The 72089-nt window shown below is 48.3% G+C and overlaps 5 protein-coding genes across 8 annotated transcripts in view; 1 reads left to right on the top strand and 4 right to left on the bottom strand.

Annotated features, from left to right (window-relative positions):
- Positions 1 to 13536: 13536 nt before the first annotated feature.
- Positions 13537 to 32597, bottom strand: LOC146021393 (arylamine N-acetyltransferase, pineal gland isozyme NAT-3-like). Its single transcript, XM_083155176.1, has 2 exons — positions 32456 to 32597; positions 13537 to 14388 (listed from the first exon to the last, which is right to left on the bottom strand). Exons 1-2 carry the CDS (start codon positions 32501 to 32503, stop codon positions 13543 to 13545), a joined length of 894 nt encoding a protein of 297 aa, XP_083011302.1. The 5' UTR covers positions 32504 to 32597; the 3' UTR covers positions 13537 to 13542.
- Positions 32598 to 39061: 6464 nt separating this feature from the next.
- LOC146021392 (arylamine N-acetyltransferase, pineal gland isozyme NAT-3-like) lies at positions 39062 to 43894 on the bottom strand. The gene is made up of 2 exons (XM_083155175.1): positions 43840 to 43894; positions 39062 to 39923 (listed from the first exon to the last, which is right to left on the bottom strand). Exon 2 carries the CDS (start codon positions 39908 to 39910, stop codon positions 39077 to 39079), a length of 834 nt encoding a protein of 277 aa, XP_083011301.1. The 5' UTR covers positions 39911 to 39923; positions 43840 to 43894; the 3' UTR covers positions 39062 to 39076.
- Positions 43895 to 45793: 1899 nt separating this feature from the next.
- Positions 45794 to 61630, bottom strand: LOC146019877 (arylamine N-acetyltransferase, pineal gland isozyme NAT-3-like). 3 transcript variants are annotated; one of them, XM_083152509.1, is made up of 2 exons: positions 61470 to 61524; positions 45794 to 46998 (listed from the first exon to the last, which is right to left on the bottom strand). In XM_083152509.1, the coding sequence occupies exon 2, from the start codon at positions 46981 to 46983 to the stop codon at positions 46153 to 46155; it is 831 nt and encodes a 276-aa protein (XP_083008635.1). In that variant the 5' UTR covers positions 46984 to 46998; positions 61470 to 61524; the 3' UTR covers positions 45794 to 46152. The 3 variants fall into 3 exon arrangements, with proteins under 3 accessions (XP_083008635.1, XP_083008633.1, XP_083008634.1); XM_083152507.1 differs by lacking the exon at positions 61470 to 61524 and adding an exon at positions 54564 to 54686; XM_083152508.1 differs by lacking the exon at positions 45794 to 46998 and adding an exon at positions 56434 to 57428 and having other exon boundaries at positions 61470 to 61630.
- A 700-nt stretch (positions 61631 to 62330) lies between these two features.
- On the bottom strand, positions 62331 to 69514 carry LOC146021390 (uncharacterized). Its single transcript, XM_083155174.1, has 4 exons — positions 69039 to 69514; positions 65045 to 65186; positions 63153 to 63198; positions 62331 to 62604 (listed from the first exon to the last, which is right to left on the bottom strand). The coding sequence occupies exons 1-4, from the start codon at positions 69114 to 69116 to the stop codon at positions 62544 to 62546; spliced, it is 327 nt and encodes a 108-aa protein (XP_083011300.1). The 5' UTR covers positions 69117 to 69514; the 3' UTR covers positions 62331 to 62543.
- Positions 69515 to 71176: 1662 nt separating this feature from the next.
- Positions 71177 to 72089, top strand: part of SPNS1 (SPNS lysolipid transporter 1, lysophospholipid) — a 12733-nt gene continuing 11820 nt past the window's right edge. For both annotated transcript variants that reach the window (XM_083152506.1, XM_083152504.1), the window contains exon 1: positions 71177 to 71371. The gene's annotated coding sequence lies outside the window, so the exon portion shown is untranslated. The remainder of the gene's footprint in view (positions 71372 to 72089) is intronic.

The raw sequence follows: 72089 nt of genomic DNA, 5'->3' as shown, positions 1-72089 counted from the left end.
TCTTAATAGTAGTGGTGCGCCGTGCAGGCGTGCGGTCGCCCCCCCTTCCCTGTGTTTGGGTTGCTCCCCCCCCTCCCCCGTAGCCATGTGCGCAGCCCGCCCGTGGCGCTGCTCCTCTGTCACCTAGCGATGAAGACAGAGCCAGGAGTCGGGCGGCAGACAGTACACTCCACACAGCCGGTGTGCGAGTGTGACTGTCTGTCACTGAGCAAGCAGGCGGCAGGGAGATGCGGCAGCGTTTTAGTGTAAGTCAATCTCTCTCGCTCTCTTTCTATGAAGGGGGGGGGGGGGGGGCGGCACTTTTATCTTGCCTCCGGGCGAATTGAACAAACTTACGCCACTGCTGCATGCTATACTATAACCATACATGTACTCTAATTGCCCCCTTGCAGAGCAGCATGGATTGTTCCGGAGCAGATTTGCTCCATCTCTGAATCTGCCCAGACCAGCTTGTTCCCTGCAGAGCATCGCTACCGCTGAATCGCATGTCATTTTGAGGTAGATTTATTAAGCTCGATAAAGTGTCTGGTTTTTATCACCGGCCAATCAGCTCCTACCTTTTATTTTTCAAACCAAGCCTGTAACTTCACAGTTAGGAGCTGATTGGCCGGTGATAAAAACCAGACAGTTTATCACTTCACCGAGCTTAATAAATCTGCCCCTTTATTTTGAACCAAAGGAACAGCTTAATCTCCATTTAAACAGCCAGAGGGAACAATATCTTGAACATATAAAGACTCGTGGACTTTTGTATGCAGCACTGGAGGTATCGTTAGTGATTCGCGAGTAACTGACTGTCTCCTAAGACTAACATCCCCCTGTATAAGCGGTGCGGGGACTGCACTCCAGAAGAGCTAGGCTCAGCCAATATGTGACCTGGGAGGGAATGGGTTAAGCACAGGGACGTTAACATGAAGAATGCAGCTGTGGAATCTTCAGTCTTCCTGTTCCCAACGCCCAATGACTGCAGCCCAGTGCACACGCCCACCCTGGTCAGGAACATGTAGTAATCAGCAGTATCTGCAATCATACAGACTTTTACTACGCTTCTGACGGCTATGGGGTCATTGGGTCAACCTACTTTATGTTGACATGTATTGTGTCGACCACTGAAGGTCGACGTGGCTTAGGCCAACACCTGAAATGTCTAATGTCGACATACCTATGGTCAACATGGATGGGATGTCGACACATGCATTAGATCGACAGCCAAAAGGTCGAAATGGGTTGTTCATTTCTTTGTCCCAAATGTCGACAGAGTCGACATGGACCCCATCAAATTGTGCTGCGTCCCTTCACATGCCACGCTGCTCTCAGTAACACTATTCTGTTCTTCCTCCACGCCATAGTGGATGGTAGAATATGAAATACCACCTGTCGGCACATGTCGGCACAAAAAAAAAAGTGAAAAACCCATGTCAACTTTTTGACTGTGGACCTAGCCATTGTCAACTTAATTCTTGTGTTTACCTTCCATCCATGTCAACCTATTTCAGGTGTCCATCTAAGCAATGTCGACCTTCAGTGGTCTATTCAAAGCATGGTCGACCGACCGACAGAATACCTGTCAGACAAATTGAAGTCATTTTACAGAGGTTTTAGTGGTATAATAACAAATATAAACAAACAAATACCCGGAATGGCCGGGCAGGTGTCCACCGGATGCCCATCTTGGCAACCAACTAACGAGCACTAGTGGGCAAAGGGTATCCAATGCCAGCGTTTATGGCAGGTGTCGCAGTTGCGTCACCGTGCCGCCTTGCACAGAGCATCTTAATGCTGGCCGAGCCCCCCGTGAGATGACCAGGCGGCCCTCCCATATAGATACCCCAGTACAGAGACACCTGGCCCAACCTATATTAGTAATTATGAGGCTTCCGTTGTCTGTTGGGGGTTATTCAGACCTGATCACCTGGCTGCTTATTTGTAATGCCCTGCGATAGAGTAATCGCCGCTCCGCCATAGTGAAACCCCGCCCCGTGCAAGCCTGCGAATAGCTTGCTGGATTGGCAAATAGCTGCAAATCCTTACGCAAGCCGTGCACCATTCTCCTAGTGTGTGCAGTCTGTGCGTAGCCCAGGATTTTCTCCGCGGCTGTGATAGAATCAGGCTGATCGGGGGCGGAGCTGACGTCACATGACTTCCCCTCACACACCTGGCCACACCTGCGTATTACCTGACACTCCCAGATAATAGGCGCTCACCATGTAATGATTCCTCAGTGTGTGCGTAGCCCAGGACTTACTCTGAGGCTGCCATAGAATCATGCTGATCGGGGGCGGAGCTGATGTCACATGACTTCCCCTCACACACCTGGCCACGCCTGCGTATTCCTGACACTCCCAGATAACAGCCGCTCACCATGTAATGATTCCCCAGTGTGTGCAGTCTGTGCGTAGCCCAGGACTTACTCAGCGGCTGCAATAGAAACAGGCTGATCGGGGGCGGAGCTGACATCACATGACTTCCCCTCACACACCTGGCCACGCCTGCGTATTCCTGACACTCCCAGATAACAGCCGCTCACCATGTAATGATTCCCCAGTGTGTGCAGTCTGTGTGTAGCCCAGGACTTACTCAGCGGCTGTGATAGAATCAGGCTGATCGGGGGCGGAGCTGACATCACATGACTTCCCCTCACACACCTGGCCACGCCTGCGTATTCCTGACACTCCCAGATAACAGCCGCTTACCATGTAATGATTCCCCAGTGTGTGCAGTCTGTGCGTAGCCCAGGACTTACTCAGCGGCTGTGATAGCTCCGCCCCCGATCAGCCTAATTCTATCACAACCGCTGAGTAAGTCCTGGGCTACGCACACAATGCGCACACTGGGGAATCATTACATGGTAAGCGGCTGTTATCTGGGAGTGTCAGGTAATACGCAGGCATGGCCAGGTGTGTGAGGGGAAGTCATGTGACATCAGCTCCGCCCCCGATCAGCCTGATTCTATGGCAGCCGCTGAGTAAGTCCTGGGCTATGCACACACTGGGGAATCATTACTTGGTGAGCGGCTGTTATCTGGGAGTGTCAGGGATAATGCAGGCGTGGTCAGGTGTGTGAGGGGAAGTCATGTGACGTCAGTTCCACCACCGATCAGCCTGATTCTGAACAGATTGGTTGATCTAATTAATCCGGTCACATGACCCATGTAACAGGAAATAAATAGCCAGCCATTTTTTAAACCTGTTATCCTCTGACAAAGCTGCCTGGAGCAGCGAAACCGGTCAGGACTCAGGTTTTTATCTACATCCAGAATTCCAAACTGGTACCTTGGAAGAACCCGGAAGTGCTAAATTGTGTACCCATCTACCATCCTATGTCCATTTGGACCACCAAGTTCCAGCAGCAGGGTTGAGGTCGAGGACTACATCCCGCTCCACTACATCCAGCGGAGGGAGACGGTTATTTGTGCCATTCTGGGCCGCTCCTGACTACCACCATCAAGTCCTCCCCACCATCTGCTCTACCAGGGACATAAAGCAAGTTCCATCAGGACCTGTGGGTCCCTTCGGGCCGCCTACAGTTCACAGCCTGGTGCTACATCCCCCAACTGGCATAACCTGGATTACAAATTCTTACAGAAAGGTAGAGGTTGAGGGCCACATCCCGCTCTAGTACACCTAGCGGAGGGAGTCGGCGAATCCTGTCAGCTCAAGCCACTCCTATTCCACACCTGCGGCCCTCCCTCCCTACTGTCCTAATTGGGTACACCACTTTGGCTCCACACAGGACGTTTACTACCACAGCCCTGCACAGGACTTATGGGACTTTCCGGGCCATACACACCCTCCAGTTTGGTCTGGTGAGATATAAAATTTTACATGTATTGCATTTTAGATTAGTAATGTATTTTGGCTATATGCTATTTTAGATAATAAAATCCTTTTGTACTAGATCAACCAATCTATCATTTTTCATTCCATCCTAATTTACAGGATTTTTTACTTTTCTTTTACCTTATCAAGCGCAGCTCACAATCCCCCACCTTTTTTCCTGATTCTGACATCACATGACTTCCCCTCACACACCTGGCCACGCCTGCGTATTCCCTGACACTCCCAGATAACAGCCGCTCACCATGTAATGATTCCCCAGTGTGCGCAGTCTGTGCGTAGCCCAGGACTTACTCAGCGGCTGTGATAGAATCAGGCTGATCGGGGGCGGAGCTGATATCACATGACTTCCCCTCACACACCTGGCCACACCTGAGTATTACCTGACACTCCCAGATAACAGCCGCTCCCCATGTAATGATTCCCCAGTGTGTGCAGTCTGTGTGTAGCCCAGGACTTACTTGGCAGCTGTGATATAATCAGGCTGATCAGGGGCGGAGCTGACATCACATGACTTCCCCTCACACACCTGGCCACACCTGCGTATTCCCTGACACTCCCAGATAACAGCCGCTCCCCATGTAATGATTCCCCAGTGTGTGCAGTCTGTGTGTAGCCCAGGACTTCCTTGGCGGCTGTGATAGAAACAGGCTGATCGGGCCCGGGACTGTCATCACACGCCTTCCGCAAAAAACACCTGCACATTCCCTGACACGCCCAGAAAATGGATGGTTACCACCCACAAACGTGGCTTCCTGTCACCCTGTGTACAGCCAGTGATAAAAAAAAATTGCAGGATTATATCGTAGGATGGATTTACGTACGCATGGTACAATCCGTGAGCATGTGCAGTCTATCAATAATCGCCTGGTACAGGGCTTAAAGTGGTCATGCAGAGGTGCGGGAACTCATTTCTCTATAGTACCTAATTACCCCTCCCCCCATTAGGCAGAGACAAGGCCAGTGGTAGGGTTTTTGGCATCCCCCTGGACACTAGAATGCTTTTCTGTGAGCATTACTGTGCAGGGCCAATGTGGAGGTTAGAATGTTCCCCCTCACCATTAGAGGTTCCCCCTCACTTGGTATACTAATTGGCAGATGTGTGATCAGGTTGGGATAACTCCCAATGTCTCCAGGCTTCAATAATTCCCATGCAAACATCGGTACTTGTGTACTTTCACGGCGCCAGCACAGCGCCGTGCATCTGTGTCCCCTTGTGGGGCTCGCTGTGCTCGCCCACGCTGCGTGCTCGGTGGCTCGCTATGCTTGCCACGCTATCTAAAATCAACTCCATGCCAACATGGATAGTGGGGGTACGAACTATACACATTGGCATGGAGTTTTCAGCCCCGCAGCTGGACACAAACTACACAAGTGCCCAAACATCAAATAAAACAGCGTATATTTATAAATACACCCAGGTAAGTATCGCAGTGGTGCTGAGAGGTGGGTATACAGGTACTGTACGTAGGTGATGATACAGGTACTCAGGTGATGATACAGGTACTCAGGTGATGATACAGGTGTGTAGGTGATGATACAGGTACGTAGGTGACGGTAGTGGTTATGTTCTCCCTGGTGGTCTGGATATTCCATTCTGGGTGCAGGTTCTTTTCATTCATATCAGAGAGATAAGGAGGATGAGACCACACACAGAGATGTTCCAGGAATTGTCACAATGCAGAATTGGTCGTTAATGAAGATGTGAGCATCAGGTAATTAGTGAGATGTTAGTAACCTCCAGCTGGTCACCATCACATACAATTGTCAACACAAAAACTTACATAGTGAAAATACTAAAAGGTTTTATTATCCTGGAACTCTGAGCAGGGGCGTAGCTAGGGTGGAGCCGGTGGAGCACTAGCTCCAGGCAACGAAATATCACCTGGCGCCGGAGCCGTGCTCTCTGCCGCCGGCTCCCCTGCTCCCCGCTTTGCCCGGCGTCTAAGGCCCTTAGAAAAAACTGAGGCGAAATGCGCTTTGGCATACAGCTCACTCCACGATCGAAGGAGTGATGCTGTTCTTTCTCTTTCTTTAATTTTAAAAAACTTTTCAAATTGCACTGTGTTACAATGGGAGTACCCCAATAATATGTAGATTGTGTTGTGTCATTCTGCCTTGGTATTTAATAGGCACAAAATGATTATCATCTGATGGGAGTAACTTATACTGAGTTTCCACTACACGTGCAGCCAATAACTTGTATGGTGTGTACGCTGGATAAAATTAAAAGGTGCCACCAACAGCATAATCGCCTGTTACTTACTATAGTAATGACTATGTGTGTGGAGCTACGAGCATTACAGAGCGGTATGCAGCGCATAATAGCGCAACATACATATATGAACTGCAATAAAGAAAATTTGATGCACGGTTCAATAAAGTTCAAAATAAATACTGACATAATAGTAGTAAGATACAAGTGCACCAATGTATCACATTGTGTCCATCAGGGTATACCTGCTTGCCGGTCGGAGCTAGCAATTTACAATGAGACTGGCTCCACAGCAATTGTAAGCAATATCAAATTGCATAGTGTGTACACAACAGCAGCATAAAAGGTGTTACCAACAGTTAACCTTCCAATTATTATAGCAATGTTAACATGTGTCCTTAGAGGCACTTATGTGAATATAAGTCTGTCTGCAGAAGTCTAGTGCATCACCCTATACATGCAATTATTGCAAGGACAAATATTTGATGCACGATAGCTAATACAGTGCACTTCTGTCTGCAATACACACTTATAATTAACACACATTTTCAGCTAAGCGGTGTTGTATAAATCACTTTATTATCCTGATTGCTGAGATTATACATTGTTAAGCAATATAAATAAGGATAATACTATTCCAAATTGGTAGCGCTGTGTAATGCACATCTTAGGATTTCTGCGTTAATGGGATAAAATCCAAGCAGGACATACTTTTTAGTCCAGAGCACACTGTAAAGAACATTTAAAAAAAAATCTGGTTATATTTAAAAACACACTAGTGTTCACCAATAATTAACATAACAGATCTGTCAGTCCTGGCTACATCTGACAAAACCAGCGCAACATATATTGGTACTTGTGTATTGTCACGGAGCCCAAGGTATGCTATGGAATGCGATGGGACCCGATTTTCTGGTCGTAAGACCCGCACTGTACAATAAAATATTGCACCACATGCCATTACAGTGGCATGCGATGCGATCCGACGCGATTTTTTATTGTACAGGCACCCTGATGGGTGATTACTATGTTAAATGCACCCCCATTGTTAACGCCACCACCACTATCAACACCAACCCGAAGCGTGGCGAGCCCGCAAGGGGCGGCGGTACGCGTCCTCTGACCTTTTCATACCCCCACTATCAACGTCGGTGTGGAGTTGATTTTAGATAGTGTGGCGAGCGCAGCGAGATACCGAGCCCAAAGCGTGGCGAGCGCAGCGAGAGGACGCGGAATGCGCTCGCCACACTATCTAAAATCAGCTCCACCCCGACGTGGATATTGGGGGTATATAAAGGTCGGAGGACGCGTACCGCTGCCCCTCGCGAGCTCACTGCGCTCGCCACGCTTCGGGTTGACGTTGATAGTGGGGGTGGCGTTAACAATGGAGGTGCATTTAACATAGTAATCACCCATCAGGGTGGGTGTACAATAAAAAATCGGGTCAGATCGCATCGCATGCGACCAATACGATGCCCTATGATGGAAATCGTACCCATATATTCAATTCTAATTTTTTTGCTAAAATACGCCATAACTTATTTAAGTAGAATTAAGCATAATTAAAATATCTGCAAAGTTTGCAGCCTACCAGCAAATCAGATTGGTTGGTCTGCAGTTACTCATACATAAGACCACACACACAGTGGACAGGGAGGTGATTACACCTAGCTACTATACTGTGGCTACAATGTATTGCAATGGTCTTATTTCAAACACCTAGTAACATTGGGGGTTATTCTAGTCCATTCTTTCTGACAAAATCCTTCTTAGATGGGCAACACCATGTGCACTGCGGGTGGGGCAGATGTAACTTGTGCAGAGAGAATTAGATTTGGGTGGGGTTTTTCTTCAAAGTGAGATCTATATTGAAGTGTAAAATCATGCAGTCAGTATTTCCCCTGCACAGAAATAAAATAACTCACCCAAATCTAATTCTCTCTGCACATGTTACATCTGCCCCCCTGCAGTGCACATGGTTTTGTCCATCTAAGAAGGATTTTGTCAGAAAGAATGAACTAGAATAAACCCCATTGTTTCAACTTCATAGTAATTCTATCTGCAACATAGAATACTACAATACTAGGAACATTTTCAGTGGTTATTTACACTGATATGCACGGAAGGCAGAATAGAATATAACACAAACAGTGTAATATTTTAATCACTTTATTTTTATGATTTTGCACTTATACATGTTTGTCTATATTTCGCTGGCTTGCAGCAATTTTTAATTAATACAAATAAAAGGTATATTTTAACATTGAACTTGTCGGTGGACACTCAACGGGATTGAATACACTTGATGCCAGTTGAATGAGTGCCTCGAATTGGGAATCCTTCTCTCTTCTTTAATATGTACTAATTCAGTGATGACGCAGGTGCGGGGGCGGGCAGCTAATGTCACTGGGTGTCAGGTGCCCGCCCTCTTCTCATACAAGTTAGCCACAAATCTGACACCAGAGTGTCTTAGATTTGCGTGCTCCTTATAAATCATTATATGGTTGGCGACCATGAAATTATTTCCTTGGCGTGCAGGGGGGGGGGGGGGGGGCAGTGTTTGTGCGGGCAACGTTTAAACCACAGGCAAAGCTCCGAACTGCATGTGAACTAGAATAACCTCCATAGTCTGATACATAAGCGTTTATGCAGTGAGCTCTGAAAATACAATATGCAAACCACATCCCCCAGGTCACTTCTGTTAATACATAGCACATAGCACATAGCAGCAAGCTCTAACTGCAGGTGTGTCCGGAACTCTGTGCACAGGTCAATAACACTTACCTGTGTGTGTGTGCGTGTGTGTGTGTGTATATATTAGGGATGTGCACCGGCCACTTTTCGTGTTTTGGGTTTTGGCTTCTGATTACCTTGAGGTTTTGGGTTCTAATGGGTTTTGGCAAAACACCTCCTAAATGTTTTGTGTTTGGATTTTTTGGGTTTTGGGTTCTGATTTTTTTTTTTTAAAGCATAAAAACTGCTCCTACACTATTATTAACCTCAATAACATTCATTTACACTCATTTCCAGTCTATTCTGAACACCTCACACCTCACAATATTGTTTTTAGGGCAAAAGTTTGCGCCGAGGTAGCTGGATAACTATGCTAAGCCACACAAGTGTGCGGCACAAACACGTGGCTCATGTAAGAGTGGCACTGCAGGGGCAGACATGATGGCAGTTTAAAAAACTAGGCCCCAAAAAGACCCCTATCTGTCTTGATCATGCACTGTTTACCATGTGCAGCCAAGGAGCGGTGGGCATTTCGTGCAGCACAGAGTTTGTCTGCAAGTGTGTAACTATTTTGATCACTTTAACATCCAACAAGACCCCTATCTGGCATGATTGTGTGATTATGATTAATTAATTTCATCTGATTTTTAATTTTGTGATTATTATTCATTTATTACCAGTCGTCTCTTAAATCATTGCCTAATGGGTGGAGGGGAGGGTACTAATCAGTTTTAAGGTGGCAGATGGAAGAGTTCCTCCACCTCTCTAGGGCCCTTATTCTGGTTCGGACGGTACGGCCCGCGTGCGGCCGTACCGCCGATGTTTTTATTCTGCACATGCGCAGAGGTCAATCTGCGCATGTGCAGCCCCCTTCGCCGCAGACGTATTTCGTCCGCCGCAAAGGGGGCGTATAGGGGCGTGAGGGGCTTCAGACCCTCATTTCCCTATGTGTACGCCCCGCGTTTCATGGGCGTTCCCATGCAAACGCGGGGCGTATGCATGGTAATGAGGGTATGACGCAACTCATGGGGGCGGAAAGCTGACGTCGCCGGATGTCAGCTCTCAGCCCCCATACAAGCTAGCACACGGACGATTGTCCGTCTGGTCTCAGCTTGCGGGAGCTGCTGGGGCGTGCGGACCTGCCTTCGATGGTCGACGACCATCGAATGCAGGGGGCAGCTCCCACCATGGTGGAGGCGTACGCCTCCACCATTTTTATGCGGATCGCCAGCCGTCCGTGTACGGACGGCCGTGGCGATCCGTCTCGTGGGCGGGGATTGGTTTGTGCGGCCAGAGCACCGTGTGCGGCTCTGGCCGCACCAACCAGAATAAGGGCCTAGGACCCCTGGGTTGGAGATGTATCTCTTTTCAGCAACCGGTGTCTTACTACCTAACAGTACAGTACTAGGCACCAGACAGGTAGATACGTCAGCAATACTAGTATATGTGCACCAGCAGAATTTATAATAATTCATTTTATTATTAGGTACTGCTTGGCAGGGGCACACATCAGAGCTACAGCAGCACGGAATTATTTTTTACAATCCCACGCAGCAGTGAGCATAGGTATTATTGTTAATTAAATTATATATAGCAGCCTAGTATGTACTAGGTAGGTACACTAGGTAGGCAGTAGCACTGCCAGTAGCAACAGTGGACTGAGTAACTAAATAATACTGGCAGATTCAGTACAGGCAGCACAAGTGGACTATACATAATATAATTAATTATTAATATAATATATATATAATATTACAGCACAGCACCAGAGGTGGGCCCCAGCACAGAGGAGGCAGTAGTACTACAAGTACACAGTTAGACTGTCCTCCTTGCTAGGGTGATCCCACCCTAAGCAGAGAGGACAACAGAGTACACAGCAGCACTGAGGTAGACAGCCCCAGCGAATAAAATATTGCGTTCAAGCTCAAGTTTAAGCCCCAGCAGCAGTACCAACACACCCTCTCCCAACCCGCTACTAGACTGGAGTGAAGTTGGTGGGCGCAGCAGCCGCTATTTAAAGCCTCGCCCCCCCGCGCTTCCCTCCTGCGATTCGTGGCCGCCGCGCCCCCTCCCGCGATTCGCGCCCCCCCCACGACCCCCCCTCCCGCGATTCATGCCTCCCCCGCGACCCCCCCCCCTCCCGAGTTTTGCGATCCCCCCGGACTCCCGCAATTCTCTGCACCCCTGGCGACCCCCTCCCGCGATTCGCGGCACCCCGCCCCCTCCCGCGATTCGTGGAACCCCCTCCCTTGATTCATGGCACCTACTGCGCCCCCCATCCCACGATTCATGCCCCCCCTGAGCCCCCCTCCCGTGATTTGCGGAAACACACCCCCCGCCGCCCCTCCTGCAACCCCCCCTCCTGCGATTCACTGCACCCCCCTCCTGCATTTTGCGGCCCCCCACGACCCCCCCCCCTCCCACGATTCACTCTACCCTGAGCCCCCCTCCCATGATTTGTGGACCCCCACCCCCTCCCGTGAATCGTGGACCCCCACGCCCCCCTCCCGTGATTCTAGCCCCCGCGCCACCCCTCCCTTGATTCACGGCACACCCCCCCATGCCCCTCCTACGATTCACGGACCCCGTAACCACCCCTCCCGCAATTCACTGACCTTCACAACCCCCCTTCCGCAATTTGCGGACCCCCCTTCCCGCGATTCACGCCCCCCTCCCGCGATATGCGGACCCCCGCCACAAGTAGGTGCCACCCCTAGGTGGGAAATCCACCCCTGGCTGCCGTGCTGCAGGTTCCCCCACTGCCAGAAGTGACCCCACGGTCCTCTGCAACAGCGCCACAACTTTTATCAATGTCTTGCCCACATACCACTATTATACAGCCTCCTGCTCTCATGCACGCTCACTCCCTCCCAGTGGGAGGAGACACTCACCCACTGCCGGGAGCTGCATACTGTCCCCCAACCTCCTCCAATTCTAGGGATGCCCATCGACCATCAATGATTTCAAATCATCAATGGTTTATGGCCGATGTTGAATACTTTTGCCATCGATGTGGGAGGACCAGATGGTTTCCCTACATCGATGGCAAAGGAGAACCGATCAAGTTTCAATTTCTTTTATGGTGCCGGGACATGGAGCATAGATCCCCCCCCCCCCACACCCGAAAGTCCCGCCACCGAGTTCTGATTGTCCCACGGCCTACTCAGTCAGATATAATGGATGACCATCGATAGCTACAACAATCGATGGTTATCCAAGTAATCTTTTACTACTATCGATGGCAGGATGCAAAACACACCTCTATCACTGCCCTGCCTCCTGTTCTCCTGCCCCGTAACTTCCGCGAGTGGGGACCCGCTCACCCTGTGTTGCCCACATCCCCCTATCATGCTTTACCACCCAGCCTCCTGCTCTCATGCACCCTAACTCCCACCCAGTAGGAGGAGACACTGACTCAGGGCCACCGTCCTGTACTCCTGTGCTGCCACGCTGGACCCTCACCCACTGGCAGAAGCTGCACAGTGTCCATCACCCTCCTCTTTAGTCCACCTTATGCCCACACACCCCTATCACTACCCAGCTTCCTGTTTTCCTGTGTGGTAACCTCCGCCAGTGGGGAGCCGCTGGCTCAAAAACACCCTACTATACTGTTGCACACACACACACCTAAACAACACGCACACACAGCCCCCCCCCCCCACAGGTCACTGTACCCTCCACACTATCAATGTACATCTTACTCTGTAACCGCTTTTTAATTAAACAAAACAATACACACCCCCTTCCACATCATATGCTCTCTATTTAACACATTTCACCTATAACTCAAGTTGCAATACAGGCATCTTTCATACAATTCTAACCATATTTCTCACAATACAAACGTTCACAAATTAAGGGGGCGCAGCCGCTTACGCCGGTGTGAAGAGTGCCCGTAGGGCACAATGAATCACCTAGTAATATATATATATATATATATAGTGACAAAGAATCACATAGATTAGATTGAAACAAAGTCTGTTTTTTTATTTGTAGCAGGTAGACACCATACCAGGGTAACATCCTGGCGATTCTTAGGTTACAGCAATGGCAGGTTTCAGCAGGCACCTACAGGCTTCACAATAAGGGTACTCCAGAGAAGACCTAACAAAATCCCCACATTCCCCCCAGCCTATGGCCCAACTGCTAAAAGGCATTGGGAACATTGATCCTCTGCTCTATACAAACATAAAACAGAAAGTAACAGGTGTTGTCAATTAGCAATACAACATAGGAACTGGATCTCACTAGCCCTGCTGCTGTTCTAAATCCTGGTCTGAATCTTCAACATTCAGCTCATGTGGAAGTATACTGACCCTCCCTATATAAATAAATAAAGGTGACACTCAATGTAAAAGATGAAGATCACAAGGCTGACTACTGGAATATGGTATATTTACACCCACATGCAACAATGGGTAATCCATACCAACTTTGCCTGTATCCAGAGTCAGCCGCACCCCTAATACTCTGCCTTAGAGAACTGTGATCTGCATCTACACCAACCTTATCCAGGTAAATCTCTGTACCCTCTCATTACTGAACTGCCCATAATTACATATGCAGGCCCATCAGCTTCTTCTAAAGTCCCATTGCCACCCAGTGATTCAGCCACAGGTGAGATGCGTCAACTCTAATTGCTCATAGATCGTTTATTGTGACAAAATGCAGCTTCCACCATGGTCCCAGCACTTTTTTTATATAGTAACTGGTATTATAGACATACAGTATGTATGTGGAATGTCACCTCCAGAGGTCTCACTGTCCATCAGGAGATGGGATCCACACTTCATCCTTTGGTACAAATGTTGTACCCAGCACAATCCCAAACTTCTCACTGAGTACATCAGGAATCTCCTTCTCACTGAGATCTTCTGAGGTCTTCACCCTTTCTCCACCATTGGTATACTGTGTTCTGATCATTCTACACCCCATGTAGGTCAGTCTGCCATCTGTTCGTTGTAGGGAACAGAAAGATTTGCAGACAAAGCGAGCTCTTGGTGAGGTCTGGTGATAGTTACACATCTCCCTGAAGTCCTCAAATCTCCTCTCTTCCAGGGTGAACTTGTACAGACTAATCCATTGGTCATTGTCCTTCTTCTCCAAGAACCACTCCTCTTCTTCCACCCGTAACCGAAACACACCACTGTCCTGCTCCTCTTCCCATCCTGCTTCCAGTGGAAATGGATCCATAATTCCTTCTCCAAAGCCAACGTCACAAAGCCACCGCCTGCCCTCCAACTCTGCACTCAGTACCATGTGGTCAAATGGAGGACCATACAGCTCAATGACCGGCTTCCTCACTCTGGCCGACAGCAAATGTGGCTTGTACCCCAACTCTTGTAACATCCAGAAGAAAAGGCCGTTGTTCTCATAACAGAAGCCCCCACGTTTTCTAAGGACTATTTTCTGATAAATCCACATTGTGTCCAGGATAATTTTCTCCCCAATGTGTACACTGAGGCTCTCGAATGGTATTGAGAATAAGTGGTGGCGATGAAACTTTCGTAGAGCTGAAAGGGACGGTGTGGAGGAATCTGGTGTCATTTCTGTGATCCCAATCCGCTGGAGATAGAGGTTCAAATCCATCTTGCAAGAAATGATCTGAAATAAAATATATAAATACAGGTTGAGTGTCCCTTATCCAAAATGCTGGGGACCAGAAGAATTTTGGATAACGGATTATTCCGTATTTCAGAATATTTTTATATTTCAATTATGTCATTTGAAGTATCTTGCATTTATGTTGTAGAAACACATCAACCACATTAAATCAACATAAAAAATATTTTATTTGTGCATAAAACAAGGTTTCAAATATGAAAACAAAGTTTTTGTACGATCTCAGGTACTGAATGTGAATGCCAAGCAATCATTGCCTTGCACATATATAGTGCCAGTTATATATCATGTCCTTAGTAGTGCCAGTTACAAATGTACCCAGTAAGTTTTTAGAAAAACAAATATTCTTTTTTTCACTTTCTGGAATGTATGGTTTTTGGAATAATTTGGATAAGGGATACTCAACCTGTATCATATAGGTAATTGTGAATACTGCAATTGTATACATGCACAATGAAAATAATGTTGTATGTGTAATTTACACAATATGTGCTATATTGTTGAGTTCTTCATTGGTAGTTGCCTGGGGGAGACCTTGTTAATGCTGTATACTGTAACTACCTTGTGTCTTGTTGCTGTGCTTAAGGTGCCCATACACGCTCCGATGCGGCGGGTTCGTTTTGTACTTTGAGATGTGCGCTCCCGCGGCATCTCATCGTACAGTACAAAAAGAATGTGCTGCACATACTATTTGTACATGCTTTTCATCGCATCGCATTGCATGCACAATGCATGCACAAGGCATGCGATGCGTGCCATTTAACACAAAACGGATGCCCGCATAGGAGCGTGTATGGGCACCTTTAGTCTAAAGGTGCCCACACACGCACCGTTGCCGGCGGTGCGATGCTGTACGATGGGGTGCGCGCTCCCGCGGCACCACATCGTACAGTACAAAAAGTATGTGCTGCTGTTAGGATCTCCTGTGCCACGCTGTCTGGCGAGACACCACGTGACACTGGCTGGAAGGAGATAGTGACAGGACCAGGGCAGCCTCGCCAACCTGACTCCGTTGTACTCAGATGGAGTTGACGTGTGTGTGCGGGGTGCTAGGCTTCACTAATAATAGCCGCGTTCGTGGGAGCCCGTTAGTCAGGCTCCCACCTCGATGCCACCTGGTCTTATGTTTAGGACAACACACACGCCAAGGCCAGTGATGAACAAGGGGAAAGGTAGAATTATACTCACCGATAATTCCTTTTCTTCCTAGAGATCCCATGGCAGCCAAGACCTTGGGATTTCATCCCTCTCCCTTCAGCTAGACAGGTTGTTTTTTTCTAGGACCTCCCCCTTCCTGTATAAATGGACTCTCCACCCCTTCCTCCTTGTCTTTTTGAGTGTCTCCTTCCTTAGGTCCTGAAAAAAACACAAGGGGCGGGCAACTAATGGCTGCCATGGGATCTCTAGGAAGAAAAGGAATTATCGGTGAGTATAATTCTACCTTTCTTCTACGATCCCCATGGCAGCCAAGACCTTGGGACAATATACCAAAGCAGAAAGAGGGAGGGACACAATACATGCCAGAAAAAATATATATTTAATCAATCAGAGCACTGTTAAGAACTCGCTCTCCAAAACATGATTTTGACACATCCAGCGCATAATGCCTGGAGAAAGTGTGCATCGACTTCCAAGTAGCTGCATTACAGATATCTTTAATCGAGGTTTGAGCCTTTTTCGCCCACGACGTCGCCATGGCCCTAGTGGAGTGTGCCTTTATAACAGCTGGAACCTCCTGACCTTCCTGTTGGTAAACATAAGTAATAAGATCACGAATCCATCTCGCCATTGTCTGCTTGGAAGGTGACATCCCTTTCCTTGGACCATCGGAGATCACAAATAAATTTTTCGACTTTCTTATATCCGCCAGTCTCTGTAAGTAAATAGTGATACCTCTCACTAAGTCCAGAGTATGCAACTCTTCTTCTATTTCCCCTTTAGGATCTGGATAGAACGAAGGAAGAGTAATCTCCTGATTAAGGTGAAAAGTACTGACGACTTTCGGTAGGAAATCAGGATGAGTCCTTAGAACCACCTTATCTGAAAATATCTTCAGGTATGGTTCTTCAATGTACAACGCCTGCAGCTCGCTGATCCTTCTTGCGGAAGTGACCGCCACTAAAAACAGAATTTTCCAATTCATATATTTCAGAGAGATTTCATTCAAAGGCTCAAATTTCGTCAGTGCTTTTAGCAACAGGTTCAGATCCCACGGAGCTACCAGCGACCTGAGTGTTGGTCTCATTCTTTTTACTGCGTTGCAGAATCTCTTTATAAGATCGTCTTCTGACAACTTCCTACTTAACAGTACACTCAATGCTGATATTTGGACTCTCAGCGTAGAGTTGGCTAAGCCCGACTCATATCCTAAATACAGGAACTGTAGTACTTGGGCCGTAGATGAGAGAGTAATGTCCACATCTGAACCTCTCCATCGAATGAAAGCCTGCCACACTCTATAGTAGACTAATGATGAAACCTCTTTCCTTGCATTAAGAAGTAGTCTTACTACTTGGTCTGACAACCCTTGACTCTTCAATATCCCCCTCTCAATCTCCATGCCTTTAGCGATAGTATCTCTGGATTTGGATGTACTATTGGTCCTTGATGTAAGAGCCCCGGAATGATGGGTAGCTTCCAGGGTTCCTGTATGGCCAACTTCAGGACTGTCGGAAACCACGATCTCCTCGGCCAAAAGGGGAGTATCATAATCACTTCGACCTGATCCTCTATGACTTTCTTCAGGACCCTGTGAATTAGAGGGAACGGAGGGAATATGTAACCCAGTCGACATGTCCAACGTACTGAGAACGCGTCTACTGCAGAGGTCTGGTAGAGATAGTACCTTGAGAAGAATGTTTCGACCTTCCTGTTGGAGGATGTGGCCATCAGGTCTATGTCTGGAAGGCCGAATCTTTTCACGATTTCTTGGAATATCGCCACATTCAGTTCCCATTCGCCTGGCGAGATCTCTGTTCTGCTTAAGAAGTCTGCTAGGACATTGTCCTTTCCGGGCACGAACACTGCTGATAGTGACGGAACGTTTTCTATCGCCCACACCATAATCTTTGTGACTATTGTCATTAGGCCTCTGCTCCTTGTACCACCTTGGTGGTTGAGATGTGCCACCACCGTGGTATTGTCTGAGAATATTCTTAAGTGATTTCCTTTTATTCTCTTTTGGAAATAATTGATCGTCCTCCAGACAGCTTCTGTCTCCCTCCAATTGGACGACTTCTGACTCTCCTTCTTTGACCACTCTCCTTGAGTCGTCAGACTGGCCATATGGGCTCCCCAGCCCAACGAACTTGCATCCGTAGTGACTACCAGAAACTGCGGGAGCCTCAGGGACGTTGCTCTTCTTAGTAGCTCTGCACTCGTCCACCACGTAAGAGAATCTTTCACTTGGAAGGAAAGCTTGATCTTCATATCTGGATCTGCTTTTCTCTTTATATACGGGAGAATTGCCCACTGCAGAGATCTGAGTTTCCAGTGAGCCCAGGGTACTGTCCCAATGGCTGACATCATCATCCCCAGAAGCTTCAAACATGCCTTTAACTGGACCTCTCTTGACAGTCTTATGCTTCTGGAGTTCGACCGGATCCTTTGACACCTTTCCTCTGACAATCTTACTCGAATCTTTCGGTGTCTATGAGCAAACCCAGGAACTGGATTAATGTTGACGGTTCCAGTTGACTCTTTTGATAATTTACTATCCAGCCGTGCTCCTCCAAGATTCTTATCACGGTAGCCAAATCTTGCAACAGCTTTGTTCTTGATGATGCTGCTATCAACAGGTCGTCTAGATATGGCCAAATCCGAATGTTCTGCATCCTTATGTATGCAATCAGTGTGACTAAAACTTTTGTGAAGACTCGTGGCGAACTGGTCAGACCGAATGAAAGACAGGTAAATTGGAGATGCTCTCCCATCACACAGAACCTTAGAAATCTTCTGTCCTGACCCCTGACTGGTATGTGGTAGTATGCATCCTTGAGGTCTAGGGAAACTAGAAAGTCCCCTTCCTCTATTCCCGCTAGTATGGACTTCTGAGTCTCCATTCTGAACTTTTTTACTTCTACATGAGAATTCAATCTCTTTAGGTCCAAGATCATACGATAACCTCCTGTGTTTTTCTTCACCAGGAAGACATTCGAGTAGAACCCCTTCGCCTTCTGATGAGGTGTCACTGGTTCTACAGCCTTGATATCTTTCAACTGGGAAATAATGCTTTTTAATTCTTTCCTTTCGGATGGATTCTTTGGGTTTTTTGATATCCGAAAATAATCTCTTTCCGGAACTTGTCTGAACTCTATGGCATAACCTTCCTGAATTATTTTCAGCACCCATCTGTCCCGAACGGTGTTTCTCCAACTGAGGATGAACATAGACAGACGTGCTCCCACACAATGACCGCTGTGATTGTCATTGCCTATAACCTCTTCTGAAGTTCTGCCGAAAGGACTGCTTAGACGACTGAAAGGAACCTCTTTGATTGTAAGGCCTCTGGTTATAGGGTCTTCCTGGCCTGTAGCTTCTGGAAGCTCTGTACTGCTGCTTGGAGGAGTCCTGAGACTGATATCTTGCCTTCTTTTCTTGTGGAAGCCTAAGGGACTTTCCACCCGTGATCCTGTGGATTAAAGCATCCAATTTTGAGCCAAATAACTGGGACCCCTCGAAGGGAAGGGACACCAAGCGATTTTTAGAATGGGCGTCTGCCGCCCATGATCTCAGCCATAACGCTCTTCTCGCTGAAACTCCAGCCGCCATCGCCCTTGCCGAAAAAGATATTGTATCCAGCGAGGCCTCGCAGATAAACTCGATAGCCTTCTGCATCGTCTCCAAGTTCTTTAGCAGATATTGCCTTGAAATCTTCTCTTCAACATCGCTATGTAGCGACGTCCCCCAGAGCCTCAACGCCCTTGCCACTGAGGCCACCGAGACTCCGGACTTCAAGGACACTGCTGCGGAAAAATGTAGCTTCCTAAGGGACCCTTCCATTCTTCTGTCCATAGAATCTTTGAAAGAAGCCTCGTCTTCTAGTGGAATCGTAGTTCTTGAAGTCAACTCTGCCACTGCGGCATCAATCTTGGGCAAGTCACACCATTTCAGAAACAGTTCATCTTTCAAAGGGTACATCCGCTCGACTCTGGCCAGCTTCCCTTGCCTTTTGTCAAGATTGGACCATTCCTTCGATATCAGGTCTTTCATCACCTGATGAACCGGGAAGTGCCGATTCTTCTTTGATCTATCCTCAAACAATATATTTTCTCCACCTTCTGGGGCAGCTGGCTCTTTCACATTCATAGTCTTATATATAGCCTTTAATATCTTTTCTACATTGTCAAAGTTAAAGACCCTAGTCTCTTCCTTGATCTCTCCTTCTTCTGCCGACGCATCTTCCACTTCTACTACTAACTCCTCTGATGAGGCATTATCCTCGCTGAAGTCAGTTTGATCCCTGGATCTCTTGTTCCCCTGGTTAGAGTCTATAAATTCTTCTTTGGACACGAAGGATTTCTTCATCCAGTCCATGAGATCCTGAATCATTTTGGGCTGCACCATAGTCGGCGAAGTGTTAGTTTCACACTTCCCACACAGCGTTTTCCCTTGCACGCTAGAAAAGGCTGTATCACAGACCATACAAATAGCCTCAAGGTTATTCTTCTTAGACGTCTTCTTTCTTGGAACTGTATCAGGCTCCTTAGGAGGCACACTATAAGAAATCCAACGAGAAAATTTATTTTTTTTTTTTTTCTAAGAAAAAAATAAACGCTAGTCTATCTAATCACAAAAACTTTCTGGAGCTTACCTCGCAGGGGCATTATCAGATATTTGGGGGGCAGGCAAATCCATAGCAGAAGCAGCAACAAACCTGCATGATCCACATACATATTTTAGTATCATGATATCAATCCATAAAGCAGCAAAGAACACCAGAAAAAACTGGACTTCATACCTTATAAAAGACTTCTGTTCGTTTATAGCAGCAGGACAGCACACACCACTCACCCAGACCACTGCTGGGCTTTAAATAGCTGGGCAATTTCAAAAAAGGGCGCCAATTCCCGCACAGCCCCGCTGCCTTGTGGGAAATGTAGTCCGTCTGGCGCTGCCCTTTATTTTAGTATGCTGCGCCTTACGAGTATACCTCCGCGCTTCATCCTCCTGCTAACTTAAAAGTTAGCTTTCATTACCTCCGTTTTGCACGGAGGACGCGATGTACTCGCCTGCCGCCGGGGATTCTGGGGCTTGTAGTCTTTAGCCGCCCGCCGGAAACACGCGCCTAAGCGCACTGTATTTTGGTCTCTGTAGTTGCCGCGCGTGCGGCGTCTGTGTTTGGGGGAGGAAGGTAATCAGCCATCGCTCCGTCCTGCTCCCCGCTGCTCTGCTCCAGCGTCTCCTGCGGACTTACAAACTCCTGCATGCCGCTCTGAGACCCCTGAGCTGATCCACATCGCCTCTCAGGTACCTATATATTACATGGGCAGATAACACCTTCATAAGGCCACGCTCCCATACTGCACTTCCCCATGTAATGAACCCCTGCACTATAGTAAGCTCCACTGAAAAATAAACAAACCTATTCTACCTAGTCTAACTGAAAAACTAGGAGACAGGAAAAAAAGACAAGGAGGAAGGGGTGGAGAGTCCATTTATACAGGAAGGGGGAGGTCCTAGAAAAAAACAACCTGTCTAGCTGAAGGGAGAGGGATGAAATCCCAAGGTCTTGGCTGCCATGGGGATCGTAGAAGAAACCTATCTAACAAACAAAGAGGCGAGGACCACCCTGCCCTGCGGAGAGGGGTGCCAGTGGATAGCACTCTAAACAGGAACCCGCTGTGCTAATGCTTAACAGGTGTAACCATACACAGTATGCTGACACACTAAGAACTGCTGACGGGTGTAACAATACACGATATGCTGACACAATAAGTACTGCTGACAGGTGTAACAATACACTATACGCTGACACAATAAGCAAATGATCAGTAAGGAGACAAAGAGGGGGAATCTCCCAACTTATCTGAAACCGAGGGATATCAATATAGCTGGAGCTGAGATGCTGCGGACAAGGCAGGGAACCAGCCGAAGGAAGCGCCACGCTGGAGAAGGAATCCCACAAAGACCAACAGGAGCTGCAGGGACCGGGAGACGGATAAAGGACGACACACGGACACCGGGAGGACAGGAGACTGGATGGAGGACACAGCTGGGAATCAACGACAGGATGCAGGATGACTGGGAACAGGAACCAGGAATAACGGAAGACTGGGAACCAGGAACACTTGAGACCCTGAGGTACAAAAGCTATAACCGGCATGGGACTGAATAACCAGAGGGTTTATATAGAGAGCACAATGTGGTGCTGATTACACATTGCCTAAAGGTGTGCACTGCAGGCTAGGAGCCTAATCAAGACACCTGAGTCCAGAACACACAGTACTGAAAGTGAGCTGCAATGACCCAGGCTGACCACTGGATGCCACCAGCGAGTAAACACACACACACAGGCTGGGATAAACCCAGGGAGCAGAATCCAGGGAGAACATGAAACTACACACAGAATATGTGAATCTGCGCATAACACAGATCCGCTGGAGGCGGATCCTAACAGTACCCCCCCCCCTTGAAGAGGGGTCAAGGGACCCCAATACCAGGTTCTCCACTACATGGAGAATACCAAACCCTGGAATGGGGGTATCAACCAACAACAGGAACAAGCTGTGACTGCAGCTTGTAACATTGCCCCCCTCTCAAAGGTGGCCTACGGACACAACAAAACCAGACAAACAAATATGACAAACAGGACAAAGCACAAGGTCAGTGCATATACTTCTTTTTCCTTCTCTTAGAATGTTTGGTACGAGAAGATGTCCCTGGTTTTAAACAGGCTTCTTCATAAACCATAGGGCCTGTATACACCGGATACCCATCAATCTCAGACACAAATTCTGAGTCTGAATCTGAGAAAGCATCAAACCTGGATACCAGCGCTCTAGGTGGTAATAATTCAGGAAGATCTCTGTAAGAGGGAGACAAAAAGGCACACCCAGTGGTAATAGCTATGGGCTGGGCCCTTTGTATTGACTCTCCTAAACATGGAGTCTCTGCAGACAAGATGGTCGGCCCAGAGGCATCTGAACCACTTTTATTGGGACCAAATTTTTTCACTACAGCATCACTGAATGCTGGGAGATTCTTAAGAATGGGATCCTCAGATTGAAAAAATTTGCATGCCCATTCGAAAGGTTCACCTCTGAAGCAGTAAATTAAATAGAGCACCACATTATCTGAAGTGATACCTAAAAATGGTCTGGACTCCAAAATAGTGACAAAATGGTTAGTGAGCGCAACAAATTGGGTTAGGTCCCCATCAAAAACTATAGATGTAGAGATATCGTTCAAAGCATCAACAGTAACTTCATTATCAGCTAACTGACTGGACTGTATAGCTGGAATTATGGCCCTTGAGGCTGAGACTTTAAGGACCCCCTTAGAGGTTATGACCTCTTCCAAGTCTGATGGTCTTTCTGGTTGGGCAGCACTATGATGAGTCTCTGGCTGATCACCACTGTGATGCACTTCTAAGTGGGCAGCACTATAGTGAAACTCTGGCTGGGCAACAACAAAAAGACCAACAGATGGTTCCTCCATGTTACCGACATGGCTGGAACTCTGTTCAGAGACAGGACAATCAGAATCCCTCTTAGGGACTGGATGGACAGAGTCCCCATCTGGGGCGACACAGGCTTGAACCCCCTCTGGTGAGACACCGGCTTGAACCCCCTCTGGGGCGACACCGGCTTGAACCCCCTCTGGGGCGACACCGGCTTGAACCCCCTCTGGGGCGACACCGGCTTGAACCCCCTCTGGGGCGACAACAACTTGAACCCCCTCTGGGGCGACAACAACTTGAACCCCCTCTGGGGCGACAACAACTTGAACCCCCTCTGGGGCGACAACAACTTGAACCCCACTCGGGGCTGCGCACTTCGGGACCCCACTCGGGGCTGCGCACTTCGGGACCCCACTCGGGGCTGCGCACTTCGGGACCCCACTCGGGGCTGCGCACTTCGGGACCCCACTCGGGGCTGCGCACTTCGGGACCCCACTCGGGGCTGCGCACTTCGGGACCCCACTCGGGGCTGCGCACTTCGGGACCCCACTCGGGGCTGCGGCCTCGACACAGGCCTGACCCCTCTTTGGGGCTGCATCCTCCGGGCCCCCACTCGGGGCTGCGGCCTCCGGGCCCCCACTCGGGGCTGCGGCCTCCGGGCCCCCACTCGGGGCTGCGGCCTCCGGGCCCCCGGCGTCTGACCGGCTCGGCGGGCCCCCGGCATCAGACCGGCTCGGCGGGCCCCCGGCATCAGACCGGCCCGGCGGGCCCCCGGCATCAGGATGAATCAGCGGGCCCCCTGCATCGGACTGGCTCGGCGGGCCCCCGGCATCGGACTGACTCGGCGGGCCCCCGGCATCGGACTGACTCGGCGGGCCCCCGGCATCTGAGTCAATCACCTGGGTTTTCCCCTTAAGGGTTTGCAACTCTGACTTAATATGAACAGAAATCCCATCATGCGGGGAGCACCTCCTCTGCTGATTATTAAACCCAAAATGGGGACTCCCAGCACTTGGACCAACCGTATTAATCAGAGCGCTTTTACTGGGAGACTCAGAGCACTCCTCTGCCACAGTGTAGACAGGCATAGATCTGACAACCTGCCCCGACTTGGCCAGAGGAAACACCCTGTTGCCACCACTGGAGTTGCGCAAAACACAAGTTTGCACAAAGTGGCCTGAATCTCCACAGTATAAGCATAGATTAAAGTCTCTACGCCGCTGACGCTCCTCCGATGGGAGCTTCGGCCGTAGAACACTTCTATGCATTACCTGAACCTCTGGGTCTGAGGACTTGCTGCCTAATACCTCCTTAGGCAGGGTCCCATTAGGGGCTGAATGAACCCCAGTGACCTCTGGGAGGATCAGAAAAATTTCTGTTAGGAGTTTTTGCAACTGCAGTAAGGACTGCTGCAAAACCTCTAACTGCCCAGGTTTAAAGGTATTGAACGCCAGATTTAGGGCCGCTAATGACTCTTGCATGGCCTGCATGGTTACTGTGCAAAAAGACTATGACACAATAACAAAGACAAAGCAAAAAATACTATGACAAGACAAGACTGTGACAAGGTAAAAAAAAACTGCAGGACTGAGAGGGCAGAACTCAGCTCCAGGGTTATCTGTTATGGCCGGTTATAATGTTAGGATCTCCTGTGCCACGCTGTCTGGCGAGACACCACGTGACACTGGCTGGAAGGAGATAGTGACAGGACCAGGGCAGCCTCGCCAACCTGACTCCGTTGTACTCAGATGGAGTTGACGTGTGTGTGCGGGGTGCTAGGCTTCACCAATAATAGCCGCGTTCGTGGGAGCCCGTTAGTCAGGCTCCCACCTCGATGCCACCTGGTCTTATGTTAGGACAACACACACGCCAAGGCCAGTGATGAACAAGGGGAAACCTATCTAACGAACAAAGAGGCGAGGACCACCCTGCCCTGCGGAGAGGGGTGCCAGTGGATAGCACTCTAAACAGGAACCCGCTGTGCTAATGCTTAACAGGTGTAACCATACACAGTATGCTGACACACTAAGAACTGCTGACGGGTGTAACAATACACGATATGCTGACACACTAAGAACTGCTGACGGGTGTAACAATACACTATATGCTGACACAATAAGTACTGCTGACAGGTGTAACAATACACGATACGCTGACACAATGAGTACTGCTGACAGGTGTGTGGCAATCCACTCTGAGTGCCCCTGTGCCCTCAAAAAGGCTTAATGGCAGCCAATGCTGCTATTAGGAAAGACTGCAGCTTCATAGACACTGCAGGGATGTGAGGGGTTAACAGACCCAGCTCACATCCACGTGCAGAGAACCTGACATTCCCCTGATTGGCTGCCCTGGAGTGTGTGAAGACAGGAAGCTGAGAGGTCAGGGGTCAGCCAGCAGAACGGGACAGAGAAAACTTGCTGCAGTGGAGAGAAGGCAGAGATTGTGCACAGAGAGAGTGAGAAGACATGCTTGGAGCAGGGAGAGGCTCAGGCAGAGAGAGGAGAAAGCCCAGCAGCGTGTGTACAGTGAATGGAGAAGCTGTTCCCCTGTGCTGCACTGAAGAGGAGATCAGGTGCTGCTGATAGGTGCCAGGCAGAGTGAGACCCAGAGAGGAGTGAGAGACCCAGAGAGGAGTGAGAGACCCAGAGAGGAGTGAGAGATCCTGAAGAGTCATGACCAGCAGGAACTGGCATCTGCAGCTGAGAGTTAAGGTACAGGAGCTCCCCTACCCCCAGGCTGGCCTGCACCCCACATTGGCCCACTTTACCCAGCTATTGAAGTGGCTCTCCACTGCATAGGGGACAACTGTTATTGGGGTGCTGATCACCCTGCGACATTACCAGCCCAGAGACACCTGCAACGCCCCTCTGGCTGCATGCCAGATTTGCCACCACTGCCAAGCCTATATCTACAGCCTGTGTTGTATGTCTAGCAGGGAGTTGCCCTAGGTAACGGGGACTCGCCTGTACCCCGCTATAGGGGACCATTAATATTTTCTGGCCTTTATATAGTAGTGTGCACACTAAGGTAGGGCCTACCCTTGTACTTGTGAGGATCTTCCTGCGTGGGACCGTTTCTTCATTGACTGTTTTCCTTGCACCAGGGACTATAGTTCAGTATAGTGTTGTATGTGCAGTATAGTGTTATATGTGCAGTATTGTGTTATATGTGCGGTATAGTATTCTAGTGATGTCATATTATTGTCTTTAATATTGCTCTGTTTGATGTCATTGTCTTTGTGTTTTTTTTTATCTTTCTTATTGATGTTTGCATATGTGTACGAGTATATCACAGCGACTAGTGCAGTTGTTTTCCTTTAATAAATATTTGTCGCTGCTAACCGAAGTAGCGTTGTCTTTTGTGGGTCCCTTGGGTTGTGCCGTTCCCTGCCACAGGTTCTCCAGCAGAAGCCGCGAAGAATCCAGAAGCCGCCGCGGTCACCAGCTCCAGATTTAAGGTACGCCATCTTGCACCACACCGTACAGGGGCACTGTCACAGGTGTAACAATACACGATACGCTGACACAATGAGTACTGCTGACAGGTGTAACAATACACGATACGCTGACACAATGAGTACTGCTGACAGGTGTAACAATACACTATACGCTGACACAATGAGTACTGCTGACAGGTGTAACAATACACGATATGCTGACACAATAAGTACTGCTGACAGGTGTAACAATACACTATACGCTGACACAATAAGCAAATGATCAGTAAGGAGACAAAGAGGGGGAATCTCCCAACTTATCTGAAACCGAGGGATATCAATATAGCTGGAGCTGAGATGCTGCGGACAAGGCAGGGAACCAGCCGAAGGAAGCGCCACGCTGGAGAAGGAATCCCACAAAGACCAACAGGAGCTGCAGGGACCGGGAGACGGATAAAGGACGACACACGGACACCGGGAGGACAGGAGACTGGATGGAGGACACAGCTGGGAATCAACGACAGGATGCAGGATGACTGGGAACAGGAACCAGGAATAACGGAAGACTGGGAACCAGGAACACTTGAGACCCTGAGGTACAAAAGCTATAACCGGCATGGGACTGAATAACCAGAGGGTTTATATAGAGAGCACAATGTGGTGCTGATTACACATTGCCTAAAGGTGTGCACTGCAGGCTAGGAGCCTAATCAAGACACCTGAGTCCAGAACACACAGTACTGAAAGTGAGCTGCAATGACCCAGGCTGACCACTGGATGCCACCAGCGAGTAAACACACACACACAGGCTGGGATAAACCCAGGGAGCAGAATCCAGGGAGAACATGAAACTACACACAGAATATGTGAATCTGCGCATAACACAGATCCGCTGGAGGCGGATCCTAACAGCTGCACATACTTTTTGTACTAGCCTTTTCTAGCATAGCATCGCATCACATGCACATCGTATGCACAAGGCATACGATGCGATGCTATGTGTGCTAGTTAAGCCCACAACGCACGCTGGGATCGGTGCGTGTGTGGGCTCCATTACCATGGTGTATAACCTGTGACATGATACACTAACTACCAGTTTCTCACCCAGTTTTAAGCCTCCTACACAGCTGTCACTGTTTCAGTTAATGACTGTCTTTCAATCTACATATGGAAATGGTGATCATTATCACCTGTTTGGTATGATTGGTTAATTATCCACCTTACTATACTCCTACAAAGTCCCTGACTGTTTGTAAAAGTATCTAGAAGAATTGGACTGTTTTAAAGGCAAAGGGCGGCCACACCAAAAAATGATATGATTTAGATTTCTCTCTGTTGATTCACTTTGCATTTTGGCCATTGATAAAAAAATTAAATCTTTTAACAATTCTACTTTTGAAAGCATTCTTAATTTGCAGCATTTTTACCACACATGCCTAAAACTTTTGCAGAGTTGTGTGTGTGTATATATATGATGCAGTTATTACACTGGCGGGTGGGAAGCAGATTGGCGGTAACTGAAATGCAATTATGCAGGGCGGCTTGGCGGCTCCTCCACCTCCCTCAGAGGTGGAGGAGGGGCTTGGTTTAGGCACTAGAAGAGGACTCCTAGGGATTGGCTTGGGAGGGGGCATATGGTTAGGCTGCGTGGTGGGGAGCAAAGGTTTGGGTTAGGTTGTGGGGAGGGTAATGGCACTCAGAAGTGGGAATAGGGTTAGGCTGTGGAAAAGGGTAGGTTTAAGGCCGCCCAACGCTACTGAGACTTCTTAGAGGAGAAATTGTGTAAAAAAGGAAATTGGATAAAAAAAGGGCCCAAATTGTGTATGGCCAGCTTTAAAGTTAGACAGTGGTGCAAGGAGAGATTTTTTGTTAGTGGTACTGATAGCGGACACCACAGACGTGCACCCAAAAATTGGGCATCGCCACGTGTTGTGGTGTATGTGGTCACATGGCAATAGGGGGGTGGCCACATTATGCCATACACCATAATGATGCCACTTACACATTATGCCACACACCGTATGCTGAGGGGGGGAGCTGGAAAGGGGGGGGGTGCGATCATAGCCACCAGGTGGACACACACACGACCAAGGGTTCAAGTGTTGGGGAGAGCTTGGATGGAGAAGTGCAGACACAGTCTATGGGCGTGGGGGCTGTGACAGTGCCAGCATACTCACAGCCAGGGAACAGAAACATTGTGGGCTGCAGCTTGATTGGATATTCAAGGTGCCTGTCAGCCTTCCAGCCAAAATATAGAAAAATTGCCTTAATGTGGCATATTTTAGTGAATTTAATTTTTTTTTTTCAAAAACATAACTCCAAAAGGCCCTACACTGGCACAATATCAATCTAATAACCCCCCCCCCCCCCCCATGTCATTTAATTCCTCCCATCTTTGGAGACGGCGTGCTCCCACTAAGGGGGCATGACCTATTTCAAAGGAGGTGTGGCTTTGCTGCTCCCGCGGAGCTACACCCCCATTTGACCACCTTGAGGGAATAGCCATACCTCCTGTCCCCGTGCCTACTGTGATTAGAACAGGACACCGCAAGCTCCGGCCGGGACGTGCAACCGTCTCCAAAAAAGGACTATCCCGCGGAGATGTCCCCAAATGCATTATTTTATTTTTATTTTTTTGCCCAAATATTTGGTGCCAGGGCGACAGGGGGGTGGATCGTTACGTGAACTGTGTCTTGGTCGACAGTCAAAAGATCAACCACTATTGGTGGACAGGCAAAAACACAACAAGAAGGTTGACATGGAGAAAAGGTTAACATCAGATTATGGTTATTTTTGTGTCTATGTCAGCAGATGTTGACATGGAGACCATATAAATGTACCGTCTTGCTGCGCTCGCCATATTTCAGGCGCTCCTATGTTCTCCCTCTATGCCCACTGCAATGGTAAAGTGTGAACACGTCGGTTTGAGAAAAAAAAATCTAGAAAATCTCACGTCAACCTTTTTGATGTCAACCTTTTGACCATGTGGAGCTAATGCATGTCAACCTTATTAATGTGTCAACTTTTTTCTGTCGTCCGATAGTGGGTGACTGATCTACGCATCCCTGACAATTCTCCAATAGGGAATTCCCCATCTCAGGAATTCCCTATGGGAGAATTCTGTTTATTTGATTCGGCCTTAATATAAGGGCACGACTGTGACCCATATTGGGAGGTATGTATATATGTTTGCATACCTCCCAACAGTCCCGATTTTAGTGGGACAGTCCCGATTATCAGGGCCTGTCCCGCTGTCCCACCCGCGGGTGGCAGTGTCCCGCGGTGTGGGGGGGGGCTGTTGGGAGTCCCCCCTGTCAGCTGCTAAGCAGCGGGGAATAAACGCTGTGCGCATGTCTATTCCCGCAGCCAGGGGGCTGGGGGCATGGCTAGAGGCTCACAGAGCCTCTGGGTCATGCCCCCATAGCGGCAAAATGGGGGGCGTGGCCTCGCGGGAGAGCCGCAAGTATAGGCCACGCCCCAAATTAGGCCACGCCCCTCGAAAATTTCGGCGCGTCCCGCATGCTGAACACGCAAAGTTGGGAGGTATGTGTTTGTTTGTATGTATGTATGTATTAGGGTTACCACCCGTCCGGGATTACTCCGGACAGTCCGGTAATTAAGACCGGCGTCCGGAGTCCGGACGGGTGGCTTTCCCGGACTATACATAGTCCGGGAATAACCCGCCCGCCGCCGCCGCCGCCCCCTCGTCTCCCCGCTCCCCCGCTGCCCTGCTCCCGTCCCCTCAAGTCTCCCCCGCTGTGTATGCGGGAGAGACGTGCTGCTGCGGTGCTGCATATGCTGCTGGACCGCTAGCCAATGGCCGCTCGCGGTCCAGCAGCCACCAGTTGATTGGCTGCTGGACCGCGAACGGCCATTGGCTAGCGGTCCAGCAGCGGGAGTTAGAAATGTTAAAATCATACAGCACAGCAGCACGTCTCTTCCGCGAATACAGCGGGGGAGACGTGAGGGGACGGGCAGGCAGGCACAGGCACACTGACAAGCCTGTCTGCCTCCCGCAGGCGGGGGAGGGGGTTTCTATCCCCCTTGGCAACGAGCACACTGGCACAGATCAATCCCCCTCGGCAACGAGCACACTGGCACAGATCAATCCCCCTCGGCAACGAGCACACTGGCACAGATCAATCCCCCTCGGCAACGAGCACAGAGGCACAGATCAATCCCCCTCGGCAACGAGCACACTGGCACAGATCAATCCCCCTCGGCAACGAGCACACTGGCACAGATCAATCCCCCTCGGCAACGAGCACACTGGCACAGATCTATCCCCCTCGGCAACGAGCAGAGGCACAGATCTATCCCCCTCGGCAACGAGCACAGAGGCACAGATCTATCCCCCTCGGCAACGAGCAAATTCAGTCCACCTTGGCATCGGCATGAAGCCCCTGGCATTGAGCATATAGGTAAGTGGCACTTATGTGTCAAATGTGTATGGTGTGTTATACAGTATGTCATGGGCATTGCTTAGTGTTATATAGTATGACATGGGCATTGCTTAGTGTTATATAGTATGACATGGGCATTGCGGTGTTATATAGTATGACATGGGCATTGCGGTGCTATATAGTATGTCAAGGGCATTGCGTAGTGTTATATAGTATGTAATGGGCATTGCAGTGTTATATAGTATGTAATGGGCATTGCGGTGTTATATAGTATGTCATGGGCATTGCGGTGCTATATAGTATGTCAAGGGCATTGCGTAGTGTTATATAGTATGTAATGGGCATTGCAGTGTTATATAGTATGTAATGGGCATTGCGGTGTTATATAGTATATCATGGGCATTACGGTGTGTTATATAGTATGTAATGGGCATTGCAGTGTTATATAGTATGTAATGGGCATTACGGTGTGTTATATAGTATGTAATGGGCATTACGGTGTGTTATATAGTATGTCATGGGCATCATGTGTGGGCTTATGAGTAATCGGAATTACAAAGTTCATTAAAACGTGCAATGGGCATTACGGTGTGTGGCATAACTTGTAATGGCCATTATGGCATGTGGTATACTATATAATGGGTGTGCGGTGTGTCGGCATTATGTCAAAAATTTTGCAGCGCGCCTTCGGCGCGCACTGTCCATGTTGTCCATCCTTTGCAAAAAAATTGTTGAGTCCTGGCATAATGTGTAATGGCCATTGCAGTACATGGCATAACACGTAATTGGCATCACGATGTGTGGCATAACTTGTAATGGCCATTATGGCATGTGGTATACTATATAATGGGTGTGCGGTGTGTCGGCATTATGTCAAAAATTTTGCAGCGCGCCTTCGGCGCGCACTGTCCATGTTGTCCATCCTTTGCAAAAAAATTGTTGAGTCCTGGCATAATGTGTAATGGCCATTGCAGTACATGGCATAACACGTAATTGGCATCACGATGTGTGGCATAACTTGTAATGGCCATTATGGCATGTGGTATACTATATAATGGGTTTGCGGTGTGTCGGGATTATGTCAAAAATTTGACGTGCGCCTTCGGCGCGCACTGTCCATGTTGTCCATCCTGTGCAAAAATTCTGTTGAGTCCTGGCATAATGTGTAATGGCCATTGCGGTATATGGCATAACACGGAATTAGCATCACGATGTGTGGCATAACTTGTAATGGCCATTAATGTATGTGATATAACATGTAACTGGAATTATGGTATGCAAAATCAAGAATGAAATGGAAGCAAAGGTTTAAAAAAAATCAACATAAGGCGGGTCTGGGGGCGGGTCTGGGGGTGGGGCTGGGATGGGTCAGTGGGTGTGTCAAGGGGCGGGCCAATGTCCGGGAATCTCTCAACAAAAAGGTGGTAACCCTAGTATGTATGTATGTATGTATGTATGTATGTATGTATGTATATATGTTTGTATGTATGTATGTACATTTATTTTCCATAGACAATCCACACTCTCACAATCTTGTGCTTCAGCCTGGGGAACACTAGAATACTCAAAATCTGTAAAGAGCGCACTCACCAGGGACTTGTTATGTGAATGTTTGTTGCTCACGTCATAAAATGACATTTCAGGTGGACATATCACAGGCCTTTCTCAGGACAAGGCCACCACCACTGTACTGGACAGACAAACCCCACCAAGTTCCATGCTCCTACCTAAATTCCAGTCCTAGGTCAGGTGACCACAGGTCATGTGACCGGAAGTGATGTCATCACCCACTTCCTGTTTATAAAACCTGCCTCAGATGACTAGTATTTCATAATAATGGTTCAAAGCTCCAATACACCAGCAACCCAATCAGTTGGGGGCATGTTAAATTACTTAATTTGGAGAAAAAAGCGTCACTATCTGTCTGAGCAACCGGAACTGGTAGTGGCCTCCATTTGGCTATTAAGGAATATTTGTTGCCTTGGCAACAAAACTATTCATTTTATTCACCAGTAGAGTGGTCCCACTCTGCACCACCTCTATATAGAGAGCATTTTTAGACACATAGCTTAATTTCAAAAACAGCAGTATAAGCTCATGGCAACCGGGACAAGAAGTGGCCGCCATTTTGGCTTTTGGGCAAGTTTGTGGCCTTGCAACTATACAGCAAAAAAAAGTGATCGCACAATAAACATACCACCAAACTTTCCTCATCCTTATATCAGACCTAACATGCATTTGTCCTGAAAAGGGGGTGGGGCTACTGGATGGGCCTGGCCTCAGATGTTGTGGCTTATTGCTGCAACCCTAGTTTTTCCCCCGTTTTTCGGGGGGAGGGGGTGTGTTTCCTAGCGCTCCCCTAGTGGCTGGGCAGCCCCCGGGTTCCTCCCGCTCTGACCTGAGGAGATGCCATGCATATGTGCACAGCATCTATTCATGGGAGGCAGAGGGACAGGAGGCATGACCGGCAGAGCTCAGGCCATTCCCCCTCTGCATTGAAAACGGGTGGCGTGGCTTGCAGGAATGTAATTGCCACTAAGACACACACCCTTTATGTTAGGCCACGCCCCCTTTCCAGCACCAGCATGGCTGTGCAGTGCAGAAGTGCCGACCACAGCAGACAAAATGTTGGGAGGTATTTGGGTGTAATATAGGTAGGTAGGTATGTGGGTGTAATATAGGTGACTATGTATGATGTACAATGGAGGTGTACTGTATGTACTCAGCCAGGGATGCTTAAGAGATCATAACGTCATCCCCAGCAGCACCATCAGGACCGCCTCCCACTCAGCAGCTCCCACAAGTAAGAGACAGGAGTACCTCGTGATGGGACTTGTAGTTCTGCAGTAAAAAAAAAAGTTTAATTCTATAGAGTGACTGTGGTCCTAAAGTGTTATTCAGGAGATCCCTGACATTATTAAGTATATTTCCATCGAACCAGGAATTATTACCCTAAGTAGATGTATGTAAGGGGACGGTTCCAAAGGCACAATGTGCAATGGGCATAACAGATTAGGGGCCAGATTCTCTAAGCTTCAGAAGTGATAAACAGCCAGCCAATCAGCTCCTACCTGCCATGTCACAGACTGTGTTTGAAAAATGTCAGGCTGGAGCTGATTGGCTGGTTGTTTATCACTCTTTATTTTATCACTTTTGAAGCTTAGAGAATCTGGCCCTGTGTCATATTCTGTAATGGGCATTACGGTGTGTTCTATAATGTGTAATGCCTCCTTTTTCTGATGCCACGCCTCCTTTCCATGAGGCCACGCCCCCTTTTTGACACACATCTTTGCCGCGCAAGGGTCCCGCCTGCTGCAGGTGGGCCCATGTGCTCACAATGCCAGGGCCGATTTCTGGTCCCATTCCGGCCCTGGACACAGGGCATGTCGTTGTTGATGGACATGGACAGAGAGCTGCTGGAGTGACAGAGACAGATGTATATTAGCAGCACATCTGTGGACATAATGTGTATAAGGGGCACTACATGCGGTGTAATGCCATTGTGCTGCTGTGTGTTGTACTTTTAATTGGAGTTACCAATGAAGTTATCACTAGCACTGTGCGCCCAAGTAAGCTCATTGTGTTACCTATATGGTACGTGTGTTTTCTATTGTCACTGAGTAATGAGTGCACCTGTGTACCTGCTGGGTGACCTGGGGAATGTGTCAGTGAGTAATGGGTGCACCTGTGTACCTGCTGGGTGACCTGGGGAATGTGTCAGTGAGTAATGAGTACACCTGTGCACCTGCTGGGTGACCTGGGGAATGTGTCAGTGAGTAATGAGTACACCTGTGCACCTGCTGGGTGACCTGGGGAATGTGTCAGTGAGTAATGACTGCACCTGTGTACCTGCTGGGTGACCTGGGGAATGTGTCAGTGAGTAATGAGTACACCTGTGCACCTGCTGGGTGACCTGGGGAATGTGTCAGTGAGTAATGAGTACACCTGTGCACCTGCTGGGTGACCTGGGGAATGTGTCAGTGAGTAATGAGTACACCTGTGCACCTGCTGGGTGACCTGGGAAATGTGTCAGTGAGTAATGACTGCACCTGTGTACCTGCTGGGTGACCTGGGGAATGTGTCAGTGAGTAATGAGTACACCTGTGTACCTGCTGGGTGACCTGGGAAATATGTCAGTGAGTAATGAGTACACCTGTGCACCTGCTGGGTGACCTGGGGAATGTGTCAGTGAGTAATGACTGCACCTGCTGGGAGACCTGTCAGTGAGTAATGACTACACCTGTGCACCTGAAGGGTGACCTGGGAAATGTGTCAGTGAGTAATGACTACACCTGTGCACCTGCCGGGTGACCTGGGAAATGTGTCAGTGAGTAATGACTACACCTGTGCACCTGCTGGGTGACCTGGGAAATGTGTCAGTGAGTAATGACTACACCTGTGCACCTGCCGGGTGACCTGGGAAATGTGTCAGTGAGTAATGAGTACACCTGTGCACCTGCTGGGTGACCTGGGAAATGTGTCAGTGAGTAATGAGTAGGTACTTGTTTCCTAGCATGGCGCCACCGCGATCGACCCGATTTTTACATTGGAATCAATGTAAAATGGTCCCTCAGACCCGATTTTACATTGATTTCAATGTAAAAAGCCCCAAAACCCCCCATTTTTATACCAAACCCCCAATCATGTTTGAAATGCCCCCCCATTGTTAATGCCACCCCGCTATTGACGCCAACCCGAAGCGTGGCGAGCGCAGCCTGCCTGCCTCTGACCTTTTCATACCCCTACTATCCACGTCGGCGTGGAGTTGATTTTATAAAGTGTGGCGAGCCACTGAGCCCGAAGCGTGGCGAGTGCAGCGAGCCCCGCGAGGGGACGCGGATACCTTCACAGGTATCCGCATCCCCTCGCGGGCTTTACAAGTATACGCATCCCCTCGCGGGCTTCACAGGTATCCGCATCCCCTCGCGGGCTTTACAAGTATACGCATCCCCTCGCGGGCTTCACAGGTATCCGTGTCCCCTCGCGGGGCGCGCTGCGCTCGCCACGCTTCGGGCTCGGTGCCTTGCTGCGCTCGCCACACTTTATAAAATCAACTCCACGCCGACGTGGATAGTAGGGGTATGAAAAGGTCGGAAGATGCGTACCGCCGCCCCTCGCGGGCAGGCTGCGCTCGCCACGCTTCGGGTTGCCGTCAATAGCTGGGTGGCGTCAAAAATGGGGGGGGCATTAAACATACTTTTTAAACATATTCAATGTGAAATGGGCCACATTGGCCCATTTCACATTGTCACCTATGTAAAATCGCGTTGATCGCATCTCGGGCCATTATAATGGCCCGCGACCGACGCGATGAACCCGATTTTCACTTTAAAAATAATTTAACATTGTTCCCTATGGGAAAATCGCGTTGATAGAGTTGGTCGCATCGCAGCCCCTTATTAGGGGGCATGATGGACGCGATCAACGCGATTTTCACTTTTACCGGCAATTAAGCTTGTAAGTGACAGAAAATCGGGTCCATCGCATGCCTTAAGTACCTTAACTTAAGGCATGCGATCAACCCCGACGGGTGCCGTGCTAGGAAACAAGTACCAATGAGTGCACCTGTGCACCTGCTGCAGAGGCGTAGCTAGAGTGGAGCCGGTGGAGCACCTGCTCCGGGCGCAGAGATGTCACCTGGCGCCGGAGACGTGCACTCTGCCACCGGCTCCCCAGCCCTGCTCGCCGGCTCCCCCGCCCAGACACTTTATTTCTTGCTGCGCTGAGTTCCCGGGGCACAGGACACACTCCTTGTGCGCCGGGTCCCGGGATCCCCACACACACTCTATTGTCATTTCCGGCCCGGGCACAGGACACTTGCTGGCGCGTCACACAGGAGACTTTCCTCCTGTACAGAAGCGCAGCAGTGGCCAGGGCAGGGATGCTTTTGCACAGCCGCCGCTCGCAGCTACTCAGTGCAGAGAGGACATCAACACAGCTGTGCCTGCACTGCCTGTGTTAAAGCCGGCATGAAGCTACAGTCCCTCCGTCCCAGCAGTTAATTCCTGCTCACACTGACAGCCTGAAACTCCGGAGGAGTCCGTCCACACAGGCTGTCAAAAGTGTGTTTCTCCCTCTTCATGCTGCTGCTGCTGCTGCACGGAGAGAGGAATGTGTCGGGAGCAGACACTTAACTGTTTGCATCCCTTCTGTTAACAGTAAGTGCCACTAAATTGTCATGTTAAATGTGTGTGCCTTCGTTTACCAGAGCCAATTATTGTGTTTCCAACGCCAGTATTGAATGCTGGTGTTTTTTTTTTATTATGAGATATATATATATATATGTATATCTCATAATAAAAAAACACACCAGCATTCAATACTGGCATTGGAAACACATGCTTCACGCCCCCCCCCCCATATATATATATACGTGCACCTGCATATAATATATATATAATATATATACACATATATATATTAATATACGCAGGTACACGTATAAATAAATATGGGGGGGGGGGGGCGTGAAACATGCCCATGCTCCGGGCACCGTGGCACGTAGCTACACCGCTGACCTGCTGGGTGACCTGGGAAATGTGTCATTGAGTAATGACTGCACCTGCTGGCTGACCTGGGAGATGTGTCAGTGAGTAATGAGTGCACCTGTGCACCTGCCAGGTGACTTGGGAAATGTGTCAGTAAACAATGAGTGCACCTGTGCTCTTGCTGAGTGACTTGGAAAGTGTGAAGTGTTGGGGTCCTTGAGGACGGAGTTTGGGAAGCACTGGGTTAGTGCATACACTGTATAGTAAGAGTATTATATCGTGTCTGGCTGGGATAATGCGCTGGCACACGTCCCAGTTCCACACCTACATTCCTGGGATGTAGAACAATTACAGATCTATTAGAAATTCATTCACAATAATCTCCTTATATAAAGTCTTTTCCCCTCATTATTAATAAGAAAGTCACAATTCTCTTCTCACATTTATTCCCCCGGTTATAGCTGTAGTGCAGACAATGATCTATATTTTAGGTAAATATAAGTTTGCTGCTAATCGGACATAGACGACAGATGTTATATAAGGAGATGATGCCTGAGCCTTGGTAAATCTGAGTCCTGGCTTGCTGAGGCTGGCAGGGCAGGTACGGTGAGCGCCGTGATAAATCTCCCAATAATGAAACGCGTTAGGGAGTCCTCACAACATCTGTATGGCTGTCATTCCTTTCTATGCTTCTTTTATACTGCAGTATAGTTATTTCACCCTTTCCATTGCCCAGAGGCCAAAGCAGCCCACTAACACCGCACTAGCACTCGCCCCACTAACACTCACCTTCTGATATCTGTATGCAAGGCTTGGAGACTCCGCCAACAGCTGTCATGTGACACCACCCCGTGATCTCCTCATCGTAACACGCTGCATCACCAAACTAGTTATATCATCTACCGTATACTGTATAATTATATATTATTGCATGTGAGTGTCAGTGCCATCACACGGACCATTACAGTGATAGAAATAGTAAATATAAAAAAAGATCAAACAAACAGTACAAGGGCTGACGACGTGGGTCACAGGTATAATAGTGTTATTCAATGACCCAGAAAGAAAAAGTCATAGTTATCAATTGTGAGTGGGAGGGCCCTGGAAACAAGAATAACGCAGAACAAGGGCCAAGAAGACGGAGGGACCTGCCTGTGAGTAAGTAGTCTACTGGAGGAGGGGGTGGGGTGTGTGTAAAACTGGGAGGGAGTTATCTGGGCATGCTGTTTGCTTTACATTAAAATGTCTTTTTTTTATACTATGTTTGTATGATATTTGTACTTTTGGATTGTTGACCCCTCTTCTCCTCCTCCTCCTCTATTCCTTTTCTTGTTTCTCTTCTGTACCTTCCCCCAATGTACTTTCACTTTGAGCTGTGACAGGTTTTACATTCACTTTGAGCTGTGACAGTTTTTAGTCCACAAACTCCCCACCCCCAGTCCCTATCTGCTCCTACCTTCAATCTCTCTCTTCACACCTCCCTCTCTCCATAGCCAGCAAGTTTGAAACAGATCAGTGTCCCTGAAAAATTGCTTTCACTTTCTGTTATGGACTCTTTTAGCACACAAAGGAGTAATTTGGTCGGTCGAGTTGCCTCTAGTGGTCACTGGTGGTAGTTTACCTCATAGAGGTGAGTAGTTGTTAGCCTTTTATTTATATAGATATATGCACACACACACGCGCGCAAACACACACACACACACACGTGTTTTAAACTGTAGTCTCACTCTTTATCAGAAGAAGAAGGGGCCAACATCTCATCCTTAGGTACCAGTTTTTTACCCAGCACAATCCCAAACTTCTCTCTGAGCACATCAGGAATCTCCCCCTTGCTGAGTACTTTCGTGGTCTTCACACTCCCACCACCCTTTCTATACTCTGTGCTGATCATCTTGTGCCCCATGTAGGTTAATTTGCCCTGTGGTAACTGTAGGGTACAGAGAGATTTGCAGACAAAGAGAGACCTAGGTGAGGTCTGGTGATAGTCACACATCTCCCTGAAGTCCTCAATCCTCCTCTCTTTCAGGGAGAACTTGTACAGACTCCTCCATTGGTCATTGTCCTTCTTCTCCAAGTACCACTCCTCCCCTTCCACCCGTAACCGAAACACACCATTGTCCTGCTCCTCTTCCCATCCTGCCTCCAGGGGAAATGGATCCAGGATTCCATCTCCAAAGCCAACGTCACAAAGCCACCACCTGCCCTCCAACTCCACACTCAGTATCATGTGGTCAAATGGAGGTCCAAACACACGAGTGAATGAGTTCCTCACTCTGGCCGACAGCACCAGCGGCCGGTACCCCAGCTGTTGTAACACCCACAAGAAAAGGCCGTTGTTCTCATAACAGAAGCCCCCGCATTTTCTCAGGACTATTTTCTGATAAATCCACAAGGTATCCAGGATAATTCTCTCCCCAATGTGTATACTGAGGCTCTCGAAAGGTACAAAGAACAAATGGTGGCGATGTAACGTCCGCAGTGCTGAAAGGGACGGTGTGGAGAAATCCGATGTCATTTCTGTGATCCCAATTCGCTGGAGATAGAGGTTCAAATCCATTTCCTGGGATGCTCTGAAATATAATTGTTAAATAAAATTAATTCAGTGAATGAAGAAAAGCATTGCCATCCACTTGTATACGTAAAACATTATGATTCCATTATTATTTTTCTACAGTGTTATCACAAACCACAAACCACCAAAATGAGGGTGTGGCCTCCTGACAAGGGGTGTGGTCTTATTTCCAGACTCCCTCCCATTTTCAACACATCGGTTGGATGGGTGATGATTGGTTGCCCCTGACAATTGACTGGCTGCCGAAGTGGCTACTTCGCTGTTACAGCAGCCAAATGCTGCAGATAATGTTACAGCACAGCACCAGCCTCCTGTCACTGAGGAGGAGCCGGCATTCTGGTGTTACTCCTCTATGGGTGACACCCGGGAGCGAGCCATGCTGGTGACACCACTCCCCCTGACCTATAGAACATTGAGGTATTAAGATGCCCCGAACCCTGGTTAATTATGTGGTGCTAAGTGTATATGACTGCCCTGTATGCAACCTTTGACCTGCACTGTTTGAATGAACCTGACTGACTGGACCCGATGCGTCATAATTGAAGCCAGATAAGTTCTCACACAGGCATCGCTTAGTCTTTAATACTGGTCTTGTATTTGTTATGGACAATGCTTCTGTCAGAGCCAAGCCCCGCCCCGCGGGTGTTCAGTGATACGTGCCAGTGGTATATAATTTCCTAATGCCGGGAATCGCATTAATAATAAATCATAGTTATTGAGTGTAGAACCTGATAAACAGTAACCACCCCCCCGCACAGGGCTGTTTGTGGACTATTTGGCTCCCAGTGTGAACAGGTAAAAAGGTGCCCCCCCCCCACTATATGAGAATTGAGCGCCAGAAATAAGGAGTTGCCTTGCAGGGAGGGGCTTGGCTGTGCCGGGGAGAAACAAAGCCCCAAACAACTTTCTAAACTCTATGGTCCAGATGTACTAAGCTTCAAAAAGTGATAAAGTGGAGAGTGATAAACAACCAGCCAATCAGCCCCCAACTTTCATTTTCAAACCCAGACATGGCAGTTAGGAGCTGATTGGTTGGTTATTTATCATTCTTCGCTTTATCACTTTTTGAAGCTTAGTACATCGGGCCCTATATGAGTAACATACCTCCCAGTTGTCCCTATTGTCTTGGGAACGTTCCGGTTTTTGGGACATTCCTGTGTCCTACCCGGGGCCAGCAGTGTCCTGTGGGGGGGGGGGGGGGGTGGAGTTGGGAGTCCCCCTGTCACCGGCTGCTCTGAGCAGTGGTGAATAGACAGCGAGTGTTCATTCCCACAGGCAGAGGGGCTAGGGGTGTGGCCAGCAGCTCACAGAGCCGCTGGCCATGTCCCCACAGTGGCAAAATGGGGCCGTGGCCTCACAGGAGTGAAGCGATTTGCAGGCCACGGCCCCTTACCGCCAGGCGATGCCCCCAAATTTCAGGGTCCCAACAGGCATTATTCTAAAGTTGAGAGGTATGGAGTAACAATGTATTTAAATGTGGTCTGCTGTCCTGTGAAAGCTACAGTACCTGTATATGAAAGTAACAACAACTTTTAGTAACACCCTATAAGGTCCCCATACACTAGTGTAATTTGGGACCATTTTATCCTATTTCGAGGCAGATGTAACATGTATAGAGAGAGTTAGATTTGTGGGAGTTATTTTGTTTCTGTGCAGGGTAAATACTGGCTGCTTTATTCTTACACTGCAATTTAGATTTCAGTTGAAAACACCCCCACCCAAATGTAACTCTCTCTGCACATGTTACATCTGCCGCACCTTGCTTTTGCAAATCAACCTGATTTATGCCTGGATTTAGCACAAGTCGCCTGTGTTTAACCTCCGATTCCAATCCGCAGTCCTGTGCGCATCAGATTAGAGCCTGAGATCGTCACTGTTTCACCATCGAATCCTGCAGTGGCAAATGAGATCACATGCGATATATCCTGCCGCCTGGGACATTGCCGGTGGCTCTAGGGGGATCGGCTGCAACTTCTACCGTTGGTGAAGTCGCCGTAGTGAATGAGGGCCTTTAGCTTCTATTCACTATCATTTGATTTTCTTTTAAAGTGCAAGTTTAAAATCCATTGCAAACACGCAGCTATTACTTTCGATCTGATGTCAGTCTATTGACCCGAACACTTTTATCATATTATATGGTGGTAGGAACATGTAGAAGAGGCGAGGGGCGCGGGTGTCGCTGTGGGGTAGGACACACCTCCATCAATGAGGCGCCTGCAGCTAGTGTACAGCTTGGTGCCAGGAGCTGCCTGTTCTCGAAGGACCCAGCCAATGATGGCGATAATCCTATTTGAATATATACTGTATATGTCTGATTTCTTTTTTCCCCCCAAAAAAATGTAACAGCTGCATAATGTGGGTAAGGTGCAATCAGTGTGATTAGTATACTCTGCAGGGAGTCAGGGAGATTGACTATATTTTAGGAAGTCTCCTGCAGAATGCAGGAGGGAAAGCAACCAGGGGAGAAAGTGGAGGGGGACAGCGTGGAACTGAGTTCACATCGCACAAATAACCAAGGTCCGACCTGGGTCGACATATGGCGTGAAAGGGCCTAAACAAATATCCCAGGTCCAGAAACCTGGCATTCTGACCCAGGTTAAAAAAAGGGTTTTACCGAGGTTGGACTCACTACATAGAGGAGGCAGCGCCTCCTCCCATGCCCCAGATGATGCACCACCGCTCTGCCCCGCCCACGATGAAATCAATGACCTGGCTTATTGCCAGGTTGCTGTGGGGGCTCAACTCGCAAATGTTGAGTTGTTCCTGGGACGGAGCCGTGTCCAAATCCCAGGTTGCGACCCAGCATTTGTGACGTGAAATGAGTATGAATGAGGTGGAACTAGTTTAACCTCCACAGTGGCCCTACACAGTAATTATAACTAGAAAGCCATTATAGTTAGTATGGGGGGGGGGGGGTACCAAAATCCCAACCACTGGCCCTGACGAGAGCTCAAACTCTGCTGAACTTTGCACATACACACTTAGCGACATCGTAACTAATTGTTCAGTGATGTCACCCGACCCCGGCCCTAACATGCAATAGTCAAGATTAACCTGCACGTATAGACAATAGGGGGTCGGTAATGACTCCTGGGAGCAGGGTCGCTGACAGTGCGGTGCTGTGGGTACAGCTGTCCCGGGCACCGGGCTCTGGAGGGGCCCGGGCAGCTGCCCTCAGTGACAACGGCACGGTGCCACCACCCCCGTGGCCGCACACCGCCTCCCCCACACGCACAATACACAGTGCAACCTGCTGAGCACCGAGATTAGGACACAGAGGGCGCTCTGCAGGCTGCACTGTGTGCTCACGTGGAGATGCGCCACCGCAGCTAGGTAAGTAATGGTACTGGGGGGGTAGGGGGCGGCGGACGTAATGGTACTGGGGGGGCCGGACTGAAGGACAGTCCCGGGCCCCACGATTCCTAGTGGCGGCTTTGCATGGGAGCGCAAACCATTAATGATATTGAGCGGAAATACTAACCGATATTACAAACCAGAAGTAGTTAAATGAGCATACTATTTGTAATATCACATTGTGTGTATAGGCCTTTAGATCTGGGAGGTGTGTGTCCAAACCAACATCTAAATTGCAGTGTACAATGTGTGGGCTACATGCAAAAGCAGCCAGTATTTACCCTGCACAGAAACAATATAAATGTATTGGCTCCCCTGGCAAAGCAACATGGTTTGTTCCAGATACAAAGTGACTTGTTTTTTGCTTTACTGACAGATGTGAATCAGGAGCAAAGTTCAGCTGCAGAGAATACAATGTGGCCGAGTGATCAGTGTATTATCTGCCGCTGGTGGAACTGGCAGTATATGGGGCAGTAATGCTCTGACTGTACAATCCCCACTGAGCACATGCATTATACAGGCTGGCTCTATAATTGCAGATAATAATATGATAAAGTCACCTTCCTTCCTGACGGACGGAGTGCGTGCTGCAGCCACTGAGACCAGTAACTTCATCTGGGCGGAGTCCTGTGTGTAACCCATTCACTTCCAGCTCACATACTATATACTGGAGACGGGGGGGGGGGGGGGGGGGGGGGGGGGGTTTCAGATCGTAAAATACTTTTTTTTTTTAGCAAATGGGCAAAACCATGCTGCACTGCTGGTGGGGAAGATGTAACATGTGCAGACATGTTCTTGTTCCTATTGTTTAAAAATGGAAAATGTTGCCTTAATATCTTTTTAAATCAATTAAAATCATTTGCATAGTTTGTTATTATTGTTATAATTATTCATATTATTCATATTATTATTATTATTATTATTATTAATAATAATAAAGAGTGACGCAGCATGTGTTTTTAATAAACCTGCATGGTAAAGGCAGCGGTCATACCTCTGGGATGCATATGATGCATATGGGATGATGACCACTAATGTTCGACAGTGACTAGGTTGACACCTAAGAATGGTCAAATGTCCATCACAAAATGGCCGCCCCCTTACAGCAGACCATTTGTATGGATACTAGAGGAGGCCGCCGCTGCCTCCTCTAGCATCTTAAAAATCTGTCTGCTCTAAGGGGGCGGCCATTTTGTGATGGACATTTGACTCATAAGAAGCCAGGCGCCAGGATGCAGATTACTAGATACAGATGCGGTGGCGGGATAAGACAGGTAGAAGTAGCGTAACAATAGCCCCCACAGGGGTCTGCGGCGCAATTGTTATGCCACTGGTTGGCATGGCTTAACGACCCTGTTCCTCATCCTGTATGTTCTGACAGGGGAGGTCCTCATTAACAATGGCCATGCTACATTGCGCTCCCCCCATCAATGACCATCTGTGCCCCCCCCCCCCCCCCGCTGATGCCCACAACCTGTCGGCATTGGCAAATGTGTATCAGTGTCGGTGGGGATCCGCAAGTGTGTATGAGGATTTAGGAGCAGATTGGCTGGAGCTTTATCACCGCCCACTTTATCACTCCACTTTATTACTCCACTGATTGGCTGGAGCATTATCACCGACCACTTTATCACTCCACCACTCCCTGCCCCTCAGTGTACAGAAAGTTCTGGATGATGGGTCGACTCTAGTTCGACTGTCAGTAGGTTGACAACATATGGTCAGCATGCATTCGGGCGACACAGAAATGATCGACACAAATATTTTTTATGTACTATCCATGTGGATTACAACTTGGAATAGCTGAGTGAGCCTGCGAGGGTACACGTGTGCACTAATTGTGGACACATATGATGAAACATACAAAATGACAACCCAAAAATGAAGAACCTGATATCGGCCAGTGGCGGATCCAGAGGAGGTAGGGAGCTGCAGCACAGACCAAAATTCAAATAGGGGAGCCACACCCACCGCCAGGGATTCAGTTTGGAATGGCAGTTGGAGGCAGTTGCTGTGCTGTCCCTATTTGAATTTTTATCTGTGCTGCAGCCCCCTTTGGAGCCTCCCATGGTGTCGACCATATCTGTGTTGACCATTGCCGTATCGATCTTTAGAACCTACCCACTGCCTAGCTTTCGCCTGTCAACCTTATTATGCATGTTGACCATACTGGGTCCACCTAGTGATACCTAGATCTTTTATGCCACCACTGATGGGAATTCCGACCACTGAATTAGGTGCACCCCAGAGCTGTCCCGTATCCCGTTGACTGTCCCGCCGCCCCACCCAAAAAATAAAAAAAGTCTCCCTCAGGGTGAACAGAGGAGGAGAGCGCTCTCACACATCCAATGTGCAAAGCACAGCAATCTGTGGGCAAATAGATGCCATAAGGCCATGCCCCCTTTCTGTGAGGCCACGCCCCCTTCCAGTGTGGCCACACCCGCTTCAGGTGAGGCCACACCCTCTTTTTGGATACGTACCTTCTGTCAAAACCAAGTACAGTCAGACACTTGCTTTGTGTAAGTATTTATTATGTCACTCATTGATTTCCACACTTCAGAAATTATACATAGAATATAGGTTTGCCCATAGGAGAGGACAGGTGGTGCACACGTCTGGTGGGCATGTAGTTCCGGGCACCTGGCCAGCATTACCAGTCAGGGCCTTTGCCCTTTTTGCTTTTCTATATTACAATGGCTCTTCAGGTCTGGATTACTAATGGGAGAAGAGAGCTTGGGGCCTCCACTGTACTGTAGCACAGCTTCAGCCATGCATTTCATATACAGTGCTGGAGCAGGGTGATTTTGCCCCCTGTGCCAAACCAATCCCAAACGTGACACCCCACCTGGAAGTACAGCATATCTCCTGAGCCCTCACTGTCCATCAAGAGTGGGGGGCATCTCATCCTTTGGTACAAATGTTTTACCCAGAACAATCCCAAACTTCTCTCTGAGAACATCAGGAATCTCCTCCTCGCTGAGGTCTTCAGTGGTCTTCACACTCCCACGGCCCTTGGTATACTCTGTACTGATCAACCTGCGCCCAATGTAGGTCAACCTGCCATTTGGTAGCAGTAGGGTGCAGATACTCTTACGAACAAAGAAAGAGCTGGGAGAGGTCTGGAGGAAGTCACACATCTCCCTGAAGTCCTCAAACCTCCTCTCTTTCAGGGTGAACTTGTACAGACTCCTCCATTGGTCATTGTCCTCCTTCTTCTCCAAGTACCACTCCTCCTCTTCCACCCGCAGCCGAAGCATGCCACTGTCCTGCTCCTCTTCCCATCCTGCCTCCAGGGGAAATGGATCCACGATTCCATCTCCAAAGCCAACGTCACAAAGCCACCGTCTGCCGTCCAACTCCACAGTCAATATCATGTGGTCCAATGGAGTTCCAAACAGACCAGTATCCGGGTCTCTCACTCTGCCTGACAGCACCAGCGGCTTGTACCCCAGCTCTTGTAACACCCAGAAGAAAAGGCCGTTGTTCTCGAAACAGAAGCCCCCACGTTTTCTCAGGACTATTTTCCGATAAATCCACAGTGTGTCCAGGATAATTCTCTCCCCAGTGTGTATACTGAGGCTCTCGAATGGTATGGAGTACAAGTGGTGGCGATGTAACTTCCGTAATGCAGCAAGGGACGGAGTGGAGAAATCCGCTGTCATTTCTGTGATCCCAATCCTCTGGAGATACAGGTTCAAATCCATCTTGCAAGAAATGTGCTGGAATACAAAATATATTTATCATCTATGTAATTGTGATATTTGGCATTTTTTAACAATTTTCAGGAATAAGGAAAATGTTGTATTAATATATAAAAGAAGCAATATATGTATCAGTGCCCAAGAGCCTGGTGCTGGTTATAGAAATACAGGGGGACCACATTTTAGAATTAGTGAGAAAATGTGAAAAATGTGAAATGGGCCAACATGACCCATTTCACATTATAGATGTCCCCGTCGTCACCCCACGATAGACGCCAACCCGAAGCATGGCGAGCGCAGCGAGCCCGCGAGGGGCGGCGGTGCGCGTCCTCCGACCTTTTCATTCCCCTACTATCCACGTCGGCGTGGAGGTGAGAATAGAATAGTGTGGCGAGTGCAGCGAGCCACCGAGCCCGAAGCGTGGCGAGCGCAGCAATCCCCGCGAGGGGACGCGTATAACTTCACAGGTATACGCGTCCCCTCGCGGGGCTCGCTGCGCTCGCCACGCTTCGGGCTCGGTGGCTCGCTGCGCTCGCCACACTATTCTATTCTCAACTCCACGCCGACGTGGATAGTAGGGGAATGAAAAGGTAGGAGGACGCGCACCGCCGCCCCTCGCGGGCTCGCTGCGCTCGCCACGCTTCGGGTTGGCGTCTATCGTGGGGTGCGGTGTACGCCGTTAAATTTGGGGGGGTTGGGAATATTTTACATTGAATCCAATGTAAAATCGGGTCCCAGGGACCCGATTTACATTTCATTAAAAAAAAAATCGGGTTCAAAATCGGTCGGTCGCGTCGATCGCATCGCATGCGACCAAATCGCATGCGATGCGATCGACCCGATTTTTCCGACACGACCACCCCGATGTAAATCGGTGTGGCCGTGCTAGGAAACAAGTACCGTATTTTCCAGTCGTGTTTTCTGCTGAATTCAGCAGTACGAATGATAGTAAATGAGCACACCATCTGACTGATGCAGGCCATGCTTCAAGCATCATCTGTATTTGGCTAACGGCAAACTTGGCAGCCAAATACAAATCACGGCGGAAAATAGGAATCAAGAGAATATGGCAGTTTAGCAAAGTTTTCCGTATTCTCCGGTAGTATTTTGGCCGATTACAGTCAATCCGGGTCGTACCCGTTCGTACACGGGATAGGCCATAATCGTCCTTCTTAGTAAATTTCCCCCATAATGTCAGATTCTATTAGGATTTATTCTCTATTAAACACAGTCCAATGTTTCATATAACAGAAGCAGGTATCCGGTGGCTTTCCCGCTGTGCTAGACCATCAAGCCTGGCAATATTTCTTCAAGCTTGGTGCAGGTTATAAGTAGAGATGTGCAGGTTGGGATTTACTCCAGGGTTGCCGACCCTCCCGGAATTATCGGGAATCTCCCAAAAATCGGGTCCCCCTCCCAGCCTCCCGGAAGGGTGGGCAACCCTCCCGGAATCAGGGGGACCCCCACTGAGCCCCTGATCGCAGCATTTAAATGCCGCAATCCGTGGGTCTCAGAGGAGGGGGCGGAGCTAAATGACACACTCGTGTCTTTTAGCCCCGCCCCCTCCATGGAGATCAGTGAATGCGTCTATTTTTTGTAATGGGGGCGGGGCTTAATGATGTCACAGTCAAGCCCCGCTCCCTCCCGAACGGGTAATGAACGTCTCCTCTCCGGGCTTCTCCTGGAGAGGAGCATTTGAAAGTCGGCAACCCTAATTTACTCCGATTTACCCGGATCTCAAAACGGGATCTTATTGGCTATCGGCTGTCAAATGTTTTGACTCCAAATCATGTGACAGCTGGATAGCCAATAAGATCCCGTTTTGAGATACGGGTAAAACAGGATAAATCTGAGTCGGCACATCTCCAGTTATAAGGATTATTGTGCTTAAATAACTGTTGCCCCCCGTGGATTTTTTAGAGATGATACAGAGGCTTTAGATGAATATGGGTTTACTGAAATCAAGGCCATTTATCTGCTATATAGAATAAGAGATGCTTATGTATTTATACATGCGAACAGAACATGAAAGATAGATCAGACCTCATTACACATCAAAGATAAGTTAAATGTAAAAAGGAATGCCCAGGTATGAATGGGTGCAATAATATAAGATGAACTATGATGGACAAAGAATTTAATGTATGTACTATATGGTGGTCACTGTGATGCTGTGTGTACTGTATGGTGGTCACTGTGATGCTGTGAGTACTGTATGGTGGTGACTGTGATGCTGTGTGTACTGTATGGTGGTCACTGTGATGCTGTATGTACTGTATGGTGGTCACTGTGATGCTGTGTGTACTGTATGGTGGTCACTGTGATGCTGTATGTACTGTATGGTGGTCACTGTGATGCTGTGTGTACTGTATGGTGGTCACTGTGATGCTGTGTGTACTGTATGGTGGTCACTGTGATGCTGTGTGTACTGTATGGTGGTCACTGTGATGCTGTGTGTACTGTATGGTGGTCACTGTGATGCTGTGTGTACTGTATGGTGGTCACTGTGATGCAGTGTGTACTGTATGGTGGTCACTGTGATGCTGTGTGTACTGTATGGTGGTCACTGTGATGCTGTGTGTACTGTATGGCGGTCACTGTGATGCTGTGTGTACTGTATGGCGGTCACTGTGATGCTGTGTGTACTGTATGGCGGTCACTGTGATGTTGAGTGTAATGTATGGCGGTCACTGTGATGCTGTGTGTACTGTATGGCGGTCACTGTGATGCTGTGTGTACTGTATGGCGGTCACTGTGATGCTGTGTGTACTGTATGGCGGTCACTGTGATGCTGTGTGTACTGTATGGCGATCACTGTGATGCTGTGTGTACTGTATGGCGGTCACTGTGATGCTGTGTGTACTGTATGGCGGTCACTGTGATGCTGTGTGTACTGTATGGTGGTCACTGTGATGCTGTGTGTACTGTATGGCGGTCACTGTGATGCTGTGTGTACTGTATGGTGGTCACTGTGCTGCTGTGTGTACTGTCTGGCGGTCACTGTGATGCTGTGTGTACTGTATGGTGGTCACTGTGATGCTGTGTGTACTGTATGGCGGTCACTGTGATGCTGTTTGTACTGTATGGCGGTCACTGTGCTGTTGTGTGTACTGTATGGCGGTCACTGTGATGCTGTGTGTACTGTATGGCGGTCACTGTGATGCTGTGTGTACTGTATGGCGGTCACTGTGATGCAGTGTGTACTGTATGGCGGTCACTGTGATGCTGTGTGTACTGTATGGCGGTCACTGTGATGCTGTGTGTACTGTATGGTGGTCACTGTGATGCTGTGTGTACTGTATGGTGGTCACTGTGATGCTGTGTGTACTGTATGGTGGTCACTGTGATGCTGTGTGTACTGTATGGCGGTCACTGTGATGCTGTGTGTACTGTATGGCGGTCACTGTGATGCAGTGTGTACTGTATGGCGGTCACTGTGATGCTGTGTGTACTGTATGGCGGTCACTGTGATGCTGTGTGTACTGTATGGCGGTCACTGTGATGTTGAGTGTAATGTATGGCGGTCACTGTGATGCTTTGTGTACTGTATGGCGGTCACTGTGATGCTGTGTGTACTGTATGGCGGTCACTGTGATGCTGTGTGTACTGTATGGCGGTCACTGTGATGCTGTGTGTACTGTATGGCGGTCACTGTGATGCTGTGTGTACTGTATGGCGGTCACTGTGATGCTGAGTGTAATGTATGGCGGTCACTGTGATGCTGTGTGTACTGTATGGCGGTCACTGTGCTGCTGTGTGTACTGTATGGTGGTCACTGTGATGCTGTGTGTACTGTATGGTGGTCACTGTGATGCTGTGTGTACTGTATGGTGGTCACTGTGATGCTGTGTGTACTGTCTGGTGGTCACTGTGATGCTGTGTGTACTGTCTGGTGGTCACTGTGATGCTGTGTGTACTGTATGGTGGTCACTGTGATGCTGTGTGTACTGTATGGTGGTCACTGTGATGCTGTGTGTACTGTATGGCGGTCACTGTGATGCTGTGTGTACTGTATGGCGGTCACTGTGATGCTGTGTGTACTGTATGGCGGTCACTGTGATGCTGTGTGTACTGTATGGCGGTCACTGTGCTGTTGTGTGTACTGTATGGCGGTCACTGTGATGCTGTGTGTACTGTATGGCGGTCACTCTAATGCTGTGTGTACTGTATGGCGGTCACTGTGATGCTGTGTGAACTGTATGGTGGTCACTGTGATGCTGTGTGTGTACTGTATGGTGGTCACTGTAATGCTGTGTGTAATGTATGGTGGTCACTGTAATGCTGTGTGTACTGTATGGTGGTGACTGTGATGCTGTGTGAACTGTATGGTGGTCACTGTGATGCTGTGTGTGTACTGTATGGTGGTCACTGTAATGCTGTGTGTACTGTATGGTGGTCACTGTGATGCTGTGTGTACTGTATGGTGGTCACTGTGATGCTGAGTGTAATGTATGGTGGTCACTGTGATGCTGTGTGTACTGTATGGTGGTCACTGTGATGCTGTGTGTACTGTATGGTGGTCACTGTGATGCTGTGTGTACTGTATGGTGGTCACTGTGATGCTGTGTGTACTGTATGGTGGTCACTGTGATGCTGTGTGTACTGTATGGTGGTCACTGTGATGCTGTGTGTACTGTATGGTGGTCACTGTGATGCTGTGTGTACTGTATGGTGGTCACTGTGATGCTGTGTGTACTGTCTGGTGGTCACTGTGATGCTCTGTGTACTGTATGGTGGTCATTGTGATGCTGTGTGTACTTTATGGTGGTCACTGTGATGCTGTGTGTACTGTATGGTGGTCACTGTGATGCTGTGTGTACTGTATGGTGGTCACTGTGATGCTGTGTGTACTGTATGGTGGTCACTGTGCTGTTGTGTGTACTGTATGGCGGTCACTGTGATGCTGTGTGTACTGTATGGCGGTCACTGTGCTGTTGTGTGTACTGTATGGCGGTCACTGTGATGCTGTGTGTACTGTATGGTGGTCACTGTGATGCTGAGTGTAATGTATGGTGGTCACTGTGATGCTGTGTGTACTGTATGGTGGTCACTGTGATGCTGTGTGTACTGTATGGCGGTCACTGTGATGCTGTGTGTACTGTATGGCGGTCACTGTGCTGTTGTGTGTACTGTATGGCGGTCACTGTGATGCTGTGTGTACTGTATGGCGGTCACTCTAATGCTGTGTGTACTGTATGGCGGTCACTGTGATGCTGTGTGAACTGTATGGTGGTCACTGTGATGCTGTGTGTGTACTGTATGGTGGTCACTGTAATGCTGTGTGTAATGTATGGTGGTCACTGTAATGCTGTGTGTACTGTATGGTGGTGACTGTGATGCTGTGTGAACTGTATGGTGGTCACTGTGATGCTGTGTGTGTACTGTATGGTGGTCACTGTAATGCTGTGTGTACTGTATGGTGGTCACTGTGATGCTGTGTGTACTGTATGGTGGTCACTGTGATGCTGAGTGTAATGTATGGTGGTCACTGTGATGCTGTGTGTACTGTATGGTGGTCACTGTGATGCTGTGTGTACTGTATGGTGGTCACTGTGATGCTGTGTGTACTGTATGGTGGTCACTGTGATGCTGTGTGTACTGTATGGTGGTCACTGTGATGCTGTGTGTACTGTATGGTGGTCACTGTGATGCTGTGTGTACTGTATGGTGGTCACTGTGATGCTGTGTGTACTGTCTGGTGGTCACTGTGATGCTCTGTGTACTGTATGGTGGTCATTGTGATGCTGTGTGTACTTTATGGTGGTCACTGTGATGCTGTGTGTACTGTATGGTGGTCACTGTGATGCTATGTGTACTGTATGGTGGTCACTGTGATGCTGTGTGTACTGTATGGCGATCACTGTGATGCTGTGTGTACTGTATGGCGGTCACTGTGCTGTTGTGTGTACTGTATGGCGGTCACTGTGATGCTGTGTGTACTGTATGGCGGTCACTCTGATGCTGTGTGTACTGTATGGCGGTCACTGTGATGCTGTGTGTACTGTATGGCGGTCACTGTGAAGCTGTGTGTACTGTATGGCGGTCACTGTGCTTTTGTTTGTACTGTATGGTAGTCACTGTGATGCTGTGTGTACGGTATGGTGGTCACTGTGCTGTTGTGTGTACTGTATGGTGGTCACTGTGATGCTGTGTGTACTGTATGGTGGTCACTGTGATGCTGTGTGTACTGTATGGTGGTCACTGTGATGCTGCATATAGTGTATGGAGATCACTGTGCTGCTGTGTGTACTGTATGGTGGTCACTGTGATGCTTTGTGTACTGTATGGCGGTCACTGTGATGCTGTGTGTACTGTATGGCGTTCACTGTGATGCTGTGTGTACTGTATGGCGGTCACTGTGAAGCTGTGTGTACTGTATGGCGGTCACTGTGCTTTTGTTTGTACTGTATGGTAGTCACTGTGATGCTGTGTGTACTGTATGGTGGTCACTGTGCTGTTGTGTGTACTGTATGGTGGTCACTGTGATGCTGTGTGTACTGTATGATGGTCACTGTGCTGCTGTGTGTACTGTATGGTGGTCACTGTGATGCTGTGTGTACTGTATGGTGGTCACTGTGATGCTATGTGTACTGTATGGTGGTCACTGTGATGCTGTGTGTACTGTATAGCGGTCACTGTGATGCTATGTGTACTGAATGGTGGTCACTGTAATGCTGTGTGTACTGTATGGTGGTCACTGTGATACTGTGTGTACTGTATAGCGGTCATTGTGATGCTATGTGTACTGAATGGTGGTCACTGTGATGCTGTGTGTACTGTATGGTGGTCACTGTGCTGCTGTGTGTACGGTATGGTGGTCACTGTGATGCTGTGTGTACTGTATGGTGGTCACTGTGCTGCTGTGTGTACTGTATGGTGGTCACTGTGATGCTGTGTGTACTGTATGGTGGTCACTGTGATGCTGCATATAGTGTATGGAGATCACTGTGCTGCTGTGTGTACTGTATGGTGGTCACTGTGATGCTGTGTGTACTGTATGGCGGTCACTGTGCTGCTGTGTGTACTGTATGGTGGTCACTGTGATGCTGTGTGTACTGTACGGTGGTCACTGTGCTGCTGTGTGTACTGTATGGTGGTCACTGTGATGCTATGTGTACTGTATGGTGGTCACTGTGATGCTATGTGTACTGAATAATTGTCTCTGTTTGGAAGCCTTTACTCTTTTCCGATCCATTTCTGCCTGTGTTGCTTTATACTGTATCTGTAGTATGTGTGTGTGAAGCTATACATGTAATGTCAGGGATAACTGTTGATGTAACTTGGATGCAAATAATGTATTTAGTTGCTATTTGAACTTTGAATCTCCTGGGCCTGGAGTGCCCCCTTCACCCCCTTTTGCTACCCCTCATGTTAAAAGCTGTCTGCACCCCTGGCCAGCTCATATGACTCTTATCAGTAAAAATAGTAACCGTGACTCAATATCAGACCCTACTGGTGTGAGCAGCTGGCAGTGTATGAGGTAATATGTTCTGTCTGTACAATCACCAGGAACAGTCTGCGTGTTTATGTAAATGTGATATACATTCTTTCTCTATAACTGCAGACATTGGTCTAAAGCTCACCTTCCCGAACGGAGATCGTGTGCTGGGTGCTGCAGTCACTGGGTGCTGGGGACTTTAGACTACAAATTCCACCCGGAAGCTCTCTGTTAACCCATTCAATTCCAGGTGACACATAGGCGGTGTCTAAGAGGCCTATTAAGCTATTGATATTTCTATTTGGAAAAAGAATGTTTTGGGCAGTTGTCCAAAGACATGACATTTCTTGGGGGGGATGTATACAGCGGGTAGCACAGCAGACATCCCATATACCTGCTGCAGACTCAGATTGCTGCTTGTAAAACCAGCCCCCTTAGAAACTGCTTTGTTGCTGAATTTACCAAGTTCTCGTGACTCCGAGCTTTATCTTATCGAGGTGGCCAGAGAGATGTTATTGTGTCATATACAGGATTACATGGTCTCATCTAGATCTGTGGATGCTGGTATAAAGTGCACATAAGAGGAGGAAGGGCAGAGTCCCACATTTGGGGGGGCAGGGACACATAAAAGGAGATGGGATCAATGCACAGACATGGGGGCAGGGGCACATAAGGGGATACAGGATAAAGGCACATATTTTGGGGGAAGGGGCCCATAAGAGGAGATAGGGTAGCGGCACATACTGTATATGGTGGTAGGGACATAAATGAGGGCAGGGCCTTATTGGGCCCTTCCACACACAATAATACCCCTTTTACACCAAAAACCCTGGTCGGGACCCTGGTCTTTGAATGCTGGAGTTTCCAGGGTCTGACCCTGCTTTATACCCCATTTACACAGCACTTAGACCTGGGTCTGCACCATTTACACTTAACCTGGGTCAGCCCTGCCTTTCCTTAAAAATGCTTGCTCGTTGCCAAGGGGGTATATATATATATATATATATATATATATATATATTTAAATATAATATATATATATATATATATATATATAAATATATATAATGTTAGAAGGTCCGGCACTCCTCACTGGCTCCTGCTGTGCTGATGTTTCTTGGCCTGGGTGCCCGCTGCCGGGGGGAGTTACAGCAGCAGCGGCTCACATTATACCTCAGGCTGACCGGTACCCCCCCTCCCCTCAGCAGCTGCAGACACCCCCTCCTCCCAGCACCCGGGGACAGCGGCGGCGCCGCACATCGACCTCAGGCTGACAGGTACCCCCCCTCCCCTCAGCGGGCGCAGGGACCCCCCCTCCCGCAGCAGCTGGGCACAGCTTTCCCAGCGCTGCACGCTGTGGTCCCGCTGCAGGTGCCTGGTCCCGCAGCGGGACCATTTACACCAGCATTTACACGGGTCCTATCCGGGTTCTACCCAGGTCAGGACCTGGGTAGAGGACCCGTGTAAATGGACACGGATATACCCTATTTACACCGCCGGTGATCCGGGTCTGACCCGCCGCTGACCCGGATTTTTCGGCGGTGTAAAAGGGGTATAAGACTCTCTACTAGCCTACAAGTGTTCCCTGAATACTTGTGAGAGGGGTGTTGGGGCGGTGCAGTGTGGTGCCTGCTGCCGTGCAGGTGTCTCCAGACCACTTACCTGGCGCCGCACTCTCTCACCTTCAGGCCGTGACAAACCACGGTCCTGGAATTCTCCGGCACCCAGACACGATGGACCTTCCGCCCGATGGATTTATCGCCATACTGTCAGTAACAAAAGGGTGGATGAGAAGGCTCCTCCGTTCAGCCGCCCCACCCCCCCCAAAAAAAAGTCTCCCTCAGGGTGAACAGAGGAGGAGAGCAAAGCAATCTGTGGGCAAATAGATGCCATAAGGCCCCCTTTTTGTGAGGCCACGCCCACTTCCAGTGTGGTCAGAAGGCCTTCCTGTGAGGCCACACCCTCTTTTTGGACACGTACCTTCTGTCTAAACACAGTGCAGACCGACACTTGCTTTTTGTAAGTATTTATTATGTCACTCATAGATTTCCACACTTCAGAGTTTATACATAGCCATGCATGGAGCAGGGTGATTTTGCCCCCTGTGCCAAACAAATCCCAAACGTGACAGCCCACCTGGAAATACAGCATATCTCCTGAGCCCTCACTGTCCATCAAGAGTGGGGGGCATCTCATCCTTTGGTACAAATGTTTTACCCAGCACAATCCCAAACTTCTCTCTGAGAACATCAGGAATCTCCTCCTCGCTGAGGTCTTCAGTGGTCTTAACACTCCCATGGCCCTTGGTATACTCTGTACTGATCAACCTGCGCCCAATGTAGGTCAACCTGCCACTTGGTAGCTGTAGGGTGCAGATACTCTTACGAACAAAGAAAGAGCTTGGCGAGGTCTGGAAGAAGTCACACATCTCCCTGAAGTCCTCAAACCTTCTCTCTTCCAGGGTGAACTTGTACAGACTTTGCCATTGGTCATTGTCCTCCTTCTTCTCCAAGTACCACTCCTCCTCTTCCACCCGCAGCCGAAGCATGCCATTGTCCTGCTCCTCTTCCCATCCTGCCTCCAGGGGCAATGGATCCAGGATTCCATCTCCAAACCCAACGTCACAAAGCCACCGCTTGCCGTCCAACTCCACAGTCAATATCATGTGGTCCAATGGAGTTCCAAACAGACCAGTAGCCAGTTCCCTCACTCTGCCCGACAGCACCTGCGGCTTGTACCCCAGCTCTTGTAACACCCACAAGAAAAGGCCGTTGTTTTCGAAACAGAAGCCCCCACGTTTTCTAAGGACTATTTTCCGATAAATCCACAGTCTGTCCAAGATAATTTTCTCCCCAATGTGTACACTGAGGCTCTCGAATGGTACTGAAAGAACGTGGTGGCGATGTAACTTCCGTAGTGCCGCAAGGGACGGTGTGGAGGAATCCACTGTCATTTCTGTGATCCCAATCCGCTGGAGATACAGGTTCAAGTCCATTTTGCAAGAATTGTGCTGAAATACATTATTTATTTATTATTTACCGTTTCTTATATAGCGTAGCATATTCTGTTGCGCTTTACAATGACAACATTATATCATTATCATCTATGTGATTGTGATATTTTGCATTTTTAACGATTTTCAGGGATAAGGCAAATGTATTAATATATAAACGATGCAATATATGTATCAGTGGCCAAGAGCCTGGTGCTGGTTATAGAATAGAAATACAGGGGGACCACATTTCTTCTCCCCCCCCCCCCCCCCCCCCCTGTATTTCTGTTAAAAGGACCGTCTCAAAGAGCCTGGGGCTGATGATATTTGTGGGGGGAAGGGCGACCCCACTCCATTTTTTTTTTTACACAGAGAATCCTGCATGAATCTGACTGATCTGACTGATCTGACTGATCCATGCAGGCTTCAGCCAAATACACCTGAAAAATGAGGAGCATTTTCCAGTCATATTTCTGCTGAATTACCAGCCAAATTCAGCAGTACGATGAGCACACCATCTGACTGATCCATGCAGTGCTTCAAGCATCCTCTGTATTTGGCTAACGGCAAGCTTAGCAGCCAAATACAAATCACATTGCCATCGGAGAATACGATTCCAGAGAATACGGCAGTTTAGCAATATTTGCTGTATTTTTTGTCGTATTTTTGGCAGATTACAGCCGATCCGGGTCGTACACGGGATAGGCCATAATTGTCCTTCTTAGTAAATTTCCCCCATAATGTCAGATTCTATTAGGAAGACTTCTCAGTTAGACACAGTCCAATTATTCACACAAAGGAAGCAGGTAACCGGTGGCTTTCCAGCTGTGCTAGAATATTAAGCCTGGCAAAAGATCTTCAAGCCTGGTGCAGGATAAAAGGATAATTGTGCTCCAATAACTGTAGCCCCCCAGTGGATTTTTTAGAGATGACCGTGTGATACAGAGGCTTGAGATGAATATGGGTTTACTGAAATCAAGGCCATTATATGCTATATAGATATATATATATATAGAATAAGAGCTGCTTATGTTTTTATACATGAAAAATAGATCACACAGCAAAGATAAGTTACATGGAAAAGGGAATGCCCAGGTATGAATGGGTGCAATAAATTCATATTTTTTTTATACAAGATATACTGTGATGGACAAAGAATTTAATGTCAGGATTGCCAACCCTCCCGGAATAGCCGGGAGATCCCGAAAATCGGATCCCCCTCCCACCCCCCCACCCCCCCCTTCCGGAAAAGTGGGCAACGCTCCCGGATTCCGGTGGTCCCCTTCCCCCCTCTTGTACCTGGTGGCAGCTTTCAATTGCCGCGATACGTGGCTTTTCGGTGGAAGGGGTGGGACTAAATATGCAAACCATGCGTATTTAGCCCCGCCCCCTCATCAAAGACCCGCATATTGCGGGATTTGCATGACTGGGGGCAGGGACTGATGATGTCTCCATCAGGCCCCGCCCCCAGAAGTGATGCTGACAGTCTCCTCTCCGGGTTCTCCCAGAGAGGAGACTGTAAAAGTCGGCAACTCTGTTTAATATATGTACTGTATGGTGGTCACTGTGATGCTGTGTGTACTGTATGGTGGTCACTGTGATGCTGTGTGTACTGTATGGTGCTCACTGTGATGCTGTGTGTACTGTATGGTGGTCACTGTGATGCTGTGTGTACTGTATGGTGGTCACTGTGATGCTGTGTGTACTGTATGGTGCTCACTGTGATGCTGTGTGTACTGTATGGTGGTCACTGTGATGCTGTGTGTACTGTATGGTGGTCACTGTGATGCTGTGTGTACTGTATGGTGCTCACTGTGATGCTGTGTGTACTGTATGGTGGTCACTGTGATGCTGTGTGTACTGTATGGTGGTCACTGTGATGCTGTGTGTACTGTATGGTGCTCACTGTGATGCTGTGTGTACTGTATGGTGGTCACTGTGATGCTGTGTGTACTGTATGGTGCTCAATGTGATGCTGTGTGTACTATATGGTGGTCACTGTGATGCTGTGTGTACTGTATGGTGCTCACTGTGATGCTGTGTGTACTGTATGGTGGTGACTGTGATGCTGTGTGTACTGTATGGTGGTGACTGTGATGCTGTGTGTACTGTATGGTGGTGACTGTGATGCTGTGTGTACTGTATGGTGGTGACTGTGATGCTGTGTGTACTGTACGGTGGTGACTGTGATGCTGTGTGTACTGTATGGTGGTGACTGTGATGCTGTGTGTACTGTATGGTGGTGACTGTGATGCTGTGTGTACTGTATGGTGGTCACTGTGATGCTGTGTGTACTGTATGGTGCTCAATGTGATGCTGTGCGTACTGTATGGTGGTGACTGTGATGCTGTGTGTACTGTATGGTGGTGACTGTGATGCTGTGTGTACTGTATGGTGGTCACTGTGATGCTGTGTGTACTGTATGGTGCTCAATGTGATGCTGTGTGTACTGTATGGTGGTCACTGTGATGCTGTGTGTACTGTATGGTGGTCACTGTGATGCTGTGTGTACTGTATGGTTGTGACTGTGATGCTGTGTGTACTGTATGGTGCTCAATGTGATGCTGTGCGTACTGTATGGTGGTGACTGTGATGCTGTGTGTACTGTATGGTGGTGACTGTGATGCTGTGCGTACTGTATGGTGGTGACTGTGATGCTGTGTGTACTGTATGGTGGTGACTGTGATGCTGTGTGTACTGTATGGTGGTGACTGTGATGCTGTGTGTACTGTACGGTGGTCACTGTAATGCTGTGTGTACTGTACGGTGGTCACTGTGATGCTGTGTGTACTCTACGGTGCTCACTGTAATGCTGTGTGTACTATATGGTGGTGACTGTATTGCTGTGTGTACTGTATGGTGGTCACTATGATGCTGTGTGTACTGTATGGTGGTCACTATGATGCTGTGTGTACTGTATGGTGGTCACTATGATGCTGTGTGTACTGTATGGTGGTCACTGTATTGCTGTGTGTACTGTACGGTGCTCACTGTGATGCTGTGTGTACTGTATGGTGGTCACTGTGATGCTGTGTGTACTGTACGGCGGTGACTGTGATGCTGTGTGTACTGTACGGTGGTCACTGTGATGCTGTGTGTACTGTACGGTGGTGACTGTGATGCTGTGTGTACTGTACAGTGGTCACTGTGATGCTGTGTGTACTGTACGGTGGTCACTGTAATGCTGTGTGTACTGTACGGTGGTCACTGTGATGCTGTGTGTACTGTACGGTGGTCACTGTAATGCTGTGTGTACTGTATGGTGGTCACTGTGATGCTGTGTGTACTGTATGGTGGTGACTGTAATGCTGTGTGTACTGTACGGTGGTCACTGTGATGCTGTGTGTACTGTATGGTGGTGACTGTAATGCTGTGTGTACTGTATGGTGGTCACTGTAATGCTGTGTATACTGTACGGTGGTCACTGTGATGCTGTGTGTACTGTACGGTGGTCACTGTAATGCTGTGTGTACTGTATGGTGGTCACTGTGATGCTGTGTGTACTGTATGGTGGTGACTGTAATGCTGTGTGTACTGTATGGTGGTCACTGTGATGCTGTGTGTACTGTATGGTGGTGACTGTAATGCTGTGTGTACTGTATGGCGGTCACTCTGATGCTGTGTGTACTGTATGGTGGTCACTGTGATGCTGTGTGTACTGTATGGTGGTGACTGTAATGCTGTGTGTACTGTATGGTGGTCACTGTGCTGCTGTGTGTACTGTATGGTGGTGACTGTGATGCTGTGTGTACTGTACGGTGGTCACTGTGAGGCTGTGTGTACTGTATGGCGGTCACTCTGATGCTGTGTGTACTGTATGGTGGTCACTGTGATGCTGTGTGTACTGTATGGTGGTGACTGTAATGCTGTGTGTACTGTATGGTGGTCACTGTGATGCTGTGTGTACTGTATGGTGGTGACTGTAATGCTGTGTGTACTGTATGGTGGTCACTGTGATGCTGTGTGTACTGTACCTGGCAGTATATGAGGTAATGCGTGTTTATGTCAATGTGATATACATTCTGTCTCTATAACTGCAGACATTGGTCTAAAGCTCACCTTGCCGAACGGAGATCGCGTGCTGGGTACTGCAGTCACTGGGTGCCGGGGACTTTAGACTACAAATTCCATCCGGAAGCTCTCTGTTAACCCATTCAATTCCAGGTGACACATAGGCGGTGACTAAGAGGCCTATTAATCAATTAATATTTCTAATTGAAAATTAATGTTTTGGGGAGTTGTCTATTTCTCTGGGGGCTGTATACAGCGGGTAGCACAGCAGACATCATATGCTGCAAACTCCGATATTCACTTGTAAAACCAGCCCCCATAGAAACTACTTTGTTGCTGAATTTACCAAGTTTTCGTGACTCCGAGCTTTATCTTGTCGAGGTGGCCAGAGAGATGTTATTGTGTCATATACAGGATTACATGGTCTCACCTAGATCTGTGGATGCTGGTATAAAGTGTATATACAGTAAGAGGAGGTAGGGCAGAGAGTCACAGATATCGGGGCAGGGGCACATAAAGGAAGATGGGATAGAGCCGTAGATATGGGGAGGGAGCACAGGTAGGAGCTGATTGGCCGGTGATAAAACCAGACACTTTATCACTCCACCGAGCTTAATAAATCTACCCAACAGTCAGCTCTTCTGCCTGTGCTCCCAGTACTGCTGTACCTCGCATTCCAGGCTCCGGCAGCAGCGAGGAGGAGGGAGGGGGGACGACAGGGGACAGAGGAGAGAAGTCACATGTGGTACAGACTTATAACTGCACCTGAAGACACTACACATATTCGGCAATGTACTAGTCTGACATGGGGGGAGGGAATGGCCACTGGCCTAAGATTTTGGAAGCATGTAGTCCCACAACAGCTGGACAGTCAGAAGTTTCCGAACTTTGAATTTTTTTCACCACAGACTTTAATATTCAATTTAATATATTAGGTTGAACATTTGTATAAATGAAAGCCAAATAGATACATAATAAAAAATAAATACAGATACAGTGTTCTGTTGACATTCTGGGCGTCATTCACTTCCAGAGCCACTAGATGGCAGCGCTGTACTAACAACAGGCTTGCCAGTAAATTGTTGTCCTTGAACCACGTGACCATTAGTGATGGCTACTGAGTTAATGACGAGAGTTAAGACTCTGGTTCTCCCCCAGGGACCGTGGAGTGCGCGCCGCACGGCTGTAGGAACACGGACATTGGTGTCAGCAAAGAAATTAATAAATCAATTTAAAAAAAATCACTATTTGGCACCAACTTAATAACATTTATTTATAGCGCACTAGTATATCCCATTGTGTTTTACATTCTATACCGAGTGTTGCTGTTTTCTGTACTGTACTGTGCCCTGCCCTGCAACGTATATAATATATCATTAAATAAGGTCGACAGTCATTAGGTTGACACCATTAGGTGGACATTCGACTGTGTCGCCACTCAGGACAAAAAATTTGAAAAACCCCATGTCGACCTTTTGACTGTCGGCCTACCCCCGTGTCGACCTAATGACCTGTCCACCTGACCCATGTCAACCTTCCTGCATGTTGACCTAGACTCATGTCGCCCTACATGCATGTTGACCTAATGGTGTCGACTTAATGACTGTCGATCAACATGCTGGTGACCTAATGATCCATACCCTTAAATACAGAATTATAGAGCCCACTTACAAACCCAGAGACACGGACCCATTACTTGCTATGAACTGCGATCCCAGACTCAGGGCTTACCTGAACCAGTGGGACGCCATCGCTGGGTCTCTGCCGACACCGGCTCCTGTACACAAAACACACAGGCAATGTGGGTAGGTGGGCAGTGTAAGTGTTATTGTGTAGTGTACGTAGGGGAGCCCCCTTCATAGATGTAGAGTGTCCAGATAGACAATCAGTAGGTTGGCAGCAAAAGGGCGACATGCAATAGGTGGATGGCCAGGGTCAAACGGAATATGTGTAACATGCACAAGGTGGGTAGGTGGGCAGTGTAAAAGGTGAAAACCTTACATACATATATATATATATAATATATATATAGTGACATCACAGAGGCACATGCAGCCGATCACTACCCTTGGAGCAGTGACATCACTGAGACACACACGCAGCCTATCACTACACTGGGAACAGTGACATCACTGAGACACACACGCAGCCGATCACTACCCTGGGAACAGTGACATCACTGAGATGCACACGCAGCCTATCACTACCCTGGGAACAGTGACATCACTGAGACGCACGCGCAGCCGATCACTACCCTGGGAACAGTGACATCACTGAGACACACACGCAGCTGATCACTACCCTGGGAACAGTGACATCACTGAGACACACATGCAGCCTATCACTACCCTGGGAACAGTGACATCACTGAGACGCACACGCAGTCAATCACTACCCTGGGAACAGTGACATCACTGAGACGCACACACAGCCTATCACTACCCTGGGAACAGTGACATCACTGAGATGCACGCGCAGCCAATCACTACCCTGGGAACAGTGACATCACTGAGACGCACACGCAGTCAATCACTACCCTGGGAACAGTGACATCACTGAGACACACACGCAGCCGATCACTACCCTGGGAACAGTGACATCACTGAGACGCACACGCAGCCTATCACTACCCTGGGAACAGTGACATCACTGAGACACACACGCAGCCAATCACTACCCTGGGAACAGTGACATCACTGAGACATACACATGCAGCCTATCACTACCCTGGGAACAGTGACATCACTGAGACGCACACGCAGTCAATCACTACCCTGGGAACAGTGACATCATTGAGACGCACACACAGCCTATCACTACCCTGGGAACAGTGACATCACTGAGATGCACATGCAGCCGCTCACTACCCTGGGAACAGTGACATCACTGATACACACACGCAGCCGCTCACTACCCTGGGAACAGTGACATCACTGATACACACACGCAGCCTATCACTAGCCTGGGAACAGTGACATCACTGAGATGCACACGCAGCCGATCACTACCCTTGGAACAGTGACATCACTGAGACGCACACGCAGCCGATCACTACCCTTGGAACAGTGACATCACTGAGACGCACGCGCAGCCGCTCACTACCCTGTGAACAGTGACGTCACTGAGACGCACACGCAGCCGATCACTACTCTGGGAACAGTGACATCACTGAGACGCACACGCAGCCTATCACTACTCTGGGAACAGTGACATCACTGAGACACACACGCAGCCGATCACTACCCTGGGAACAGTGAAATCACTGAGACACACATGCAGCCTCTCACTACCATGGGAACAGTGACATCACTGAGACACACATGCAGCCGATCACTACCCTGGGAACAGTGACATCACTGAGACGCACATGCAGCCGATCACTACCCTGGGAACAGTGACATCACAGAGTAGCACACACAGCCTATCACTACCCTGGGAACAGTGACATCACTGAGACGCACACGCAGCCTATCACTACCCTGGGAACAGTGACATCACTGAGACACACATGCAGCCTATAACTACCCTGGGAACAGTGACATCATTGAGACACACACAGCCTATCATTACCAGGGGAACAGTGACCTCTGTGATAGGAAATGTAACTGAAACCTCCATCTTACCTCTCAGGTATCTCTGCCCAACTATGTGCTGGGCAGCCGGATAGCCCATGTGGGCGTAGAAGTGAGTGATGTGGAAGTGGAAATTTTCACAACAAATCCATATATACAGCAACAGCAGCAGAGAGCCCAGTACAGCCAGGATCTGGGGGAGAGGGTAGAGTAGATTATCATGTAGTATTACAGGAACAGCACTTTATACAGGATTATAAAAGCAGCACATTATACAAGATGACAATAACAGCACATTATACAGGATGACAAAAACAGCAAATTACATGGGATGATAAAAGTAGCACATTATACTGGATGACAAAAACAGCACATTGTACTGGATGACAAAAACAGCACATCATACAGGATGACAAAAGCAGCACATTATACGGGATGACAAAAGCAACACATTTTATGGGATGACAAAAGCAGCACATCATAACGGGATGACAAAAGCAGCACATCATAACGGGATGACAAAAGCAGCACATCATACGGGATGACAAAAACAGCACATTATACGGGATGACAAAAACAGCACATTATACAGGATGGCAAAAACAGCCCATTATACAGGATGACAAAAACAGCACATTATACAGGATGGCAAAAACAGCCCATTATACAGGATGACAAAAACAGCACATTATACAGGATGACAAAAACAGCCCATTATACAGAATGACAAAAACAGCACATTATACAGGATGGTAAAAGCAGCACATTATACAGGATGGCAAAAGCAGCACATTATACAGGATGGCAAAAACAGCCCATCATACATGATGACAAAAACAGCCCATTATACAGGATGACAAAAACAGCACATTATACAGGATGACAAAAACAGCACATTATACAGGATGACAAAAACAGCACATTATATAGGATGACAAAAACAGCACATTATATAGGATGACAAAAACAGCACATTATACAGGATGGCAAAAGCAGCACATTTTACAGGATGGCAAAAGCAGCACATTATACAGGATGGCAAAAACAGCCCATTATACAGGATGACAAAAACAGCACATTATACAGGATGACAAAAACAGCACATTATACAGGATGACAAAAACAGCACATTATACAGGATGACAAAAGCAGCACATTATACAGGATGACAAAAACAGCACATTATACAGGATGACAAAAACAGCACATTATACAGGATGACAAAAGCAGCACATTATACAGGATGACAAAAACAGCACATTATATAGGATGACAAAAACAGCACATTATACTGGATGACAAAAAGAGCACATTATACTGGATGACAAAAACAGCACATTGTACAGGATGACAAAAGCAGCACATTATACAGGATGGCAAAAACAGCACATTATATAGGATGACAAAAACAGCACATTATACTGGATGACAAAAAGAGCACATTATACTGGATGACAAAAACAGCACATTGTACAGGATGACAAAAGCAGCACATTATACAGAATGATAAAAACAGCACATTATACAGGATGACAAAAACAGCACATTATACAGAATGATAAAAACAGCACATTATACAGGATGGCAAAAGCAGCACATTATACAGGATGGCAAAAGCAGCACATTATACAAGATGACAAAAACAGCACATTATACAGGATGACAAAAACAGCACATTATACTGGATGACAAAAACAGCCCATTATACAGGATGACAAAAACAGCACATTATACAGGATGACAATAACAGCACATTATACCATACCTCCCAACAGTCCCGATTTTATCGGGACAGTCCCGATTGTCAGGGCCTGTCCCGATGTCCCACCCGTGGGCGGCAGTGTCCCGCGGTGTGGGGGGGCTGTTGGGAGTCCCCCCTGTCAGCTGCTAAGCAGCGGGGAATAAACGCTGTGCGCATGCGCACAGCGTCTATTCCCGCAGCCAGGGGACTGGGGGCATGGCTAGAGGCTCACAGAGCCTCTGGGTCATGCCCCCATAGCGGCAAAATGGGGGCGTGGCCTTACGGAAGAGCCGTGAGTATAGGCCACGCCCCCAAATTAGGCCACGCCCCGGAAAATTAAGGCGCGCCTCCGGCGCACAGGAGCATCGTCCCGCCTGCAGAGCTTCAACAGTTGGGAGGTATGCATTATACAGAATGACAAAAGCAGCACATTATACAGGATGGCAAAAGCAGCACATTATACAGGATGGCAAAAATAGCACATCATACGGGATGACAAAAACAGCACATTATGCACGAATATAAAAACAGCACATTATGCAAAATTACAAAACAGCCCATTATACATGACTACGGAATACAAAAGAAAAATGTGCCCAGTGCTAGTAAAGGCCCATACACACTGGGCGACTTTGAGCTGAAAGCAGCACAGTAAACTCGTCTGAGCTGCTATCAGCTGGAAAGCCGCCCAGTGTGTACAAGACAGCAATGAGCGGTGAGTGCTGATGTGCACTCCTGCTATAGAAAGTCATCCACCCCCCAGGATAATCGCCAAAATGGGTGTATTTCATCCCAGCGATTTTACCTATCACCTCTCACCATACATGCTTGCCCATTGTGTACGGACCTTTACTTAAATAAACACCAAAATAGAAAACACTAGTGGATGCAGAACATGCCCTTTATATAAGAAATAGAATGTATTCCACTGCTGAAAGAATACTGCTTTAACAACAATAGAGAGAAGGGCTGTTTTTATTGCAGGGGAAAAAAACAATGCAATTGCCTAAAATATTAATATGTACCAAAAATCTAAATTCTGCACAGTAAATACTAGTAAACCATCTTGGTATCAATAAACCACTGTTGCCTGTCTATCATAGAACATTAGTAAAACAGACTTTAGGTGCAGCCTTGTGAGTTCAGTGCAAACAAATGCGTCCTGCTGTTATAGTCAATATTTGCATGAAATCATAAGTGCTTAACATCTACTGAAAAGGTCTCTGATGCCCCTGTCAGACCGCACTTTTTAACCGTTATTTTGCAGTTTTTTTACTGTTTTAAACCGGTAATTTGTGCAGTCTGAAAGGTGCAGAGTGAATTTACCGGTTCTATTGAACTGGTATTTCTAAACGGTAATAAAGGAGGGTCCTACCCGTTTCAGACCCGTTTTTTTTTCATCCGCTGTTTTCTATGGGTTAAAACGGGTTCAGTGTTGTGAAGGGACAAAAACTGCACTGAAATACCATTTAAGGACAAAAACTGCACTGAAATACCGTTTAAGGACAAAAACTGCACTGAAATACCGTTTAAGGACAAAAACTGCACTGAAATACCGTTAAAGGATAAAAACTGCACTGAAATATCGTTTAAAGACAAAAACTGCACTGATACCGTTTAAAGACAAAAACTGCACTAATACCGTTTAAAGACAAAAACTGCACTGATACCGTTGAAAGACATGCGGTGTGAAAGGGGTTTTAGCTGGCAGACACGTTTTTAGAAACCTTTTAATATACCTGGTCAAAGCCAGTTTTGCGGTCTGAAAGCAGCATGAGTGTCAGCTCAGCTCCCAAGTTCTAAACAACCATTCAAACAACTGTCACAAATTCAGTGGCGTCAGAGATGAACACTAAATTCTGCTCCACCAGCTGCCTGAGAACGGTTAGCAGAATTTAAGCTCGCCTGCTGAAATTAAGTGGCGGAACCAGAACAGACGGGTCTTCCCTGCACCGCGGCTGTCTGCGTGATTCTCACTGAACAGGATGTGGAGGCCTCACCAGCATGATGACCATTGATCTTAGTGACTTGACATGTGAGCTGAACCTCTACAGAAATAAGGCAGCGGCCACAATTCTCGCACAATGTTGATGTTGGATGTAGTGGAGCAATATTTCCCACTATAGGGTTAATTTACTGAGATAGTTCTATTGAAGATGGGATGTTGTTCTGGGCAACCAATTGCAGTATCTTCTAGAAGGTGTTATAAATAAATAAGAAGTAGATTCCCATCTTCAATAGAACTCTCATCTTAGTAAATAAACTCCTGCGCAGTAACGGGATGAGCTATAAGCAACGTCTCACCTCACACCGTGACCACCCCTTGTGCACGTTCCTAGCTGCCTCTGCCCTGGTCCCAGCCTGTCCCATCCGTCTCCGCATCGTCTCTCATCTGTCCTACACTGACCATCTGCATTTATAGCCCCCCTGCCCTGCCCTCCCCTCAGTCAGTCATCGGCTGCCATTGTCCTGTGTCTGGTCAGTGGGAGATAAGAGGACCTGTGTGTCCCTGATTACCGATATCTGCGGAGCACACACATCCCATTCTGTACCTGCTCTGTATGACATCACACAGGTCCCCCTCCTGCCCCCATGGTAGACATCTGGGAACAAGAACAAATGGTACTGTTCACACACGTTTGGCACACAGAACAGTGATACTGGCCCTGATTGGAAGTCCTTCGCTCCCCCGCGTGTTCGTATGGAGGGCCTATGGTGATGTACTGACAGTCACAGATACTGAGCAATACACTATGGCCCTTATTCAGATCTGATTGCAGGACAAATTTGTTCTCAAAATGGGCAAAACCATGTGCACTGCTGGGGGGGGGGGGGGGGGCAGATGTAACATGTGCAGAGAGAGTTAAGGCCTCCATACACTATGCGATTTTGGGACAATTTCATCCGATTTCGGCACTTTGCGCCGATAATCGGGTGAAATCGGCCCAAAATCTCAGGTGTGTGATATCTGATCCGATCCGATGCGCGGTCCCGTGCGCATCGGACCGGATCAGGGAGGTCAGATGGTCAGTACATACGATCACGTCTGACCTCCCTGTATGCATATGCCTGCCCACCTGACAGGCATATGCATGCAGACACCGGGGGAGCAGTGGGGCGAGCAGCGGGTCCCTGAGTGCTAAGCTGGTGGCGCCGGGGAGTGCTGACCTGGCCGGGCGGTGATGATCATATATATCAGCAGCGCTGCGGGAGTCGGGACGGGATGCGCAGTGGCGGGTATTAGATTTTAAAGTTCCTGTCAAATGACTAGCCGTTCTCTGATTGGCTGAGCTCTCAGCCAGCCAATCAGAGAACGGCCAGTCATTTGACAGGTATTTTAAAATCTAATACCCGCCACTGCGCGTCACTGCTGATATCTATGATCATCACCAAGCCAGCTTAGCACTCAGGGACCCGCTGCCCGCCCCACTGCTCCCCCTGATGAGAGCACCGCCGCCCCCTGACCCTCACCACCCACAAGCGATTTATCACATGTCACATTTGGCTCATCAAGTGCCAAATTGTGTGTGAGCCTCCCGGGGAGCTCCCGGGTGGCTCACAGGAGAATTGGGTCCGACTTGACCTAAGGACAAGTCGGCCTAATGTATGGGGGCCTTTACATATTGGGTGGGATTTGTTGAAACTGAAATCTAAATTGCAGTGTAAAAATAATGCAGCCAGTATTTACCCTGCACAGAAACAAAAAAACTCACACAAATCTAACTCTCTATACATGTTGCATCTGCCCCACGTGCACATGGTTTTGCCCATTTTGAGAACAAATTTGTACTGCGATAAGATCTGAATTAGGTCCTATGTACATGGCTAAAAGTGACACTGTGCAGCCTGTATCGAGAGTAGAAGTGACACTGTGCAGCTGTAATATACAGGATAAGGACAGGTACTGAGCATTATACCCAGGCCCGGCCCATGGGTGTAGCTCTGGGCGCTGAAAGATCACAGGATGCCAGATCCGTGCAAGTCTCCAGCTGGACCTCTAGCTAATAGGTGCTTGCGGTCCAGCAGCCAATCAGAAGCAGCACTGGTGGCTGCTGGACTGCGAACGCCTATTAGCTAGCGGTCCAGCGGGAGACTTGAATTGAAAATAGCGGCGGACAGCCGGGCACAGCGGGGAGCTGGCGAGCTGGGTGAGCGGGCTGCGGCAGAATTCAGTCCCCCTTGACAACGAGCAATTTTAGTCCCCTTTAGCAATGAGCTATTTCAGTCCCCCTTGGCATCGAGCATGAAGCCCCTGGCATCGAGCAGGGCTCAGGGCACCGTGGCACCTAGCTACACCACTGCCGACTGAGCCCAGTACACAGAGCGGTACTGCTGTGCAACTGTATAGGGGCTGGCCGCAGACGCAGCCCCTCCCCCCTCATACATACAAGAGACAAATGCTATATGAAACACCGCAGTCGCCCTTGTTGAGGTAACAGAGATGGGGGCGTGGACAAGCAGTAGGCGGGGACGAGCTCAGGCACGTGGTGCTGTAGCAGCGTGGTCACGTGATGCTAGAGCAGCAACATGGCCGCTGCAGTTGCGGAAGTGGCTAGGAACGGAGCCGGGGGCAGACAGATGGGGACAGGCGGGCGGATGCTGCGGGTCTGATGGGCGACTGATCCTTCCGTGCGCCGGTGAGTGCCGCTGTTATAGACACTGTGTGTCGCTGTTCTATACACGGCGTGTCACTGATATATGCACTGTGTGTGTGTGTGTGTGTGTGTGTACATACACACTACCCGGTCACATGATTAACTGTTTACACACACACAGATGTTCATTATAGTATCCCTTTAAACCAGGACACACACGTATTATATCTGGTTCTGTGGCTGCTTCCTACCAGGTGATGTGCAGCCAGCCACAGTACCTGTGTGATCAGTGGCGTAAGTTCTACCCAGTTGCCCAGAGGTAAGATAAATATTGGTGCCCCCCCCCCCCCCCCCAACACACACACGCCATCTTATATAAATATATGCATGCATGTGTGTATGTTATGAAAATTATGTTTAGAATAAAGATAGTGTGACATCGATACATCTATGGTCAGCCACAGAAGCGATATCAACAGCTTTCAATAAACTGATTCAAACTCACAGGGGAGAAGAGGTGCCCCCTTGGGAGCAGGAGCCCAGCGGCAGATGACTCCATTGCCTCCCAGAGTTCTGCCCCTGTGTGTGATGTCTATGTGTCCTAGTAGTGTATAGGAGATATATATATATATATATATATATATATATATCTAACTAACCGCGGAGCCTGTGTGTGTATACACACACACTTTCACCCCAGATTCCTGCTCCTCGGACTGTCTATCAACTCCATTAGGTGCTAATGAGGCGTAGTGTTGTC

Source organism: Crinia signifera, chromosome 7 (assembly GCF_055691185.1).
Source record: "Crinia signifera chromosome 7, ASM5569118v1, whole genome shotgun sequence".
In the NCBI taxonomy this organism is placed as follows: Eukaryota; Metazoa; Chordata; class Amphibia; order Anura; family Myobatrachidae; genus Crinia; species Crinia signifera.
The sequence above is the reverse complement of the archived record's forward strand: the minus strand, read 5'-3'. Positions and strand labels throughout refer to the sequence as shown.

Bases quoted from the DNA above. Each gene is read 5' to 3' on its own strand.
- LOC146021393 (XM_083155176.1), bottom strand. From the start codon at position 32,503: ATGTCATTTTATGACGTGAGCAACAAACATTCACATAACAAGTCCCTG. The intron at 14,389-32,455 runs GTGAGTGCGCTC...ATTTTATTTCAG, and splicing joins ATTCACATAACAAGTCCCTG to ATCATTTCTTGCAAGATGGA.
- LOC146021392 (XM_083155175.1), bottom strand. From the start codon at position 39,910: ATGGATTTGAACCTCTATCTCCAGCGAATTGGGATCACAGAAATGACA.
- LOC146019877 (XM_083152508.1), bottom strand. From the start codon at position 57,413: ATGGACTTGAACCTGTATCTCCAGCGGATTGGGATCACAGAAATGACA.
- LOC146021390 (XM_083155174.1), bottom strand. From the start codon at position 69,116: ATGCGGAGACGGATGGGACAGGCTGGGACCAGGGCAGAGGCAGCTAGG. The intron at 63,199-65,044 runs GTAAGATGGAGG...TTTTGTGTACAG, and splicing joins TGGGCAGAGATACCTGAGAG to GAGCCGGTGTCGGCAGAGAC. The intron at 62,605-63,152 runs GTAAGCCCTGAG...GTGTTCCTACAG, and splicing joins ATGGCGTCCCACTGGTTCAG to CCGTGCGGCGCGCACTCCAC.